Source organism: Crinia signifera, chromosome 2 (genome assembly GCF_055691185.1).
Source record: "Crinia signifera chromosome 2, ASM5569118v1, whole genome shotgun sequence".
NCBI classification, from domain to species: domain Eukaryota; kingdom Metazoa; phylum Chordata; class Amphibia; order Anura; family Myobatrachidae; genus Crinia; species Crinia signifera.
In genome coordinates, this window is record NC_139218.1 from 282,541,128 (window position 1) to 282,613,216 (window position 72,089).

Sequence of the window (72,089 nt, forward strand, 5' to 3'; positions counted from 1 at the left end):
GACTCCCTGCAAACCGCTAAGAAGGGGGCATCTAAATTTAGTTGGGTCTAGGGGTACATAGGGGTGCACTGTGCAAAACACTATTAAAGCTGTTCACCATGACACTAGTCGACGTAACAGCTGTCGACCTTGTTAATTCCAGTATCCACGCCACCCCGAAGCTTGGCGAGCGCAGCGAGCCCCACGAGGGGATGCAGTACGCGTCCGACCGACCTTTTCATATCCCCCATCCACGTCGCGTGAAGTTGATCTTATATAGTGTGGCGAGCCCGAAGCGTGGCGAGCGCAGCGAGCCCCGCGTGGGGACGCGGATTACTTTGCATGTATTCCACGTCCCCTCGTGGGGCTTGCTGCGCTCGCCACGCTTCGGGCTTGGTGGCTCGCTGCGCTCGCCACACTATATAAAATCAACTCCACGCCGACGTGGATAGTGGGGGTATTAAAAGGTCGGTCGGACGCGTACCGCGTCCCCTCGTGGGGATCGCTGCACTCGCCACGCTTCGGGGTGGCGTGGATAGTTAAATTATCAAGGTCGACAGCTGTTACGTTGACTAGTGTCATTGTGAACAGCTTTGAGAGTGTTTTGCACAGTGCACCCATATGTACCCTAGATGCCCCCTTCTTAGCGGTTTGCAGGGAGTCTAGATTTAGATGCTTTAGCGTCTAAATTTAGGTGCAGCCTTCTTAGTGGTTTGCGTCTACATTTGGGACACCCCCTTGGATCGCGGTGTGCCGGGGTGTCTACTTTAGAAGCCCCGTTTGTTAACGGTGTGCCTGGGTGTCCAGTTTACATGCCCCCGTTGTTAGCGGTGTGCAGGACTGTCTATTTCACTGTGGAACTACAAGTACCACAATGACCTGTCAGCGCTGGGCAGCGCGCGCTGCTGCTTCTGCTGCCAGCGCTATGCTGATAAAGTAGATTACATATGTAAAGCACATCTAGAGCGGCACGCGCACAGTTAACACAGAGTCTGGCAAGCTGCCAAGTTTCATGAGAAACAGTAAATACAGACTGTGCGCGCGGTGGCTCCGTGAAACTACACAAGTACCCACATTTCTAATGTGTTGAGATTGCAAATGTCTTTATCATTACTATTGTAGTCTTTACTCACAAGGTCCTATTGACAATCAGCAAAAACTTTAATTTTGGCACGAGGTTCAGTTACCTCAAATTACATCAACTCATGTGGATCAATTTAGAGGTAAATTAAACTCCTCTTAGGTGAAATGAGCCATTCAATTGCTCAAACCACTCAAAGCCCTAACCTCAGATGGTTATAGTGGGGGATTTCATAAACATTTCTGCCCTCATATTTTCGACTCACTCAGTAATCTATTCAATGCCTTACTTGAGGGCCACCTACTCCTTGTAACTCAGCCGTAGTTAAGGTTTTATTACAATCCAATATGGACACCCTTTTTCCCCTCATACAGGCCCATCTCATTATTAAACTTATCCTCCTTCACCACAGAATTTTAGATATGATCTTTAGTATCAAAAAGGTATCTTCTGAAATAGAAATGTATTTGACCCAGGTGGACATATTTTGACCTTCTCTTAAGTTAGAGAGAAATGTAATCTCCTACACCAGGCATGGGGGACCTTTGTCCTTCCAACTGTTGTTGAACTACGCATCCCAACATGCCCTGCAACAGTTTTACTATTTGGCCATGCTAAAACTATTGCAGGGCATGCTGGGATCTGTGGTTCAACAACAGCCGGAGGGCTGAAGGTTCCCCATTCCTGACCTACACTCTCACTTCTGTATGTATTTGCAATCTCATCATTCACAGCCCCCAATGTTTCCACCTCTGTACTCTCTTTGTAGATCTACTAAATTTAGAATTCCTTATCTGTACTGCCATTCAATTGATGGATATCCTGTTAACTGGGTTAATATTGCACAGACTTGGCGTCTTGTAATCCCAGACCTGCCTGAATTTCACACTATCCTGTTACTGTTTCTTAGGATTTCTCCGCGTCTCAAGTCTGCCCGCCTACATGAAATCCATCTCAGACTTCTGAACCACACCTATGTATAACCAGCTCACAGGAAGCATTTTGTCACATCAGATACAGGAGATTGTGATAAACATGGTCATTCTGATGCTTCACTATGTCATAATCTTTGGTATTTCAGCAGAATCAGTAGATTTCTTTTAAAGAGCTTGTATTGTTTAAACTCTAACTTCCACCTCAAACTCACTAAGAAAGCTGCCCCATTTTTTGTGTGGAATTCTCAGTTTGGGGACTGGGCAAAACTGTGACACCTTGAACACCCCTCCTTACTATTATGGTGACAGTAACCAAGCATTTAATACTCAAATATTACATTTCAAAATCTTTGCCTACTCCTGGTGAATGGAAACTGGTGGTTTTAGAGATACTGGGGGACATTTACCAAAATGGATTCGTAGAAAAAAGGTGTATTCGTAGGGAGAAATACACCTTTTTTTTACGAATTTGTATTTTCGGGATTTACAATCCCAAAAATACAACAATTCGTAGTCCTAAAGATGGAACATTCGTATTTGTAGTTACAAATACGAATGCCCTACACCATCGATAGGATACGACAGAAATCACCATTCAAAAGAATGGTGGTTTCTGATTTACTAAGCAGCCGTACTGACAATACGGCTGCTTAGTGGTGTGAAACACCCACGCAAATACGACAGGAAAATAGAACACCATTTTCCTGTTCTATTTGCGTTTTAGCCTGCACGGATCAGTCAGATCCGTGCAGGCTACAGTGTAAAAAAATAGAAAAATAAATAAATTTAAAAAAAAAACGGCGTGGGGTCCCCCCCACAGCCATAACCAGCACCAGGCTGAAGGAGCCGGGGCCGGTAATTAAAAATCAGGGAACCCGACAAATAGGGGTTCCCCGATTTTTAACAACCAGCCCCAGGCTCCAGGTCCGGGGCTGGTTCCCAAAATACGGGGGACAAAATGAGTAGGGGTCCCCCGTATTTTAAGAACCAGCCCCAGGCACAACCAGCCGGCAGGGTAATGTCACAGCCGGGGGACACTTATAATATAAGGTCCCGCGGCCAAAACATTCTCCCTACCGACCAGTCAGCCTGGCCAGGGGCCCTGGGGGAGTGGGGACCCCCCCAATGAAGGGGTCCCCCCCCTCCAGGACTTACCTGACCAGGCTGAAGCCTGCTGCTGTCCTCGATGCCCCTGGGCGGTGGGCATCGAGCTGATAAATGTAGTAAAAAAAAGATGAACCTATTGTTTTTTACTGTGGCACTACAAGTGCCAGCAAGCCTCCCCAGCAAGCTGGGACTTGGAGAACCACAAGTCCCAGCCTGCTGGGCATTAAAGGGCCCGCTGGCACTTGCAGTTCTACAGTTAAAAAAATAGTGCACAAAACACACTGACACACTTTTAAAATAAAACTTTATTACACACAAAGCCCACACATACTAATACTTACCTATCTTCTTCCCATAGGTCGCCCTGGTCCTGTGTCGGCGTCTTCCTCCATGTCGACGTCGCTGTCGGCAATGGTGTCCCCGTCCGGATCCGACGAAATCCATTTGGGAAGCTGTGGAAGGAAACCATACTCACCTGTCCCAGCGCGACGTAGTCCAGGTAAGGGTCTTTGCAAAAAAATAAACCGAACACCCCGAAACCAAACCGGACTGACGGAGACGCACGTGTGTTTGTTTACATCGTGCGGCTCCGCCTCCCGAATGCCGCTATTGGCCGCCTTGCGGCCTAGCGGCTCCTGATTGGCCGCTAGGCCGCAAGGCGGCCAAAAGCGGCATTCGGGAGGCGGAGCCGCACGATGTAAACACCGTGCGTCTCCGTCAGTCCGGTTTGGTTTCGGGGTGTTCGGTTTATTTTTTTGCAAAGACCCTTACCTGGACTACGTCGCGCTGGGACAGGTGAGTATGGTTTCCTTCCACAGCTTCCCAAATGGATTTCGTCGGATCCGGACGGGGACACCATCGCCGACAGCGACGTCGACATGGAGGAAGACGCCGACACAGGACCATGGCGACCTATGGGAAGAAGATAGGTAAGTATTAGTATGTGTGGGCTTTGTGTGTAATAAAGTTTTATTTTAGAAGTGTGTCAGTGTGTTTTGTGCACTATTTTTTTAACTGTAGAACTGCAAGTGCCAGCGGGCCCTTTAATGCCCAGCAGGCTGGGACTTGTGGTTCTCCAAGTCCCAGCTTGCTGGGGAGGCTTGCTGGCACTTGTAGTGCCACAGTAAAAAACAATAGGTTCATCTTTTTTTTACTACATTTATCAGCTCAATGCCCACCGCCCAGGGGCATCGAGGACAGCACCAGGCTTCAGCCTGGTCAGGTAAGTCCTGGAGGGGGGGGACCCCTTCATTGGGGGGGTCCCCACTCCCCCAGGGCCCCTGGCCAGGCTGACTGGTCGGTAGGGAGAATGTTTTGGCCGCGGGACCTTATATTATAAGTGTCCCCCGGCTGTGACATTACCCTGCCGGCTGGTTGTGCCTGGGGCTGGTTCTTAAAATACGGGGGACCCCTACTCATTTTGTCCCCCGTATTTTGGGAACCAGCCCCGGACCTGGAGCCTGGGGCTGGTTGTTAAAAATCGGGGAACCCCTATTTGTCGGGTTCCCTGATTTTTAATTACCGGCCCCGGCTCCTTCAGCCTGGTGCTGGTTTCGGCTGTGGGGGGGACCCCACGCCGGTTTTTTTTTTATTTATTTATTTTTTCTATTTTTTTTTACACCTTGCAGCCTGCACGGATCTGACTGATCCGTGCAGACTGCTAGAAATAATTCGTATTAGCGGCCGTATATACGGCCGCTAATACGAATCATTACACCATCGGAGGGTTACAAAGCAGTCGTATATGACTGCTTTGTAACTGATCCTCCGGAACACGACTTTGCATACGACTTAAACAGTCGTATGCAGTCGTAGGGAAACTACCAATACGAAAAACTAGGTTTTTCATATTGGTAAATTTCCCCCACTGTTCCTGTTTAGAGATGCATAGCATAGCAATATTGAAAATTAAAATGTTTATCTAGGAAAGAGGGCAATTACATTGATTGTCTGCCAGCTCAGACTCAGAGTTTCATTTGGAAGGTCTTTGAACACACAAAGTGGTTCCTACTAAGGCAAATCACCTAATTAATGCCCATCCTTCCCTCCATTTGCATAAGGACATGACGTGATGTGCTATTTTTCATTAGTTTCTTTAATTGTAATTCCTGATATACTGATTGTCCTGGTAAAATAATCACTTGAGGGAAAGGGTAACAAGAGTTTGTCCTTCAGCTCAGACTCAGAGTTCCCTTTGGAAGGTCCTGAAATCACTCAGTGGTTCTTACTTATGTGGACCACCTAATAAATGCCCATACTTTCCTTCCATTTGCATAAGGACATGAGGTGATGTCCCAATTTTCATTATTTTTGTTGCTCATTTTATTTAATTGTAATGCCTGATTTACTAATTGTGCTGGGGAAATAATTACTGGGAGGAAAGGGCAACAAGGTTTGAAACAGTTGCATTTGTAACTTTACATAAGTCCAAATTCCATATGTATATTCTTTGTTAGAAACAAAGACACTTGCCCCAGAGATCTGCATTACAAAATAATATCTCACCAGCCTACTCTTAGGGGGTTTATTTACTAAGATAGTAATTCTGTTGAGTATCGGATGTTGCTATGGGCAACCAATCAGATTTTATCTATTTTCTTCAAGAAGGTTCTAAATAAATAAGAAGTAGATTCTTATTTGTTGCTATGGGCAACATCACATCTTCAATAGAATGCCTATCTAAATAAACCCCCTAGATAAAAAAAACTGTTAAAAAGCAGTAATATGTTTGCATCAGTACTCATCTGATCCTAATCCAGTCAGTGGCAATGAAGTTAAATGCAGTCTAGGTCACTTAGAAACTTAAGATAACATTGGTCATTCTAGACTGTTGTACTTAATTTTAATAATTAAATAGTAAAAGTCATTATATCACTTAACACCATTCATAAATGTGAAATAGGGGTCTTCTGCTCACCTCATACACCATAAGTATTAAATATTCTAATAATAACACAAAGTTTTTTCATTTGTAAAAAAAAATTATGATGAAATTGCATATGGCAGTACATTGTTCTAGAAAGATGCATGACAGGTGTGTTTAGACTTTTTGATTGAAGCTTTTCTAAATAATGAACAACAATTAAGTGCTCTAAATATTATAGTACTTCAATATTAGAGCTTAACACAGATCCTACAAAGCCCTAAAGTATCTACATTTTTTAAAACAGGTTTATTCCCTGCTTTCTTAAACTATGATAATCATTAATGGACAATTACCGCTTGAACATGAACATGTTGAAGAATGCCAGTGAACATCATAATGGAATAAATGCACGTTATGCATGGTATGCCACAGACACAGTTAGAACTGTCATCTATATTTGGCATGGAATATTAAATATATATAAACATAAAACATTCCAGTTTTTAATTTAATTCATTAATATGCAGTCTAAGGGGGAATCCAATTACCTGCAAACAGTTCAAAGGGAGTGTTGTAACACAGCAACAATGACACCCAACTTCAACCACCTCAAAGCCCCTTCTGGTGCCGGATTCACATTTTTTTCATCACAGCCCAATTGCTATCTATTTAACAGAACAAATGGTTTGCATAGAAATGTATTCTTCTTAATATTTGTAAATAATTTCATTTTATTTAATGTGATAAAAAAAAGACCTTAAAAGGCCTTTAGATTATTTTTATTGTTGTGTCTAGGAAATCTTACTTATCATATAAATGTATGTACATAGCTAGTCATCCCATTACAATTTTTACGATCTCAGATTGCCCAGGCAAATAAAAGTATCAATTTAAAGACACCAAAACATTTCTCTTACCTAGTACAGCTTACATCTGCCTGTAAACGTATTGTTTACACTTATATATACACTTGCTGCATTCAGGAAATAAAATAATGTCTTTGCCTGACCCAAGAGCAGCACCATAGGGGATTGATAGGTTAATGAATGGCCTAGAAATTCTGCTTCTCAGGCTTGGAGTAACTAAATGCGACACAGATGTTTTGCATTTTTAGAAGGCTTTGTGACAGGGGAGTTACTGTTGTTTTATTCTGCAGCTATTTTTATGTAATGGAGGCACAGGGTTGGTTAGTGTCACTATTATCATCTTTGTGTCATTAGTAGTAAAAAAAAAAATGCAAAACACAAATAATTGTAGAATTTTGTCTTCCATATTGAAAGCTTCCTGGAAGTTTAGGAAATTGATGATGATTAAAGGGGTTTGGTATGTAATATGCAAAAAAAGTCATTTACATTAATAATGTATGGCAAAATATTTTTATTAAGATTCTGTTAAATTGAGTGTTAAATACACACGTACCAGATCCATAGCTATTACATGTTTTGTTTCCTGCAGGTAACACATTAAATGTGTTATTGAAACAGTTCTCCATTCTTTAAACTGTATGGAAATGGTGCAAATTAGTAATGCCACATCCTGCATTTTATGCTTGAAGACAAGAAACGCTGCCATGAAATATCTGAAATTGGTTCCTGAAATTTTTGTTGCAACTTCAAGTCATATGACTCATAAGACATCTGAAAAGTATGTTTAAGCACTGGCTAAGTCCACAATTGCTAATATTTATACATTTATTAATGTCCCACTTGTACGAGATGAACATTCATACCATGTGATTACCAAAATACACTCTCAAACTGAACGTAACATGTTTTAGTGAATTTGTGTTGTAGCATGCTGGTATGGAAGTTAGACTAAGAAAATGTAAAAGTATGCAATATGACAGATTTTAATAACAGTTGACTTTGGACAGGCTATTAGTCTTCCTATCTACGATCCCTGAAATGTCTGTTAACCCAGACATACAATGTGTATATATGCAGCCCCACTAATTGTACTAGATGACATGATGCTAATAAATATTTGGCATGAAAAGATCAAACAAGTCATACCAAAATGTATTATACATTATTCAAATTAATGTAATTAACTTTTCACAGGCAGCAATGTCTCTAGCTACAATAAAAAGGGCTACATTTATATGGGTATAGCCAATGACAAAAAGAAAGTCAAGATTTGCAGATTTGGCTATAAGCCTGCAACATTTTGCAAAAGCAACAGGTTTCCAAAATATAAAAATAAATGCAAAGCATTGTAAAATTTACACTCAACATAATTAAAATATTACACATTTATAAAATTTCAAACAGAATAATAAATAAAACATCCACTTACATATTTTACAAAGAAACGATTGATTTTTCTGTCGGTCTATACGTAACACAAATGCCAAACTAAAAGGGAAATACTTTTGTCAGGTTTTCGTTTCTTAACAGAAATGCTATTTCTTTGTTTGATCAAATTATAAAATGGTGTTCAGTCAAATGATTTTATATGAAAATTATTTTTATCTTTTTTAAAAAGCAAACACTTTGGTATTTGTATTAACATGAATTCCCTATTTTTGCAATGTGTTCTATAACCAGCATTTACCCAAAAATGGTCTGATTCTGGACTTGACCACTTATTTATTTAGTACTTAAAAATATTTTCAAACAGAGATTAAAACCATCTTGCCAGACTTTTAGCTGAGATCATTATAATATGGCACATTGACCTACTAAAACCCATGGCAGCTTTCTTCAAACAAGGAAGAAGACAATATTATTTTATCCATTCCCATGGAATACACTCATTTGGCAAATGAACTGCTGCACCCAAGCAAAGCACAAAAGGCTGGGCCTAGGTGAATGCAAATTTACTTATCTGCATCTCAAGATTTGATTCTTTAAATCTATAATATTTACAGTATTGCACTTTACTGCACATAATTGCATCTCACTAGAAGTAACTCTATCAATACTATTTCCTGACACTGCTTTGCCATAGTCTTCCTTTTCCAATAAATTAACATTTCTGGAATTTCCAAATCTACCTAATTCTGTATTATGGGCATGGTGACTGGTTACAAGTAAATGGCACAAAGCACATGATGTTAAGTAATATTAAATAATATGTTGTCTCTATGGTAAAATGTTAAATATTTTCTTTTCAAATACTGAAAGCACCAATAAATGGTGAAGTATAGCATTTATTTCTCTTTTCCAATATATGACTATTGGAAAAAAATACATTATTGCTGCCTGCTTTTGTGAGAAGGGTGCTACACATTTTGCAGGGTGAGTCTTGTTTTGTTTTATATTCAAAACTCCATTATAGGTTTGGGAAACTGTAACTACAACGAAAGAGATTCTCGGCAGTGAAATAATACCATTGGCAGCAAAGAGATGCCATTTTAATGGAGACCAGCCCCAATGATCTGTTATCTACAATATAGTGATCTATGTATATGATTTTTTCATTATTTTTTCCAGACACATGCAGAAGAAAAATTGAAAGCAGCCAATAGTGTTGTTTTCAAGTCCATTTTTGTTGTCAAGGTTATAAAAAAAAATCCATTTTTTTTTCTATTGTTCATTCCACTTCAAATGTTATCATGTTTTTCCAAATTGTGTAAGGCTAGGTTCTTCACTTCTTAACTGTATCCTTCGGTCATTGAGGTTCAGAATCATTGTGTTCGCAAAACATCATAGAAATATCACAATATGTAATTCAAGCTTATTTTGAGCTTATTGAACTAAACCAAATTATGTCTTTCAGAGGAATCCTCCATATTCTGTGTTGTTCTTCTAAAGAAGCAGGTATAGGCTCTTTTTTTTCTTTTGATATTTGCAAAGCATTTTTACCAACACATTTGGCATCTGAAGAGTCAAATAATGGCAGAAAGGGAAATAAGGAAGTCAGTTCATGGTTTTACCAATGGCTAAAATTGTCAGAGCCCCAAAGCCTCTGCATGTTTTCTGGCTTTGAGTCGCAAGTCAGCAATACTAGAGTTTTTGCTGTTGCTTTTAGCAGCAGCTGCGACCACAGCTGCGGCAGATGCTGTTTCTGCCAGTGATGCAATTGGAAGTCCAAAAGGAGGAGGAGGAAACATTAGATAAGGAGCATGGGCAGCAAGGTGTGGGTGAAGATGGGGGTGTGCATGGGCTACTCCTTCTAACTGTAATTGAGCTTGGACCTAAAAGCAAGAAGAAACACAGGTCACATTTAGTTGTTTTAAGCATAATATAACTATGTCCACTCATATACACAAAATCATAAAAGGTGATTACTGACTATTACATTGTCACTGGATGTTTGGTTTTGGATTTTAACCCTTTGAGTGCCAAGTGAATTTGTCAAAATTGGTGTGAAATTGACAAACATTTTTATTCATCATAATGACCTGTTATGTTTACCTTTTATAGGAAATATAATCTTTTTTTTTCCACAATATTTTTAGCTGGTATTTTGCACATCTCTCACAGAGATGTTGGCACTCAAAGGGTTAATACACTCTGTGTTATGTATCAAACATATAAATGAACTCACTACTTGCTTTTATAAATCACATAAATTAGTGCAAGTAATCCTAATTTTTATTACACATATAGAAAACATACATATTTGCAGAACATTATCTCCTTTTGTGGATCCCTGTATTATCTTTATTTGTGGCATAATGGCCCTCATTTAGATATGGTTTCAAAGCATCTGAAGTACACAAGTCAATCAATGTTTTCATACTGTGCATGCATCAGAGCCACACTGCACACACTGCGATTGCAGTATGATAGCGCTCAGAATAAGGGATTCATGAAAACTTAATATTGTTTGGCGGTGTAATGGAGAGTGGCCAGCCAAATGTTGACGTATCATTGTGCTGCAAGAGAGTCCTTTGCATCCTCGGAGAGCTGTTAAGCCTGTGTGTCTGCAGAGATACTAAGGGGTAAATTTACTAAGATGGGAGTTCTATCTCAGATGGAATGTTACTTTGGGCAACCAGTCAGAATCTACCTCTTATTTATTTAGAACCTTCTAGAAGATAATAGATAGTATCTGATTGGTTGCCCATAGCAACATTTCATGTGAAATAGAACTCCCATTTTAGTAAATGTCCCCCTAAGAATCTGCGTGATAATGCTATCTGCTACAATGGTATCAATGTTTCAGAACTTGTATGCTGTTGATTGAATAGAGAAGGCAGCAGTGTGCATCCCTATGCTCAGGTTAGCTTATACCCATTCTAGCATATGCTCACAATTGAGGAGCGCAAAACATAGTAGCCACATCTGAATAAGGCCCAATCTGCATATTTTGTTTAATGCAAACTGCTCATCCATCAATAATATATTTCTATGATCTACAGTACAGATGTAGCATCGCTCATCTTTGCAGGGGCTGGTGAATCTTTTGCCAGCCCCCACCAGCCACCAGCTCCCACCAGGGGGTGCATGCGCACTAGACACTTGCGTGCCCTGTGGTGAGGGAGCTCCCTGCGGCCATTCGCTGCCTCCCCCGCTGACAGAGCCAGTGCCCACTGCCGCCCTGACCCACCCCCTAACCCACTGCCCAGCCGCCGAGAGACTGGGACCCAAGTGCGCGTGAGATGCACGCGCGTCCCAGTTTAATGGAGTCCCTGGCGGGTGCAGGGCAACAACGAAAGGGGCTCCATCTGTATATAGAGGAATTCCTCAAGTTTTGAAAATCTGTATTTTATTGTAGTGGAAACTCATATGGAAATGTATAATAAAGTTCTTAATTAACACTCATCTAAATTCATACTATATATCACACTTTGTAAGCTTTTACACATTACAATTATAGAAAAAAAATGTAATGAATATAAAAATTATTTTGCAATATAAATCTACACACACACAAACACATACATGCATACAAACACTCCCACGCATATATACTCCCACATACATACAGTACTCACACATATAAACAGATAGGTACAATAGCCATTGGATATTCTACTACTTTATATGCACAGTCACAACTTTTAATCAGCCCCAAAAAAATTCCCTTTCCTATGTGACAGGAATAAAGCCGTACATTTCAACAAATTTATATACTGTTTGCAAATTTGTTTGCTCCTTTTATTGCTTTCTAACATTTCTAACTTCATAACTTTTCATTACACACAACTGGTTTATATTTTTGTAGGAACATTTAAAGCGTCTTGAAAAGGATATTAGAATACATCGGGATACCAGTGAAGCAAAGTGCCAAAGAATAAACAAAAAAGCTTACTTATTGGTAATGATCTGCTGACTCTACTAAAATATTTTCCACAAACTGAAATAATCTTTTAATAATATATTTTAAGGTGTGAAATAGCAACATTGATAAAAATATTGCAGCACCAATAATATAATTTAAAAACCCAATATTAATATACTGTAAAATATTTATATATATTTATTTATATTTAAATATATGTATGAAGGTGGTGTAGACACTGAATTGTGAAAATGCACTGAAAAACCTTTACAGAAATTAAGTTAGGCCAAAGAATTCCATTATATAGTGACAAGATGTTACTATAAGGTTTCATACATAATTAAAACAAAAAAATTCTATACACACACACACACACACACACACACACATATATATATATATATATATATATATATATATATATATATATCCCTGTTTATCATTATTTAGTATTTACTCCATTATAGCAAATAATCATTTGAAATGGCAAATATTTAACGGTATAATCTATTTTCTCAGATTATGTGGATAGCAATTTATTTGAAATGTATAAAACTATTTTTAAAAAATCAGATCTTGTATGGAAGTGTTTATTCATCCTCTTCTGAAAATACATTTTGCATGCATTCTGAAGAGTACTGGTAATGCATAATTAGCTCTTCTTAAATTAGATTATGAAAGTGTACCTCTTCCTAAATGATCTTATAATTTAAATACATTCATATTACTAATTTTACAATTAAATATATACATATAGAGTATGTGTTTTTCTATTAATACTAACATTAGCAAAGCTCATTTGTCGCTGTTATTATTATTATTATTCAGAAATGGCATATTTAAGTTTATTTTATTCTGTGTATGTAATTATTACTACATATTGTACATTTTATACTCTTAATGTTTTAAAAAGAAAAAGAAAACAACTTTTTTCACAATGTGTAGAAATATTTAAACTTTAATGGTCATTTCTCTCGCATGTACTTCATAATCAAATAATGTTGCAATTTTTAATAATTAAATACATTTGTAAGTCATCAATTGATAATGATTTGTTAGGCAAGTGTATGAGTCTTACATGATGAGATAAAAGTTATGCTTCACTCTATCTTACAGTATTTGGTCTCTTTTTTGAAGAATAGACGTGATGAATATCATGGCTATTATTAAATTAGTCAACAAATGGGAATCTGTGTTAAAATATATTGGTAGCTTTATTTGTAAGGAATATAGATGCTTAGGGGGAAGAGAAAGATGAGAATTGACAAATATTCTCTGTAAAATGCTGCGGATTATGTGTGCACTATTCAAAGAACTGGTAATAAATAAAATAGCGGGATTACAATCACAAACAAAATTAGTACAGATGAAACTATGTAAACTTAAATGTAATAACATTCCCAGTTTCTAGAAAACACACAAGTAGAATTCAAATGAATATGATTCTGCTGGGTGTTTTCAAAAATGGTCTTAAATATTCAAGATATATGCATGCATGCACACATACATATATTTTTTTTTTCAAAACTTGAGAAAAAAAGAAATCAAGCTGATCCTAATCTAATTGAAAGCAAGTTACTCAATGTTAAATTATATAGCAAATTACTGTATGTAAAATAAACTAATGACAATCCAATTTTTTACATGACTTGTTCCATCTGTAACCTAGGCCTGGTTTTAAAAGGCCTAGATTACAGTTCATTTTCTAAACTAGGAAAAGGGAAATGTCAGGCTTTAGTCTATGATTAAACTTTTTCCAATATTTTTGTTTTCCTGTCAAACAAACTAGTGAACAAAGTACAAAGAAAGGATATCAATCAATATATTAAAGTATTTCTAATAGAAATTAGTACTCATTTGTAGTACAAAGTAAAATTGTTGTTTTAGTAATTAGTTTATTCTATAAATTATAGATACTAATGAATATTTTTAGCTTAAAGAGAATTCACATAAATGCATATTCATAACTTATATTAATAGCGTATTTTTGTTTTATTTAAATGTGTTATTAGACATATTACCATTATTTTCTGTTTTAAATAACATATGCTTAATTATAAATTATATTATACTATTTTAAATGTATACATTTTTAAGCATACATAGTAAAATATTATAATTATTTGAGTAGTTTTTAACTTTGCTATGTCAATAATATGTTCTGTAGTGGTGCATAGACTTAATACAACCCTAATATAATTCAAATTAAGTAGCCCAGCCCTGCCCCAAAAACTCATACCTGCAGTAGTATATGTGAAATCGTAATTGCCAATAAAATGCATGTCCACCCAGAATCATGTGCTATGATTGGCCCAGCGGAAATCTAAATATGGTGGCCACTGCCAAGTGAAAATTAGCTGAAAATAAAAAAAATATTTTATACTCTGAATATATGCTTTTTTGGGAGATTGTTTAAAAACAAAATTGGATGCTTATATTAAAGTGAGTTAAATGTACATTTGTGGATATTATAATAATATTGCCGGTTTCATGGTTAATTGCAGGTTGTATAGAGTTTAAACACAACAAAAACTGAGACATTACATTATCTCTCTTTTTAATGTGGAACAGGACAGCAAATCATGTGTTGAAATAGAACATTTAAAATTTAACATGATATGTTAGTTAGGCTATTTTTTATAAACTAATACTAATAAATGGAGTGGGATAAAACTTTTTACAGATTAAACTGCAGCGCTTTTTTTTACTTATTTCCTTTTTCATTTATTTTAATAGTTAGTAAAATGTTTTTTCTGGAAAATGACTTGGTTGACCTAAGTCTTGATATACTTGATATACAAGAATAGATAAGGATTGATTCAGAGATATCCTCAGTATATTGCCCTTAGAAATATTGTTGTGTATTCTGTATGATACAATTAGCTGTGTTATGCTATTGATGCTGTAAGCATATAAAAGTGAGCATGTTCCGTTTTTGTGAATGTCTGTTAAATCACTTGCTGATAGCTATCTAAGGATCTAAAAGTTAAAAAACAAAACCTTAATATTTCCTTAATTGTAATCTCAGTCAATAACTTATGTATTGTTAATTAATTAAGTCTTAATTTAAAAAAGTAAAGAACAAATGTTTTGACTAACTATACTCTACTGAAGCAGGTATAAGTAGCATTAAAAAAATGATTAATGAAAAACATAACCATACCCATTTAGCACATTCAAATGCACGTAGGGTTGACAACTCAGTGACTTGTGGGAGATTATGAAATGCAATTTTATACTGATAAAACTATAATGTGAATCATTTATGAACTTTATCTATATCACACTTTCTCAAAATCAACTTAATGACAATTCTAAAGAGATAATGGACATAATTTCCATTATGTCCTCAAAAATGTTATGCTCACTTTCCCACCTAAACTGTGCAAATGAGTACAAATGAATAGAGTGGCTCAACCAGTGTGACATTAGACTGAAGTATTTTTTGTCAATGACATGCAGAATTTCACAATGCTCTGAATTTAATCCAGACCCAATCACAATTGAAATAAAAAACGGACATACTGAATTTTGTTGCACTTAAGGGGTCAATATTCAAAAAAAAACTCTTTAAGTCTTCAGGACTTGTGCAAATTTTCATTTTAGATGGATCTTAAGGTGCATACACCCTGGGTGTTTTTTCCCAGTCTGTAGGCAGAGCAATTATGTGAAAATTGCTTTCCGAAAATCACTTATAAGCAATTTTCGCAAGGCCGAGCGACTTTCATGAGGGTGAACCAATTTCCACAGTAGTAGACTGTGGAAAGTAAATCACTTGGCTGGTAAAACACCTGTTTATGGGCCTTTAGAGTTAAGCCTATCTCCCTTTTACCACCCCCTTTATTTGCTCATATCTATTTATGTATTTTATAAAAGACTAAAAATCAGACTTTATATTCTATGCAGTCCTTAAGATCTAACAGACCATGTTTTCCAGACCTCCTAACTGGAGCACAGGTGTAGACATTACTAACGTCACATTTTCAAACAAGTGCTACATTCATTTCTTTCTGACACATTCTACAGGTGTAGAAAGAAAAAATAAACCGGCCCTTTATGGGGGATGGAACTGGTGGCGCTTGGAAAAAGTGGTTTGTCAGCAGCTGCTAAAAACAGGTTAGTTAGGCCTGTATATAATGGAACAAAGAAAATACAAAAGTGCAGGGCTAATATTGTAAAATAAGCTGCCCAGTGCAGCAAAATGTGTCGGGCACTGCTGCTACCTGCTACCCCCCTATTCATTTTTGGATTGAAGTCCAGACCAGCCCATCAGGACCTCTTATTGATTCCCACCGCAATTATTTGGGACATTTGGATCCTAAGAGGTGACCACTCCTCAAGCACTATTTCCATCTGGAAACCAAGGATACAATATTGCACCATTTGTAGACATTCTAAAATACTCATCCAGTGGCATCAGTGATTTTTGCCATCTTTGGACCAACCACTTGGACTCAGTTTGGAACACATCCCTGCACAACCAGGGGTGGTAAATATTGTTTCCAATTACTCACTGCTGGGCACAAATAGGAATGGACTCTCCTTAATTGCTGCTATTATGTGGAAGTAGATTCTTACAAAACCATTGTTCTTAGTTTTTACTTATTCTTTAATTTTTCTTATCTTGGTCGCATACCCTATTATGTATTTCTAATTATTGCATATTAAAAATTTCATGTAAAGATCATCCAATTATCTAGGACATCTACAGGTGGCCTGGAGAACATGAACTTTTGTTAGATCTCGAGGACCAGTTTGGCCACTCCTGATATATAGGGGCAGATGTATTAAACCTGGCGAAGAGATAAACTGGAGAAAAAGTGGAAGGAGTTTACGCACCAGCCAATCAACTTCCAACTGTCATATTTCAAACACTGCTGATTGGCTGGTGGGTTATCTCCTTCCACTTTTTCTCCACTTTATCTCCAGTTTATCTCTTCGCCAGGCTTAATACATCTGCCCCAATGTAACTTAACTAAATATGTCCACAATGCACTTTCAAACTTCTGTACAATTCTAACAAAGAAAGTGATTGTGCACATGCAGACTTGTTATGCAGATTTCTACTATGTGGTTTGGTAGATTGATCAACACGTTCAATTATGTCACAGCAACTCAAATAACTGCAAAGTGTTTCAAGAAGCATCAAATACCAAAATATGTGGGGACATATTCAGCTGATGGAATAGGGGGGTACTTTACTTTTTAACAGGATCTTTCTGGATTACATTTACCATCATGGATCAAATGTTAAATATTTGTTATTTAGGATTAGTGGCATTTTAAGTAGTTGGACAAATTTGAAACTTTTACAGCTCTCAGGCACAGTTATATAAATCGTACAAACCATTCAGCAAATTTTAAAATGTAAAGTGTTACATGTTTTATATATGTAAAATGTATTAAGAATGTATTTTTTATTAAACCATTTATTTGCATATGATGCAATTTGGTGTCTTGAACATTATTGAAAGCTGTATTTACCATACTTAAAATGTATAAAATGTAAGTGAAAATATGAATAATTTGGATAAATTGGCATAAGATATAAACTCAGCTAATAGCAGCATTAACAGTGATTTTTTTATTTGTAAGACTTAATGTTATCTTTTCCTAGCCCACCTATAACAGTAATTTATGCAGGATATTATGAGGCTGTATTTCATTACTAGGAGAGAAAATGAAATGTGTTTGCAGCCTCTTCTAAGGTTGTGTGTGGCACAGTGTAAATTTGTTATAAGGTGCTTGTGTTTGTCTACATTTTCTACCATAAAATCTAGCTGAAATGGCCAAAAATAAATGAATTTGATTGAAAACATTTGTTTTGGACATCTGTCCAGTAACCACATGTATGCTCGCAGTTTGCCACTTTCTCCATACAAACATAATTTAGTCAATATGACTTTCGGTGGCCAAGAGACTCCTATAAAGTCCTGATTATATTGTGAAAATGAGTGGCAGTATTTATCTGTTTAACAGCAGACAAAGAAGAGCTTTGATACTTAAAGAAATGCACACAATATTTAGAATTTTTACAAAATGGGTTATACTAAAAGTGTATTCATAAAAATGAGCAAATTCTGTCATAGAAAATTTTGCTTATAAAATAAGAGCAGTGAGATTTGCTAAAATATATAGCATGCCATTTCACACTTAAATATTAAATTAAAGTAGCCTGCAATTTTGATACAGTTTAGTACCAATTTGCAAACAACTAGTAGTTTAAAAAAAAACTGCACAATTTAGGCAACACAATAATTAATTTAAGTAAATCTTGGGGGAATCACTAAAGGTTAAAAAATATATATTTTTAAGGGTGTTGGGAAGTGGAAGAACATCTGATTGGATGGGAGGAAGATATATAATATATATATATATATATATATATATATATATATATATATATATATATATATATATATACTAGTGGATGTGGCTGCACTCTGAGACTGGTAAGTATCATATATATATATATATATATATATATGTGTGTGTGTCCTTATAACCGGCACTCGCAGGTGTAATTGAAGTCCAACTGCTTAAGGTGCACCCAATCCCCTTGGTGGGGAAAATATATGGAGTAGAAACCTTGTGGCACTCAAAAGACTTGCACAGCGTATTTAGAGAAACAACACAGACTCAAATTGAATCGGACCGATTCAATTTGAGTCCGTGTTGTTTCTCTAAATACGCTGTGCAAGTCTTTTGAGTGCCACAAGGTTTCTACTCCATATATATATATATATATATATATATATATATATATATATATAGAGAGAGAGAGATTTGAAAGGAGGGCACTCACCAATTCGCAGATAAAATTTTTCAATTTATTCAATTCATTAAAATATTGAACCTCAAACAGTCGTCAACGTTTCGGTCCGCATTTCAGACCTTCTTCAAGACTGACAGCAAAGCAGCAAGAGATCATACTCCAACAGAGTCTCTGTTGGAGTATGATCTCTTGCTGCTTTGCTGTCAGTCTTGAAGAAGGTCTGAAATGTGGACCGAAACGTTGACGACTGTTTGAGGTTCAATATTTTAATGAATTGAATAAATTGAAAAATTTTATCTGCGAATTGGTGAGTGCCCTCCTTTCAAATCTCTATATTGTGGACTAGTGCCTTGGAGTGAGCACTACCGGGATAAACTTTCGAATTGTGTGCGGATTCCTATGCATATATATATATATATATATATAAATATATATATGGGAAAGTTATAATTTGAGCGAATGCATTGGATGGGCACCCTTATTGGCTCATTAAGCAGACTTTATATTTGATGGTGTACAGACTGTCCACTGATCTACCAACAGTTCATGTTTTTCAGGCAACCTGTGGATCTATAGTAGGAATGAATGCAGCATGTGACAGCTAGTAATGACTACAGCTGTGCACCAGCTTGGTAATTTGGAAAATGTGGACCGTTTGGCCACCCCTGAAAAAAACATAAACATTTTGGGTATCAAAACTACATAAAATAAATCTTCAAAAGTTAGTGAACTGCTGACTAAGAATTTGTTATATTAATATAATGTCCACACATATATGCCTATGTCAACAACACATATATACAAAAAGTTAGGACACTTGATACTGTTGTAAATATGGTATTATGATGTCATTGCCTTGGCATTCATTTTAAATGTTGTATTAAATTTGATAACATTCCTGTACTGTACATTATATAAATAAGAGACTTGACCTTGCATGCCTTTTATAAATGAATTTGGTTTTCTGCCCTGTGTCCTTCATATATGAAATAACACATAACTTGTTAAAAGTCAGCTCAGAGTTTGATTTGTGTGTGTGTGTGAGTATATACATATCAACGTTTCGGGGTACGGGGACCCCTTCATCAGGATAATATTAGGATGTTATTATCCTGATGAAGGGGTCCCCTGATGAAGGAGTCCCCATACCCCGAAACGTTGATATGGATCTCTAAGGATTAAAGAGTCCACACCTTTACCACTTGTCAGACTCTGAGTGCCACTTCTTCTTCATGTACATTTGGAAGGACGGCAATATCCTCTCTACAAGTGGGCACTGGAGCACAGTATCCCTTAGTCCGACATTGGATAGACGCTAAGACCTAAGTGCCGGGTCTATCTATCTGGTATATATATATTAATATATATATACATAATTTATATTTATATAATACTGTCCTATATCTGTATAATAATTTAAGGTCTATCCATCTCCACAATGCAGGTCCAGTGAGAGCTTGCATGCGCCCTAATGGCTTCAAATGCAAAAGAGGTGGGACAAACTTAGGAGATGAGAACAAACACCAGTAATGTGGTATATATGGGAGTATGGAAACAGGGGTAGGTGGGACAGAGTTCAGAGGACAAGGACATAATGGGGTAATTAGGCAGAACATCAGAGCATAGCCAGATTAAAGGGTGCCACAGGGGATACTTTACCCCAGCACCCTGTGTAATGGGGCTCCCAGCCAGGACACAGTAGTGTCACTATCTTTCCCTCTTGTGCAATTGTAAAACCAGACAGCCAGAATCCAATCAAGACAGTGTGCAGTGCAAGCAGAGACACAGGAGTGTCAGGTTTCATGAGCTACAGATGGAGTTTCCCAACCAGAGGAGAGATAGGTGGGGGAGAAAGCTGTAAAGGGGCCTACACAAGGGAGATGTTGCTGAGCAATGTAGATCGCTTAGAATTGCCCGGATAGATCACTTAGCACACAGTGATGTGTGCTGAGCGATGTGTCAAGGCCAGTGTTCTCTGGTGAGTATACTGGTTATAGCAACAAGCGGGGCCGCGCATCGATATCGCTATGGTTCCTACACATGGAGCAAAGTTGGGGCATTTTCGAAGTGATCTAATGAGATCGCTTAGAAAATGCCCTGAAATAGCCCTGTCTGTAGGCCCCTGCATTGATCCAGTTATCCCAACTTCTACTCCTCTTCCCCTGGTTGTGTACTGTCCCAGTATGTATACTAAATGCAGCATGTCTCCTGCCATCGCTGCTGGCATTTGCAATTGTGTATGCACTCGCCGATACCAGCTCTCGCACCAGATCCCATCACCTGCGATGTTGTACTGGGTTCACATTTTCTAATTTGTACATAGCTGTAGCAGTTTAGAGATTGATGCTATTTTTGCATGTTACAGGATAAATAATAGATTTTATGTTTCTATGTATATTTTAAGGTTAATTTTTTTGTTTCACTAAAAGATATTTTAATGAAATAGCTGTCTGTCAATTAGGGGAACCATAAACAGTACAATATTAGTTTAAATGTAATAAACACCAATGGTTTATATTTAACATACACAATCCATACCTCCAAACATAACCCATTCCAGGAGAGATAAAGGGGAATTTACTAAAGGAAATTTGTAAAAAATAGGTGTAAAATTAGGTGTATTTGTATCCAGAAATACACTTATTTTTGACATTTACTATCCCGAAAATACGGCAATTCGTATTGCTGTTCTGTCAATACGAATAGCCGTATTTTCGGGATAGTAAATGTAAAAAATAAGTGTATTTCTGGATACAAATACACCTATTTTTACACCTATTTTTTACAAATTTCCTTTAGTAAATTTCCCCCAAAATGTTCTCTACCTGGACTTCCTCTAAAATTTCTATTGCAATCACCTGTATTGAAATACTTTTCTGAATAATTGAATAGTTCAACACAGGTGACGTCAATTATATTAAGAGGAAAGTCCATGTAGAGAGCATTTTCTCCCTCCTAAACTCCCTCCTAAACTGGGTGATGTTGGAAGGTATGTTTAATCTAATAGATACCTCCCCTTCCACCAGGTGCCCAAGCCTGCCCAAAGTTTACAGCCCTGCAAAAGAGAAGGGGCATGGCTAAATAGAGTGAACAGTGGACAGAGCAGAGACATATACTGGTCCAAAAAGCTAGTTAGTTTAAAAAAATGCAGCTTAAATTTGTACTAAATTCTAAAGCCATTCTGGAAAATATATAGTGTTCATTGGGGCAGATGTATTAAGCCTGGAGAAGAGATAAACTGGAGATAAAGCACCAGCCAATCAACTGTGTTTGAAAATAACAGTTGAGAGTTGATTGGATGATGCTTTATTTCCTTTTACTTTATCTCCACTTTATCTCCTTTTCAAACAAAGTTGATTGGCTGGTGCTTTATTTCCTTTTACTTTATCTCCACTTTATCTCCAGTTTATCTCTTCGTCAGGCTTAATACATCTGCCCCATTATTAGCTAAAAGCTTTAAGATATATTACAACTTGATCTCAAATGTACATGAAAATTCTACTTGTCATTGTCAAAGGCATAACTGAGGATAGAGACAGAAAGAGCAGAAGCATGTCATAAACCTCTATCTATTGAATATTGAGAGGGCCATAATATAGTGTTTGGTTATAAACATATGGGCACTGTGCAAACATTTTATATATATATATATATATATATCAGGGGAAATTTACTAAGATGGGAATTAGACTTCACTTGTGATGTTGCTATGGGCAACCAATCAGATGCTGTCTACTATCTTCGAGAGGGTGCTAAATAAAAAAGAAGTAGATTCTGATTGGTTGCCTATAGCAACATCACATGTGAAGTCTAATTCCCATCTCAGTAAATTTCCCCCATCATGTCTAAACTAGTGAGGAAGAATTGTCAAACCATGTCCTAGCTATTATGTGGGTTGATGTTCTTTTCCCATTGACACCCCAATAATAAACACAGCATTGATATCATTATTGATATTTTGAGAGTAGTGAGATCTTTCTATACGTGTACCTGTTGGAAAGGCATCCTCAATGCTCCCATATTCACATAAGGTGCGACTCGACATGTTTCTAAATGACTTGCTGTTCCAAGAATGACACCTATAAGAGAAAGAGAATATATAAATAAATATTCCAATAGCAAGTGTATTGACTACTTTGCACTAACACTATTTCTGTTATCATTGTGGCAACAATGAGTTGGCTTCAGCTTACTCCATAGACATTGTGCTGTTGTGAATACCTCACTGCCTCTCTGAAGAAACATCAAGGGATGAATGTAATAGCCTGTGAGCTGACAGAGGTGTGTGACTTTGTGCGAGCCTGCCTACATTTTTAAAGCGACAATTTTTTACAATGCAAATCCTACCTGGTTTTGCCTTGTGAATAACTGCCACTTTTACAATACGGTCAGTACTGCATCTTCAGCAGTTCACAGGCTAATACATTTAGCCCCAGTGTATCTAAGAAAAAAAATATTGAAAACATTGGGGGACTCTCTTTTCTCCTGCCATCGATGTCATTACTTGGGCATGTAGCATATTGTCCCATGGTAACACCATGCTGCCAGAAGGAGTGAGCAAGAGTCAGTAAAGGGTTCCTGGTGTACGCAAATTGTTGCAAGACCCAATGAACCTTGTAAATGCTGGCACAGGGAAGTAAACTTTTGGTGTCAGGTATAACCAGATTCAGATAAACAGCTTCAATTTTGCATCCTGGCAAATCCATGTTGAATTGAAGGAGTGGGGAGGCAAGTTTAAAATGAGTCTGCTGTGTATACACTAGAACAACTTTCATCCAACATCCAACTAGTTGTCTGGTTGGAAAAGAAATCTTGTAAGATATGGCAGCAAGTGACAATGAGCAATTTGCTCCCAAACACTGGAAAACTGATAACACTCACTCTTACAAGTTGGTTAAATCCATTTCAACGAAACAATTTTCCAAGGTTTGGGAGCAAATTGCTTATTGTCACTTGCTGCCATACCTTACGAGATTTGCATTCCAACAAACCAATCAACCACACAGTTGGCTGGTTGGGTGAAAGTCATTCTAATGTATCCATCTGATTTTAAACAAAACAAAATAAAATATAAAGCTGTGTTTTTACCCCTGTTTTAACATTGATTATTTAGGTGCACCCTTAAGCGGGACTATTCCCAACTGTAAAAGAGACCTATGATATGCACAACAATCTATCAAAATTATCACCAATGCCTTCCATGAAATGTCTATCAACAATATTTAGTGTTAAACTATTATATCCCATAAGCTCCCTATACCACATTTATTGAAGAGAAAAGAAAGTGTAGCGGATTTGGAGGTACTCACCATACCCACCTTTATGCATTTGATTTTCTTGTTTTCTACATTTTGCTCTTCGATTTTGGAACCATACCTATAAAACATATTTTAGTGTTTTAGGGTCTTGATCCTACAGGAACTGTTCAGAAATGGTATAACTGTATGTATTAAATACATCTATAGTTAACAGACCAACCGACATCATAATTGCTGAATATAGGTGCAATTTATAGTTGCAAATAATTATACCAACACTGTGTTTATGGAACTGGGTGCCGGATGACTGCCCGACAATCGGAATCCCGACAGTCAGTATACTGACATCGGAATCCCGACTACTGGTGCTCCGACAGGGGGGATCTATACTGACAGGGGCTATTCTCTCTTGTGGGGGTCCACAACCCCCACAGAGGGAGAATAGAACCTGTGGCAAGGTCCGAATTTACTCCCCTGCCCGATGGTGCTTGTCTTGTATGCGCAAGGGCGAATATGCTCATGTGCAGAACCTCTGAACGAACGCCTTCAGTGAGTACCACACTCGTAAAGGGAGGGAAGGGGGCAAGCAGGGGGCTGGAGCAGGGAACGACCAGCCTTTCATCAGTGTCCCTATGAAAACACTGGTTGGTCGCCTGCAAACGCATGCATGTCGATGCTTACTCAGGACGGATAACTGACATCACATGTCATCAGCGCCCGCCGCAAATTCGGCCATCTCTGTCGGAAATTATAGACCGTTTAGACAGGTGACAGTGAGCGACCATCAAATGATTTTTCACCAATGCGGCACGCATGCGAGGGGATGTGTAAGCGTACACTTTCCCTTGCATGCAAATGTGAGGATTTACATGGCGATGTGGGGGCGGGCATTCAGTTGGCCGGCGGGCAATGTTTTTCCTGTTCACTATGCTGAGAAGATACGCAGCCTAGCAAACAGGTATGAATCAGGCCCATAGTACATATTGCACAAAACCTGTATGATAAAAAAAAATGTGATTATTAATGCATGTATAGCAATAGTTACATGGTAATTGTATATACTTAATTTAACTAGAATTTATTTATTTATTCATTGCTTGTGAAATATTTCTCATAGTACATAGATGTACAAATGCAGTACTAATGCAGTCTTTTCTCGTGTCCTCTTCCAAACCAGTTATACTAAATCCATAGTTACAATATGACAATAATGCTGTGTTCTAAAAAGGTGAATGTAGAAACAACGACAAGACAACAAATGGAAGTTCTCACAGTACTGAAAAACATGCAATTAGCAGTGTTAGTAGTCTGGCCAGTGTTTAAGTTACAGCAGGTACTGACAATTTGGTTCTCATAGTTATCAATTATCTCTAACGTACATTCATGCTGCATTCACCTTTTAGTAAATTAACAGCAGGGTAACCCACCAAGGGCAGCTCTGTCCATTTTACACTTAAGCAGAGGTCCCAACAATGCCTTCTCTTCGAGGGACTATGTGAAGTGTTGATTTTCACTTTTAAAAATATCTATAAGCTGTTTTCAAATAATATATAAATTATGAAAATGTACAGAGTATATATATATATATATATATATATATATATATATACATACAGAGAGAGAGAGAGAGAGAGAGAGAGAGAGAGGATGATATAATAAAGGGTGTGACCCGCCTCATAAAAATCCTTTATTTACTGTAAAACACTTTGTGCAACCCAGTTAAGTCTGAAAATACTCACACCTAAGAGGAAAGGAGTGCAAGCTCAAATATAGATTGTAAGCTTGCGAGCAGGGCCCTCCCACCTCTATGTCGGTTTGTTTCTAATTGTAAAGCTCATCGTTATATGCTGCGCTATATAAGAGACTGTAAATAATAAATATTTATGTTCCAATTGTGTGTAGCAGATGATTGATAGATAGATAGATAGATAGATAGATAGATAGATAGATAGATAGATAGATAGATACATACATACATTGTTGCTCCAGCCTTTATATTTATATTTCTTTATATTACATGAATATTGGAATATAAATCAATAAATAATTGAAAAGTACTGTGTGTTATATTTGTAAGCATGTAAATGGACAAAATAATAATAAAAAAATAAACTAAACCTGCCCTTTACTACATTTACATCATATAATGTAAATATGTTGAGTTTGTCTACACCCAAAAATATAACAATTTAGACTTACATTGTTTCCATGTGTTTTCAATCTATTGGTCAAATATAAAATACCTGTTATATTTGCTTAATTATTTTCTACACTCAAACTTTGTCATTTGACAGAAAAACTGAATTATGCATTTTCCAAATGCTTACATTATTTCACCTTGAAGGCTGCTCATAATTTGTAATGCTGATAGTGTACAACTGAGAGCCAATCATTTATACATGTGAGAAATGTATGGCTGTTGTTTCAATTATGTGCGATAGATAGATAGATAGATAGATAGATAGATAGATAGATAGATAGATAGATAGATAGATAGATAGATAGATAGATAGATAGATAGATAGATAGAGTTATCAAACAAAGGGCCAGATTATATCTGACAATTATATCTGCTATATGGCAATTTGTGGCAGATGTATTAAATTGGATGAAGTGATAAAGTGGAGATAAAGTGGAAGGTGATAAAATACCAGTGAATCAGCTGTGTTTAAAAGGGGTTGATTTTGATAGATAATGTTATGAAACAAAGGGCCAGATGTATTAAGCCTGGTAAAGTGATAAAGTGGAAGCTGTTAACGCACTAGCCAATCAGCTGTGCTTTAAAATGGCAGTTCGGTGCTGGTTGGCTAGTGCGTTAACACCTTCCAATTTATCACCACTTTATCACTTTACCAGGCTTAATACATCTGGCCCTTTGTTTCATAACATTATCTATCTAATCAGTCCTTATCTGTCATTTTTCAAACAAAGCTGATTGGCTGGTGCATTATCACCTTCCACTTCATCACCACTTTATCACTTCATCCGATTTAATACATCTGTCTCAAATTGCCAAATAGCAGAGTCCCTCTGTAATCTATAAATGTATTTAAAAATACCAAATCTGGTCAGTGTCTTATATTTGCTTTTAAATTAATGTTTTTTTTTTACTTTACAAAATGTCCATATTATAGCATAATTTTACTTTTCTAGACCACTATCCATTTAATAATAATAACATGCACCAGCTAATGTTCCCATTATTTTCAAAATCATTTACGTCATCTATATACAAAAATACAACATTTTGCATGTAAACTTGAAATGTGGTCTAATTAATTGTTCCAAATCACTTAATATTCGTGCTTAAGGCAGGTGAGACATCAGGGACATGCCTCTAGAAGAGTTAACATGGATTCAGACTGAGCAGTTAGGACGGTGTGCAGTGTGCAGTGTGATTTATTTAATATGTGCAACTTCACACAATAGCTACAATCGGGGTGGTTTTTTACAAGGTGTAGGGTGATTAAATGAAATATACTGCCCTAGACTGACTGTATTACAATGCCTGCTAAACAGCTCTCAAGTATAAGTAAGCAAATGGAGGCGTACTTCTGCTACTAATAACCCATGAGAAATGTTCCTTCATTTTCTCTCCATAAAAATCAACATCGATTGCAGACACAATATACAGGATCATTAGTTCCTAATATCAGTGTCAATAAATCAGCAGTAGGGAATCCCAGAAAGGTGGGAGATGATAGGCTCTGACAGCTGCAATACCACTATGCTATGATCTACCACAAGTGCATCTATAGCATTTACACTATGTCCTTACTGCACACATGCCCAAAATTGGAAATTCTTAATGTCTCTCAAGTGATCCTACAGTTTAATTAATACTATCTGCGCTGTCTGCATTGCATTCCCCTCCAAGCTTTGTTCAATTGCCTTAATGACGGCCATTTACAAGTCAGTAATTAGTGGAAAGAAACTCTCTTAAGGCATTTATCATCAGAGTGCTCAGTAGTCTGCAGTGCAATGCCACGCTATGCTAGATGTGATTACATTCCCGGCCTGGACATTCCTCTCTGACACTGAATGGAGATTTAATACATGCTCTGTGTTATAGGGGTTCAGTGTAGCTGACGTGCCCATCAATGACCTCTGACCAGCCCCATGGTACTGATCTAAATTGTCTATCTGAGTCATGCACCAGCACCCACCCAGCTTGAATGGCCACTGTAAAGTTACTGGGGCCGGGAGGAGGACTTGCACTCTGCTGTTGTATATGTAGATCTTGCAGACAAAGAGAGAGCTGTAATAAGCAGCGTGTAATATGATTATCTAATACTGATATGGTGGCATCTGCGTGTGCGCTGTAAATGGCTCCTGGCGCATTGGCACGGCACCTTTGGAAATAATAAAACGACTTGAGAGTGAGAAATGAACCGACTTCAGTCATGGGAAATGAAAAAAATCAAGTTATGAGAAATAATAGTGATAAATTAGCCACTAGGTTAAGCAATAATAAATCAGTCTTGGCGCGATTTGCGATCAATTCCAATTACGCACGAATATGCTAAGTAAAGCGCAGTACACTGTTTTAGACAGTTATTTCTTCATTAAGGATCACTCAGTGATTTCTTTCACAAATACTGTAATCTGATTTCCTTTTGATTTCCATTAGAGACAGTGAATAATGACATTTAATTTAGCTGTGCACCATAAACCAAGAGATATTTCTTGTAATTGAATTACTGCCTGCTCCTCACCGTGGTCTCATAACTTTCAATTATAACCCTGACAGCTGGGTGGTATGGGGTTCCAGGACACGCTAAAAATAAAAGGTTAATAAGGACCAGGCAGGCATAGGAACATCAATTTATTTACAGCAAATTTCCACTCTAAATTGAAATTGTATCCTCTAACTACAAGAACAGTGTGTGCTGATAGGAGGGTTATTACAACAAGCCAGAAAGTATTAAAAAAATGCCTTGCTGTCTTCTACTTTCATATCTTCCCCCCTCCCCTACCCCCTATCGAAATCGACCTCTTATTTTCATTTGCTAATACTTGTTATTAGGAATGTTCTTAGTTTCACTCACACAATTAGCTTCCTTTTTCTGAAAATGACCAACTATTTTTAATGCAAACAGATTTAAAAAAAAAAAAAACCTGCCATGTTTTTCTTCATGTCCCCACCTGAATCAATATAGACATTTTGGCTGAGATTTTCAAGATCTGAAAACAGTTTAAAGAGCAATTTTCTGCAACTTTGAACATCCTGTTTAGGTGCTACTCTGTCATAAAGTACTAAAAGAAGGAGTGCAAAATGAAATTACAAGTAATTTGTTTTTACAGGAACAGAACATCAAGGCAGTAGAAGATATTACACATCATGAACATCAGGAGTGGAAATTACATAAAAGTTGATATCTCCTTTAGCTAAATAAAAAAGACACAAATTTATATATTTTCTTAAATTCATTTAAGTAGTGTGGTTAGATCAATCTTGTATACGGTTAGAGTACAGCACACCTACATCCCTTGTAACTGTGTTGTGAGCTTGTAGTAAGACACATTTTGGGCGTAGATAAAATAATATATTTGATAAGAACATTTCTGTGCATGAAATTATCCAGAGCTAAATTAAAAAAAATTGCTCTGCAGATTTCACATATTCTTTATAAGCATTTTTCTGCAATTAATATGTTGTCCTTGTAAATATTTCTATAAATATTTTAACTATTTAACTCTCCCTGGCAGCAACACGTACATTATGTACTATTGATTATACTATATGATTTCCTAATTGCATTCAATGTTATAGAGTGGGATACCTGTGGCGGTTCCCCTCCTGTATGCAATTGCAATGCACCATTTGCACTTGTTTTAAATACAATTCTACTTTTCATTTTTCTTTCTATTTTTTTTCTTCAAGTCCTTGAATTGTTATCTTGATCGATTAATTCTTAGACAGGAAAAGTTATGTCTAATAGAGATTTAATTCAATGCGTCCTGTCATAAACGTTGACCGCTCAGCTAAAAGCTCGTAAATACGTTTTACTGACTAAATAATAATTTTCAGGATTGTGTTTCCAGCACTTTCAAAGCAGCGAGAGAGCAGATGGGATAGGCTTGGATGTCATAAATCCATATGCCTGTCAAGCAGGTCAGCTGGGGCACCTTTACCCCCCGGCTCATGATAATCCAGCCCAAAGCAGCCAAATAACCTTTTAAAAAGGCCTATTTTATTCGTCGGTGGCAACGACATAAGGTGGAAAACTGTGCTGAAAACTAATAAGACGGGTTCTGCTTCTTGTGCCAAAAGATTGTTGTTACAGAATACAGATATGTAAGTATGTATGGAGCTAAAATCTCCTGAATGCTGCTAGCACATCATTTATAAGCCGCAACTAGTAGGAGCCAAATTATTATCCCTCATTAAAATATATGTTCCAGAATGCATGAAATAATAATAGTAGTAGTAGTAGTAGTAGTAGTAGTAGTAGTAGTAGTAGTAGTAGTTGTTGTATTATTATTAATAATAATAATAATAATAAATATAATAATGTTATATATATATATATATATATATATATATTCATACATATATATAATATTTTCATATATATATATATATATATATATATATATATTTATATATATTAGTAGATTTTCTGTCATTTTGAGAAAGGTTCACCAATGATTTTTCAATAAGACACGTTTTGCACAGATCTTTATTTGCCAGATTGGAAGACACTTCATGTATTCAGTATCCTATTTCTCTCTGGTGACAGAGTATCTGTATAATACTAACCCATCTACGTAATGCATGTACAGCATTCTTTTACAGGGCATCTGCTGTAAGCGATATCTATTGAACAGTGTGTTCGTACGATCGCATTCTCCTTACCTGTACCCTGGCTTCAGACAGTCCCAACCTTTGGCTCAGCTCTTCTCTCATGAATGCATCAGGATAGTGAGTCTCATCAAACAGTCTTTCAAGTTCATTTAACTGCTCTAATGTAAAATTAGTTCTGCTTCTCCTCTGTTTCAGCTTGGTTTGTCCGTCTTCATCCTCTGATTTCACGTCTTCTCTCTTGTCTTTACACTCGTAGATCCCTGGCAAGAATGAAGACAGTGTCATTAAAGCGACAGCTCGGTGGGGACCAGCTATCAAAGCCATACTCCTCTCTCACTACTCCAGCAAGGTTTATGGAACAGTATCCCCCTATTGCTTCAAACGGCTCCTCTCTGTGATACATGCGCCTCTTCCCCCCTCTCTTTCTCTGCAATAAGTGGAGAAGCCCCTTTGACAAATGACCCAGTGCATGAACTTCAATTAACAACCTGTATTTTCTTAAAAAAAAAAAAAAAATTATATACAGTATATATTTATTTGATCCTAGAAAAAAAAACAAAGATCGATGCGATGTGATTGTCCTTCGGTAGGTAGAAGCCAGTGATCTCAATAATTACTCTCCATCCTCCATGTATTTCATGAACTACTCCGCTCTCACAGATATGTTCTAATGTATTCTCAATCGATTTTTATTAGTCCAATAGCGGTGTAGGGCGCCCGGGCGCAGAGATCAATTGTAGACATACTGCATGCAAATATAAAGGGATCGAGCATTTGTATCTATTTGCAATCATTTAATAATGATAATGAATCCAGTCGATGGCACTGCAGACTCTGCAATTTGGGTTCATTACACATGATAAATAGATTAACAGCAAATGTTACATTGCGGCTCCCTCTCTGGGGCTCGTATTCTTTTACATTGTGATCTATTTATATGTCAGGACTGATACTTATCTCACTTCTCATCCACGTGCAATATCCATAAACGGCTAAAATATATTGCAGAAATCGTGCACATAAATATCGATGAGGATTGAGGTCGGATAGAGATGATAGATAGATAGATAGATAGATAGATAGATAGATAGATAGATAGATAGATAGATAGATAGATAGATAGATAGATAGGGGGATGTCAGTAACAGCTATATAGTACATTGTATATTAGAGCATGTGTATAGACTAGTCATCCTCTTTGTGGGCTCGTCTGACACTAGCACAGCACAGTGTTGTACCGAATCCCTGCTTTTATCTACTTCTTCAATCAGCGAGAAAAGAAAGTGCTCTGGAGGGGGTTAATGGAGCTTCAATTAGGAATATGATAGTCAAGTGCCAAACCTTTTACTTTGCCTATAAACACATCCATGCGCTTGGACTGATATATTTAACTCGTAATATACTAATAATATATGAAATAATGGCATCCGAAATCAGCAACATAATAACAATAATAATAATTTTTATTATTATTATTATTAGTTTTTATAATTATTATTACTAATTATTATTATTAATATCGTTATTATAATAATATAAGTATTATTTATATTAATAATAATAATAATAATAATAATAATAATAATAATGTTTTCGTGTACAATCATTGCGTTAGATCTTATCATTTAGTTTTTGCCTAAAGATACAAATATCTTCCTATTATATAAATGGACAAGTACATGACGTTTTCTTTTATAAGCAGTTATTAAACCCTCATGCAAAACCGTCTCTCATGTTAGTGTAATCCATTACATAAAATTAACATTGCAAAGGTTGTAAAGAAAATGGATTGTGTAATTGTTTCCATGTGTTTATAGAGTACTTCTAGGTAGTTTTAATCATCTTATAATCCTTTTGTTCTTCCACTACACTTAAACTTTATTACATTTGCAGTTAGGCTGAAAGGAATGCATGCAAGTGGCATTACAGCCAGCGTGCTGGGCAGTGGCAGCCAGCAGCACAGCTGACCGAGGCGGTATACTGACATTTCATTACACAATGACGATCCCATCTTCTCGGCGCTGTGATTTATTACACTAGAATGGCCACGCGCTGACATTTGCCATTGCATTGAATATTACATTACCCAACTCTATGAAATTGTGAATGTAGTGAGGATTGGTCTGTAGTATATGTGCAGATACGTGGGAGATTATACTGGCCCATCACACTGCAGTGAAATACACTAGTTGTGTCTTATAAAGTTGTTTTGTTTTGCAAAATGAACAGATCTATAAATAGATGTGATTGTCTATGTATGAACATTGCAATGTGTGCCTCACACAGATGGTGTTTACTAGCACAAGGGAAACAGAGTAACACAAACCTCATTTATGCTCCCCTCATCCTGCTCTCACATGTCTTGTTTTTCATTTAGTTTCACCTTGAGTTACACCAGATGAAAACGTTTTGGCCTCCTCTCCCCCAGAGCCACATGTTTTACAGGCTGTTTGCAATATGTCTTTTTTTTTTCCTTAGCATGGAACAGCCATGATAGCAATTTGAAAGAGGGACACCTGTGTGCCCGGGTCAGACACTGCTCTGTGCGTCTTGCTCATGTGTCTGGCCTCCTGATGGCTCTGGGGAGATGAATTTTTAGAGTGGGTGCAGCAGAGGCTGATAGAGTGGGTGCAGCAGAGGGTACTGTATAGGCTGATAGAGTGGGTGCAGCAGAGGGTACTGTATAGGCTGATAGAGTGGGTGCAGCAGAGGGTACTGTATAGGCTGATAGAGTGGGTGCAGCAGAGGGTTCTGTATAGGCTGATAGAGTGGGTGCAGCAGAGGGTACTGTATAGGCTGATAGAGTGGGTGCAGCAGAGGGTACTGTATAGGTTGATAGAGTGGGTGCAGCAGAGGGTACTGTATAGGTTGATAGAGTGGGTGCAGCAGAGGGTACTGTATAGGCTGATAGAGTGGGTGCAGCAAAGGGTACTGTATAGGCTGATAGAGTGGGTGCAGCAGAGGGTACTGTATAGGCTGATAGAGTGGGTGCAGCAGAGGGTACTGTATAGGCTGATAGAGTGGGTGCAGCAGAGGGTACTGTATAGGCTGATAGACTGGGTGCAGCAGAGGGTACTGTATAGGCTGGACGTGAGTGCAGCACGGTAGAACTGGGCCGCACTGTCATACAGTATCACTTCCTATCACAGTCGGGAACTTCATCACCACAATCAGCAGCAGAGCCGAAAATAGTCATGTCAGCCACATATTTCTCCAGCACCATCCCCGCTGTAACTAATCTGCAGTGACTAAGGTACGGGCTTCCAGCTAATGAGTATATAATATGCATGCAGCCCAGCTGCGATCATACTTTCTGATTATCCCTAGATCGTAACAACTGGTTGCATACGATGTCCTGCATGGAGTAAATCGTGTGTAATCGTCCATATTGATTGAATGTATTTGTTTGACAAATAACTGGAAATGATCCTTCCGCGCTCATGCTGTGTGTGGGAAGTATTGTGCTGAATGTAGTGCAGTCATGGTGTTGGTAGAGTATGTTTCCTAGAAGCTGTCCAGTTGCCAGGAGTGATCACAGCATTATACTAATAATAATGGCTCTGCACGCACTGCATGTCTGTGTGTCTCTATATGGCTGTAACTTTTTCCTGACCTTTCTCCAGCACAGCAGAGAGAATCCAATACAACAGATCTGCCGTGTTACATCCATAAAGCTTTCACATACTTACCCTCAGAAATCCTGGTCGTGCTGTAGTCTTTCAGCTTGTCTTTGTCAATGTCTGTGTGCTCTTTGTAGAGATGCAGCGAGCAGTGGTTGTTGTTCTCTGTAATGTCCTGGAGGTTTGTATCAGAGTTCCCCAGCTCCCTGGCCCGAGCCAAGCCCGTCTCCAAAACTTCCCTGTATGTAATGCTTTCCTTCTTGCTGCTGCCACTGCCACTGGTATCCTTGTTTTTTTGGTCAAAGGATTTAGATACAAAAGCTGTAAGTTCTTCCATGGCTGCCCTGTGATCTTGTAGCACCTATCCACAGAGATCCACTTGGTTTGCACTAGGAGATCTCCACGTCCCCTGGAAGCTTTTTATTGTTTCTCCCCCTTTTTTTCACGTCGAGGATGAACTGCATAGGGTTAGATCACTCCTGCTGTTATTTATGCCTTTCAATTTGAGATCACACTATTTATACATGGATACCTCAGCCCAGCCCCCCAGCTCTCCCTGTCTCCAGCAATTACTGAGTTCTCCACAGTTGCAGGCGGATTCCTAGCAGCTATCCCCCCACCTCAGTCCAGCAATTGGCTTTCTTCTTATTTCATCACTGTTTGGCATCAACGCACCTTGATTTAGAGAAATAAGCTGCTCCAAAAAAAGAGAGGAAATAAAAAGACAAATAAAGCAAAAGGCAGGGGGACATCAGGTATCTGCATTCAATATAATAATAATAGCAATAATACACAACAAAGTCAGGAAATGTATAAACAGGAGATTCTCTGCAAGCAATACTGTGAGTTCTGGGGCTAAAAGCAACTGTCTGCTGCCATTTGTTTTATAATGGTTTTAGGGTAGGGTATAACAGGGGAAGACAATTGAATCAGATAATTGATTAAGCGGAGGATCCTTGTAGATTATAATAGTTTTGTATAATTGCTCCTGTGCTGCATGTTTCTTTGTATTTGCAGAACAATGTATTTGTAGTCGTCAGAGAGTACTCAGTCTCACACACTTATTCTTAATATAACATGTTTGAATATATTGAGACTTTTTTTGATCATAGATTTGTTATTTCTTTTTGATAACCAGTAAATGGCAATTACTTTCTGTTTCAGGCGTTTTATGGACTTGTAGGTGATTAAATAATGTCAAAATATAAACTCCTCCAATGGAAGTCACTAAACCAATCGTCATGCAGGGCTCTCCGCAGAATGGGGATATATGTATTTGACATACTTAAAGTGACTCTGTTTAATTGCATTTAGGTTCGATTCATTTGATGACTAAACTCGCCTTGTATTAAATAAAGATCTCAATTCCGCTGTGTGATAGCATTTTGGCCGCATGATTTCATCCTCCTGATCATCATTTAATCACATTACATAATTGAGCTCACCCTAAGCTGTGTGTGTGTGTGTGTGTGTGTGTGTGTGTGTGTCCATTCTCCATGGGATGCTCGCACAAGTTGCCCAGAAACTAGGTGCAATTTGTTTCCATCCCCTGAAGTGTCTAATTGCTAGGAAAAGGAAGGAGTCCTAACAGTATAACCAGGAAAACGTATTGAATTAGCTAAATTATGGGAAGTGTCTGAGATCAAGTTCAGAAGAAAACCAAGCTCATAGCCAAGATCCATTTAATGATTTAAATATCTACTTTGGTACAACGCGGTTCACTAAAAACCACTTGGTTGTTGCAATCCCCTTTGCCAGCACAGTACTGACAGCACATGGACGTTTCTTTAGTATTTGTAAAATCCCATTTAAACACCATTTGCTATTGTTACAGAAGATGCGTTTGTAGAAAACACTTTAAGGAAGGCGCATATGCTCAGCAAACGTCAGGAGACGGATCCGTTTTCAAACACATTCAATTATAAGGTTGCAAGTCACTTTCGTGTAAATATTAAACCGTATTAACATGTTTACAAGGGGAACAAAAATAATTACACTGAACATTAACTATAAATAGAATTAAGGTAACAGTGTGCTGATGGATTGCTGGGACAGTGGATAATGTGATCAGGGGCCTGGCTCGGGGAATATTTCCACATCCTGTGTTCTCCGCATCTCAAAGGATCTGATAGGTTAAATGAATGATATGTGACCACAAGATCAGCACTTACTAACATTGTTTCCCCTTGTAGTGTTGTCTTGCTCGGCTGTACAAGGTAAGGTACAAGCAGGTTTGGGAATAGGCGATTGAAGCGTCAATGTGGTCATTGATCTCTTTCCTTTTTTTCCCTTAGATTAGCTGCTGTTTGGGTCCAATGTCTGGCGGCTGAATGCACCCTGGTGCAGTCCGAGTGGCAAGGTCATGTAGCAAGGTGATGCTGGCGGGGTTTCTGGTCTGTAGCAGATGGACTATTGCTGACCTATAATCCTCATCTGATATTATGTTATCTTTGCAGATAATGTCTACTTCTAGCGTTCACCCATCACAACAGGCTGAATACATCCACGTGTAGAAGTCATTTTACAACAAATGGCTGTTAGTACGGATTTCTTGTGATTGTACATCTTCTCGGAATATCTGCTCTCTCATCTATAACCTATATGTATAGCTTTGTCTATTTAACTACTGTTATATAACTAGTTATTGCTCAATGCCTGTTTCGGCAAGAAGACGCATTGTTATTGATTACCTTATTTGAAATGTTCTCTAATTGATATTTTAGTGAATAAGTGGTTGATGGTCGAAAAATGATATTAATTTCCCATCTTTATGTTAGAGCACACGCAATATACCAGTATACCAGGGTATAGTCCCAGGGTATTGTCTCGAGAAAGGTTGATTTGTAACTTACATCTGGTGTGTATTAAATAAAGATCATGGATTCAACACCCCAGAAATAAATATATAAATATATATATATATATATATATATATATTACACACTCAAGCATATAGATAAGTAGATACACACACACACACACACACACACACACACACATACACATATATTAATTATACATTTTTGTATTAAAATATTTTCTAAGCAATACATTTGATTTGATGATACTGTAGTTATGTAAAATCTTGAATCCACGCTGTGTAGCCCGCTCCCCACAGCATGTTATCATACACATAGCGCAGTGTTGCTCTTATTTCTGGGGCGTCATGTATTAATATCCGCATATACAGTAATACAAAGGAATGCGAACGACTGCCGGGTGGTCATCATGCCCACCAACCCATATAGGTATTAAAAAACCAGACAGACAATCCGTGGAAATGACACCTCTTGAGCATACAAATCTATAGCTCCTCTCTGGCTACCACTATCCAACGCTATTGGTGTACAAGACAGAACTAGGACAAAATTTCTAAATATAGCCAAGCACCAAGTAAAAAATGAGAAGTAATACTCAAGTTCTCTGTGAGACAGAGCAATATGGTAGCTTGTAATTGACGTTCATAAGCATCATGCAAAGTGTGTGTCTTTACTAACGACTCCTGAGCTTCATCTATCATCAATCACCAAGCAGAAATAGCACATTAAACTCCACCCTGAGTAAGATGAAGGCTCCCAGAGCACTGACACTTAAATCCTACTAATGTTATGCAAAATAGCTTATTACATACACAAAACTGAGAATCGGAATGCTACAAAAAGACAGCACTGTTAATGTTTCTTCGCAACAGAATGTATCACAAAGAAACACTCGCCAGCAATAAATGAAGTGGAGTAAAATAAACACATGATTACGTTAATTAAAAGTTGGTTTTATGGCAGGATATTCGCAACATGAAAGGCTGACATTAATCACAGGTCTAACATCCTCCAGTCACGTGTGAGAGGTGACCTGCCTTGGGAATCGCATCCCTCCTGCAAGTGTGCCTATGACCCTATGGACAGACCACGCTGGCTCCAAGTAACAACTGTAAACCGCCTTATGTTAAATCTATATCATGTTTGGAATGGAGATTTATTTCACTTCAGCGTTTCCATGGTAACAGATCGCATCACATCTCTGGTACTCTGCCTAAAGCGGCAAGGTCTGGCTCTGTCCACTAACCTTCTTGATACCACTGTCTAGCTTGTCCTTACTGTCTTACTGGGGATGAGGGAGACCCACTATAAACTAGGTGAAATATTAGAGTAAATCCACGAAATAGTATATATGTCATCCTGATGAATATATATATATATATATATCGAGGGAGACTGTGGTGGCACTCCGTATTGTCACCACTGTGCGTGGTGGCTATTACAAGCTCCGGTGCCCTCCTGGATGAGCGTACAGGGACGCTCTGAACGATAGATGCACTGGGGGCGGCGGCACTCGGAAATAAAGACAGTAGGCGGCAGCTCTTGTGACCGACGTTTCAAAAGCACTGGGGCTTTTTTTATCAAGGTGCTGTAATAGTTCTCACTATTACAGCACCTTGATAAAAAAAGCCCCAGTGCTTTTGAAACGTCGGTCACAAGAGCTGCCGCCTACTGTCTTTATTTCCGAGTGCCGCCGCCCCCAGTGCATCTATATATATATATATATATATATATATATATATATATATATATATATATATATATTGCAATCAATGGGACCGTTTACTATTTATTATTTATTACCAGCTATTTATATAGCACACATATTCCGTAGCGCTGTAGAGACAATATTGCAATTCACATCCGTTGAAACCCCAGTATCACTTCTATATGTCTTGTCACAAGGATACATGAACTCATTGGCATAGATCAAACAAACTAAACAAACATCAAATATTTTAATAAACGACACATAACATACATATTGGTGCCCCACGTGTATTATATTATAGAGACTGCCATACGACCAAGCATTGGTAATATTAGTAGAGAAGACTGATTTTAATTAAAAGTCTTTATATCATGGTTATCCAATTCCCGTGTATGGTAAGTGTGGTGTGAGGACACAGCATCATCTGTATATAGTGTGATACAATATACAGGAGCGCCCTGCGAGACAGGCCTAAATATACAATGCATAGTGTATGGGACTTGTGATACAGCCACACACACGCACACCTTTCATTTCCCAGCCCTCTCTAGTTTTAAATATGTTTTATTATTTATACTTCCAGCACTGCAGACCCCCCACATAGACTCCAGAAAACGAACAGCCAACACTACATATACATATATAAAAATACATATTTGAGCATAATTCCTAATAAATAATCTTCTTTGTGGGTGGGTAAAGGAAAAAGGCCGAGAGGGGATTTGCAAAGTCTTACTACGCTGCCAGTCTCATTATTTTACAAGAAACTTACAGTCATTTAATGTAATTTATATTTTACTGATAAATAGTCTCGGGCTTCGGTATCACATTAAACTAAATATCAAAGTAATTCATCATCAGATACAGAAGCAACAACCCATTATTATTTTAAGGCACTGCTGTAAGTGCTACACCTCATAAACTGAATGTAGGATCCGTGTTATAATTGGGCAGATAAGGATTACAAAACAGTTGGGAGACATCATTATATCGCCACATCGGGTCAGTGATATGTATATTCAAATAATTCGATTAATTGCGGTAACGGATTTTGTTTAAATGCTATGAGATCATAGAAATATGGATCTAGACAGTGGGGTTTATAATACTTCTCGCATTCATGCAGACTGGATTTCTCTGCCATGTTTCGCTGTCATTCAGCTATCAATAGGCTAGTGTATTTAGGCAAAATACGAAAGTTTAAAATAATACAGCCACACACGCGCCCAGCTATTGCATCCAGACCAACCACATGAATGGCATATCAAATCATTTACTGTATAAACAATTTGAATTTGAAATTATTTTCAAAATCAGACGATCGCATTGAACTTGAGGTCTCTCCACGTTATTGAAGAGGTCATTTCTGTGTAATATACAATTTGCACATTAAAGTTTGTTTCCTAGATGTCTCTGACGTCACGGATGGAGTCTTATATAACTGAGACCCTGGTAGAGTTTTGAGGTCTGTTGATTAACATTGGGGTGTTATATAATCCGCAGTGCTTTGATAGATTCAGAAATATAACGAGAGCCATTTATACTGCCTAGAACTGCTAACAACTCTGGAAAAGGGCAGTACACATAGATTATACATGCAGCTAGTGAGTGCATATGCAGTTTTTCTGCTGCTCCTCAGCAAATAAGTCCGAGGGCGTTTTATATTAATAATAAGGTAGAATGCCGTGTTAATGGATTTCAATTTGTGTCTTTTAAACATTAAATATTCATTTGTATTGATCGACGGGTTAAGGATTGCACAGACGCCCTAACTCTTTACAAGTCTTTTGGATGTAAGTTTTTTTTTTTTAATTTAGCAACCTATGTTTTGCTACTGGTCTCGCTTTTATGCTGTTTATTGATTTACGCACAGAATCTGTGCCTGAAATGAGACGCTAATAGATTTCATTGAATGGACTGTTTAATCCTATTTGAGGTTGATTGATCCTGAACGTTTCCGTCACACAAATAAATGACATTTTCATAATTAGACCGGATTCTTTGAAACACATAAACTTCATTTCTTTCCTACCAATGTTTCCTCTCAGCCAGAGGCTGCTTTTATTAACATGTAAAAGACTAGAGAACATACACGACTACTGAATTGGACCTGTACTACTTTATTAATGCACCATGGTACAATCCATTAATGAATATTTTGTTCCAATTTGCACGATTATTTTGAAATATAGGCAAAAAAAATTGTGAATAATAATATTCACTTTTTTCACATTGTTATCACCCCCCCCCCCCCCCATCATTATTCGGATACAAAAATTAGCCATATTTAATATAACTTTGAAGTTCATTTCTAAAGACTGCAAAAAGTTTTTTTCAAATTCGTCAGTTCCTTTTTAGCATATTTTCCTGTTGATTATAAAGTAGTATTTAATAGTTAAGCTGGTGATATCAATTCTGCAGTGTCCCTATTGCTTTGCAATAGACACGAATATTTAATTAAGGCAATTAGTAACTAGGGACATGACAGATTGTGACATGATACAAGTTATTAGATTTAATTGGCCTAAAAGTATTTATCGTTCGGGAACCTAGTATTAACTTAGTAGCTACTTTGCATCTGTAAATGGAAAATATAGGGAAGCGTCTGATGTTTCATTTGTCCCAGTGCCATCTACTTTCCGAGGAATGTGCAACTCAGGGGAATATTATGTACAAGTTGTAAAATAAGTTTGCACATATGCACAGATTTAAAAAAAAAAAAGTGACTTAACATACTGTATATATACCCATGTCCCATATCAGCAAAGAGCTGGCATTTCTTACGGCACAAGCGAGTTTTTCACGGGTATCGCATTTTAAAACAGAAACGATTTATCCAGTACCTAATCTCACATCCTCCATTTATAGCTATTGCTTCATTTGTATTTATTCATCTTTTACACAATTTTTTTTTTTTCACATCTTTAAGATTATCCCGCCTCCCCCCTAAATTGGAACGGGTATAAAAAAAAAAATAAGGGGAATAAAATTGTGTGAGTTTGAAATGGATTCAGTGTCATATGGCTAATTATTGAAACTAATATCCTTAACAAATCAAATAAGCCATGATGTCGGCCATATCTGGACTCTAATAAATACATCATCTGATCCAATGTTGCGATAGGAAATATTTTGTCATTAAATGCCCTGTTCATTTCCTACGCTTATTAACAGCGTTCATCAGGCAATATATCATTCATACAAATCCCTGGCTGACCGGGGAAAGCTATATAGTGTTTAAAGTATGCCAGAAACTAAGGTGGTAAATGCCTTTACATAACGACCTTTATTATATGGATCCTTTCAATTATTATCCGCATAGTCTTAGCACATTCCTGATATTTTAGTTATACATTCCCTGTTACACTAATTGCATTGTAACTTTTTTTTTAAGTAAAATGTTTCATACTGATCGCTGCGCCACTTGCGCTGTATGACAAGTATTTGTTTATTATATCAGTGATAAATAGGCAGAAAATCGGACACAACAGGACAAATGCTTTGTTAAAGTGACACTAAAAAGAAAAAAACTTAAGAAGGTTTCACAAACCCCTTAAGTGCTTATTTTTTTTTTCCTCCCAGCCCCATTAAATAAATTAAACGCTTATCAATCTGTTTTGATTTCTGGAATATAATTGGACGGTGAAGTGCGTTAATGGAGCAATCAGTGTATTTACCTGCTCAGTAGACATTGGGTGATGGAGATTGGTACAAAGTAGGATGGGTGCTTATGCTGGTCATTTTAAACCGGGACGTAGCATTTTAGCCCCAGGCAAAGCTCAAAGCTAGGAAACGGTTGGACTTGGCTGGGAGGAAGCCAGCCTCCCACCTTGCAGCAGAAGACTGCATATCTTGCACAATTTCCGATCCAAATCAGGAGGGGGTATTGGTCCCAATTAGCAGGAGTTCTTTATGTAGGACGCAATGTACTGGCTACACATCAGCCCACAATATACTACTGTATATGCTCTAATAGACAACTAAACTGACAATTATACTATGGTGATGCAGTATAAACTGTGTCATATGGTGACAATGTGCAAATATTAAAAGAAGATGCAATAAGAATATCATATGCCATTCTGATATAGCAAAACACAGGAAGTTTAATTACCCATTCCAAATATTTCGGAGGGGTTTTAAAGGTATCAGAATACGTTTCAGATATTTAAGAATCGGCAGTGCCGACTGATAAAGTACAGTCCTAAAGCCAAGATATTCGGTTTCTCTACATGGTTATATTATACACGACTTTGTCACAGTTTAATGTTATTGCTAAAGCAGTATATTGTTACACAAGTGATTCAAGGCTTGTAGGTTAGGCTGAAACTGTAGACATATGGATGGTTTAGATAAATAATCATTAATGGGTTCCACTGAACAAATGCCCCAACTGCATCTATAATTGCTAATTCACTTGAATCGTAACCATCATCCATACAATTTAGTGAAACAATATGAATGACCAAATAAGCTCAAATACAGCACCGGGTTGTAATGTGTTCATTTGCTTATGGTAACTTTTATCAGGGTGACTATACAAGGATGATGCCCCAGCATCACCTCCCTTTGTGATGTGTTGTACATGTCATAAGATGTTCTGACCTTCTATGAATTCATGTTGATATCAAAGTGTCCTGATGACAGCTCCCCCTTTTCAGTTTTAGGTGCACGTTTTCTCATGTCAAAGTCAAATTGAAGAGGACACAGAACAACTTATCAAGTGCCACATTTTACACACAGACTATGATCAACATTAATGACACTCTCCATTCTCTTTCCTTCCATTGAACAGCTCCTTCTAAACAAGATCCACTGGTGTTAGTGGTGAAAAATAAACTGCACAATGGGACATAAATCTTTACCAGCATCATTGACATTACCAGTTCTTAATTGTATTATATTTAATACTGTAAATAAGTAACACACTAAAAATTGGGTGATGAATTGGGAGAGTTTTTTTTTTATTCGGGGACTTATGTGATCATAATGATCTTTTTTATGCTATGATGTGATCAAACCGTGGTAGAACAAAATATGCTAAATGCACACATATAAAACAAACAAGCTAAAAACATCTACTTTGCCATATACTGTAACACCCATCTTCTGCATCCCTAAATCTGTACTTAACAAAAAACACACTAAGTATGTTCATTAGTACTGGAATGGCCTGGTGATTAAAGTACAATTATTGAAAGCAATAAAAATGTTTTTACTGCTTGAAAACTAGTTAAAACAGAAGGGAGCAGTCGTTCTTTCACAGAGGGGGTGATACTTGTAGACATTTACTGCTAAGGACAAAATACTTATCAGTTCAATCAGAGTGAACTGTTCAGCTTACCCTCATTATCACCAGGGAGCAGTGAACAGGACATGTAGTGTGTGCTGAAGAGGTGCTTTTATATTGTAGTGATTATAGTGGGGATTAGACTCCACTGGATTTGAAGCTGTCTACCTTAATAGTGTACAATAAGTGCTAGTTTTATTGAGTCACCTAATGCCCCTCGCCTGTATTGCAAAATATATGTCCATGATCACATGGAAATGCTGAGGTCAGTTTGCAGCTATCGCACTCTAGTTTTCAAAAATAATATACAATAAAACTAAAATGTAAAAAATATTCTACCTAAAGAGTGTGATAGAACAGTTAAGAGTCCAATATTATAAAAACTATTTTTATATTAGTCTAATTGTTAGAAAAGTTACCAATATTTATTTTTAAGGGTTCAACTGCAACCTGTGCAAATGCAGTTGATATGGTGGATGCTATTTTCCAACTGACAACTACATGCACTGCAATATTACAGCAAATATAGTGGGACTCTTCCAATATCACTCTCTGTGTAGCATGAGAACAACATCAATGACTATCAATGATGAGAAATCAATCAGATTTATTATCAAACATGTTGGACTTAAGTGCAGAAACAGAACAAACACAATGGGGGAACTTAATAGCCTGCAAGTAGCAGGAAGTGCGAGTTCTCCAGTTTTTAAAGCAGCAATCATTTACATGGCAAAACTAGGTTGGTTTAGACTTGTAAATGATTGCCGCTGTAAAAAAATCAGGAGAACTCACACAAAGGGGAAATTTACTAAGATGAGAGTTCCATTTCACATGGGATGTTGCTATAGGCAAGCAATCAAAATCTGTTTATTTATTTAGCACCTTCTTGAAGATATTAGATAGTATCTGATTGGTTGCCTATAGCAACATCCTATCTGAATAGATCTCACATTTTAGTAAATTTCCCACAAAGTCTAGAACTTCATGCTTCTCGCAAACTATAAAATTTCCCCCAAATTCTGATAAAAATAATCCTATTGCAACCAATAATTGTAATAGCAAAAATATCCACCTGTTTTCAATAGTTTTTATTGAGTTTTTGCATAGAATAAGAAATATGTATATAAACATGTACGATAACAAATTGTCTTAACATGAATAGACCTAAAGTATATTGAATATTAGGTCCACCTTGAGTTATATTTAGGGAGTAATGAGTAGAAGAAAATTATCATAAAACATCTACGAAGAAATACAATATTCCCGTTCTTTCATTTAACAATATATATATATTACTAAAGTCAAACAAGGGGGAATTTTGACCCAGGGGGCACTATACATTCCTTCGACACTCTAAAACGAAAATACAACCTTCCGAATTCAAACTTTTACATGTACCTACAGGCCAGACATTTTATAACACCTATCATCCCTGATATAATCTCTTCTATAGATCCTGACCCTCTACTACCTCTATTCAATACCCTAAGTACCACCAAATTTAAAACAGCTCTTATAATAAACATTCTATTGGAACAAAAAAAATATCCACCTGTTATTCCATCATCACTTTACCACATTAACAGGCCCTCAAGTGGTTCAAAAATCATATAAGTTGAGATGTATTTAGCGTTCTAAAAAGTGGAGGCGTTGCCCATTTCGGCCACTCTGCTTCTTCTTCTAATGTGATATGTTAAAATGATTTTGATTAATTATAGATTGCTGATTGGTTGGTATAGCCAGCTACTCCACTCCCTAGGATTCTCCTTTGATACATCTCCTACATAGCCCCTCAGCCTTATCTTGCAAATACCAGATCAGAAGGAGATAGGGAGGACTAGCACAGACTCTCAGCAGGATATTTCACATTACAATATTCAAAACCAACATTTTGTATATCATAGGACCTGATGTCCCTAAGAATTTCCTCGTTGGTGGTGCTCACATGAGTCACAATTGCTATGTGCTTAAATTTATTAAGTCGTGCCCCGACAAAAAGAGTCACCCTTTTTCTTCTTTTTAGAAATACCAGATCACACAACTTATTTTTAACAGCCCATGTGTCTAGTTAGATTTATATAATTAATTAAGGTTGTTACTCGGGGACAGATGTACCTTAGTGAGTGATAAAGTCAACAGAGATAAACTACCAACCAATCGGCTCCTGCTGTTATTTTGGAAGCACAGTCTGTACTATGGCAATTAGGGGATGATTAGCTGGTACTTTATCTCTCTACTCTCTTAGGTTTACACCACAAAGTGTTTTAACAAAGTGGCAAGATTGTACTTGCCAGTTGGTAGGGGCACTGTGCATGATGGAGGCAGGACAGATTACTGATATCATTATATACAGTAGATGTAGTCAAAACTGATGCCCTGAATTTATGCAGACATCATCACGGCATTCATGATACTCTATGATGTCATATTTTTCTATCTTCCACTTATAAAGCTATGGTAAGATCAGTAAAAATGTGGTTATCATTAATAATATATTTTCTACATATCCAAGCTACCCAGGGCCGGCCTTAGGCATAGGCCAACTAGGCAATTGCCTAGGGCATTTGGAATGCCATGGGGCATCAGCAGCTTCTGCTGATTAAAATGATATGCATCATGCCTATATTCTGTGTGTGAGTGAGGCTGTATCTGCATATGAAATAGTGTATTCATGGAAATCACTGTAACATAGCATTCCGTATGCAGGTACAGCCACAGTCGCACACAGAATATAGGCATGCTGCATATCATTTTAATCAGCAGAAGCTCCTTGTGTGTGCTGGTCATAACAATGCAAATAAGACGAATTTTCAGCAAAAAAGGCACCGAATGGGTGTGCTGGTTCTATTTAAAATATTGCGGGTAGGGACACCAAAATGATGACTGCTATGATGAGGGTTGATGGTGCTGGGAAAGGGGAGACGGAACTAGTGGCAGTGCTAGGGGCAACAGTCAAAATCTTGCCTAGGGCGTAATTTAGGCTAGGGCCGGCTCTGAAGCTACCTGGAAAAAAAACAGGCCATAGATTTTTCCACCCAATCTTATTATATAACTGTTGCTTCAAAGTCTCAAACATTTTCCAACACATTTTTACACCCTCTTCCCCCACTTGTTTTATTCCACCAGTGTAGATTTTCAACTCTCCTCCGCCCCGTCCCCAACACATCATTTAATTTCTCTGTAGAGTCTCTGGTGACATTTCACTACCTGCTCTCATCCCTTGTCTATTTTGTTCCATCTCATACCACCCCTTGCTATTTCATTCGCTCTTCAGTATCACCTGCCATTTCATTCCAATTGTAATCCCCAAATTAGTTCTGCACTTTGGAAAATGACATCAAACATGTGTAACCTTACTCTGCTAGAATTGAAAGTTTGGAAGCACAGTCATAAAATGTTTTATATATAATCACAATATTAGCCCTGGTTGTGAATGATGCAGCAACAACGACCACACATGTTAACACTCAAAGGTTACAGATTACACAAGGGTCAGTAGAAGTATGCAGTATATTTCTCCTTTGCAATTATGGACAACTGAAGATAAATGCTACATGACTCATTTGCATAGTGATAAGTGTTACTTTACTCTATATCCCCTATTACTTTGCAATGTTAACACCATGTGCTGAATTAAGCAACTGAATCTAATACTATCTTTGCTAACACCAGTTTACTTACTAAGCCATGTTATTGCAATTGCAAGAAAAACACATTATTTTGACTTGGGAGAAGGATTATCATCTTACATAGTGAGTAATATTAGCAGTGCAGACACTGGATAAGAGTTTTTGTATATTAACTGCTGCATTTTAGTGTATATATTTATTGTTTTGGTACACTACCACCATTGTCTATGATGGATCTAGTCCAGAGTTCCTCAAAATATTTTACTCTGGGACCCCATCAGACAATATAATGAATTACAGGACCCCAGCAAGTTACTGCAGAAGGTTATCACATCACATGTGTAGTCAGCAGACAGCACATACATGGCAGCACTGTGGAGGCACAGACTGATGGGAGGAGTCTAAAATAACAGACAATTCAACAGATTTTTCAGTCTCCTTGAATCACTGACTGAGATTACCAAAGTCATCAACCTGAAGGTCATCAACATGGAGCCCAATGCTGAGGTTGGGACCCACTTTGGGGTCAGGACCCACAGTTTGAGAACCGCTGATCTAGGCATAAGTATATATTCTTATTCTATATATATAAAATATATGTATAAGTATCTATCTATGTACAGTATTTATTTATTTACAGTTTCTTATATAGCGCAGCATATTTGAAACATAGAAACATAGAAATTGACGGCAGATAAGAACCACTTGGCCCATCTAGTCTGCCCCTTTTTTAAACATGTTACCTCAAACCATATTTGATCTTTATTTTTTGTAAGGATATCAATATGCTTATCCCAAGCATGTTTAAATTGTACTACTGTATTTGCGTCTACCACCTCTGATGGGAGGCTATTCCACTTATCTACTACTCTTTCTGTGAAGTAATTCTTCCTCACATTTCCCCTGAATCTTCGTCCCTCTAGTTTCAGTGCATGTCTCCCACCTGTACCTTGTTAAAACCCTTGATATATTTGAAAGTTTCTATCATGTCTCCCCTTTCCCTTCTCTGCTCTAAAGTATACATATTAAGATCTTTTAGTCTTTCCTGGTACGTTATGTGATGTAGGCCATGCACCATTTTAGTTGCCCTTCTTTGTACAGTCTCTAATGTATTTATATCCTTCTGGAGATATGGCCTCCATAACTGAACACAATACTCTAGGTGAGGTCGTACCAATGACCTATACAGTGGCATTATTACTTCTTTCTTTCTACTGCTGATACCTCTCCCTATGCAACCAAGCATCTGACTTGCCTTCTTTATTGCTTTGTTACATTGCCTACCTGCTTTTAAGTCCCCTGAAATAGTGACACCTAGATCCCTCTCTTCCTCAGTAGTTTCCATTATAGTGCCATTTATACTATATTAATTCTTTGGATTTCTGAGACCCAAGTGCATGATTTTGCATCTTTTGGCATTAAACTGTAGTTGCCATGCTCTTGACCATTCCTCTAATCTACCTAGATCCTGAATCATTTGTTTTACCCCTCCTGGTGTGTCTACCCTGTTGAATACCTTTGTGTCATCTGCAAAAAGGCACATTTTACCCTCAATTCAATTTGCAATATCACCAATAAAGATATTAAAAAGCACTGGTCCAAGTACAGATCCCTGGGGTACTCCACTTGTAACCTTTCCCTCCTTTGACTGTACTCCGTTTACTACAACTCTTTGTTTTCTGTCCTGCAACCACGCTCTTATCCATTCAACTATCTTAGAATCCAATCCCAAGCTTTCAAGTTTATTTAACAGTCTGCGATGGGGGACAGTGTAAAAAGCTTTACTAAAGTTTAGAGAAGCTACATCTACAGCCCCACCTTGATCTATTACTTTAGTCACCCAGTCAAAAAAGTCAATAAGATTTGTTTGACATGATCTTCCCCCAGTAAACCCATGCTGTTTTGTATCCTGTAAATTGCTGGTTTTGAGATATTCTACAACTCTTTGTTTTAAGAGTGATTCCATCAATTTCCCTACTACTGATGTAAGGCTCACTGGTCGATAGTTGCTTACCTCCTCCTTGCTTCCACTTTTGTGCAGTGGGACTACATTCGCTGTTTTCCAGTCCTCTGGGATTACTCCAGTAGCTAGTGACTGGTTGAATAATTCTGTTATTGGTTTTACCAGCTCCCCTTTAAGCTCTTTTAGTATCCTTGGATGTATCCCATCTGGCCCCATTGATTTATCCACTTTCAGTTTTGAAAGTTCTGTGAGGACTTTCTCCTCTGTAAATGTATTTGTCTCTCCTCAGTTTTCTGACTATACTTGCAACTTAACTGTGACCCCTTACCCCTCTCTTTCAGCAGTGAATACTGAGCAGAAATAATTATTAATATTATCTGCTATTACATTGTCCCCCTCAAGAAAACTTCCACTCTCTGTCTTCAGTCTAATTATTCCACTTTTTGTTTTTCTACTTTCACTTATATACCTAAAAAAGTCCCCCCCCCCTTTACCCACTGACTGGGACATTTTCTCTTAAGCCTGTGCTTTTGCACATCTGATTACCTTCTTATACCCCTTTTACACCGCCGAAAAATCCGGGTCAGCGGCGGGTCAGACCCGGATCCGCGGCGGTGTAAATGGGGGGTATCCGTTTCCATTTACACGGGTCCTCTACCCAGGTCCTGACCTGGGTAGAACACGGATAGGACCCGTGTAAATGTCGGTGTAAATGGTCCCGCTGCGGGTGCAGGCACCCGCAGCGGGTCCACAGCGTGCAGCGCTGGGGAAGATGTTCCCAGCTGCTGCGGGAGGAGGGGGGTCCCTGCGGCTGCTGAGGAGAGGGGGGTACCTGTCAGCCTGCTGTGCTGGGGGTACGGGGGTGCTAGGGGTGCTGGGGGTACCTGTCCTGCCTGCGGTCGGATCTCAGCGGAGAAGATGATGTGCGCCGCTGCTGTATCACACCCCCCCCCCCCCCCGCATCCGGCAGCCGGTCCCTGCGGCGTATGGAGTGTCAGTATCGGCGGTCCCTCCAGCGCATAGGAACTAGTACTAGTTCCCATGCGCCAGAGGGACCCCCGCCACTGACACTCCATACGCCGCACGCCGCAGGGACCGTCTGCCGGGGAGGGGGGGGGGGGGGTGGTACAGCAACGGCGCACATCATCTTCTCCGCTGAGATCCGACCGCAGACAGGACAGGTACCTTCAGCACCCCTTGCACCCCCCAGCACCCCGGTACCCCCAGGTACACCAAGCACAGCAGGCAGGACAGGTACCCTCCGGCACCCCCAGCACCTTAAAAAAAAAAAAAAAAAAACACTTAACCTGGGTCAGCCCTGATATATATATATATATATTATATTTCTATATATTATATATTTCTATATATATATATATATATATATATATATTTTTCTATAAATATATATATAAAATATTATTTAAGGCAGGGCTGACCCAGGTTCAGTGTAAATGGTGCAGACCCAGGTCCGACCCAGGTCAAAGTGCTGTGTAAATGGGGTATAAAGCAGGGTCAGACCCTGGATACTCCAGCATTCAAAGACCAGGGTCCGACCAGGGTTTTTGGTGTAAAAGGGGTATTAGCCTCCTTCTGTCTAACAAGATACACCTCTTTGTCCTAATTCTTCTGCGTCTGCTTAAATTTCTTAAAGGCCAACTTTTTTTATTTTCACAATACTTGCTACTTCTTTTGCAAACCACAATGGCTTTCTTTTTCTTGTGTTTTTCCTAACTATTTTGACACAAAGTTCTGTTGCTTTTAGAATTGCACTTTTTAATTTGTCCCACTTATCCTGCACTCCTTCCAAGTTCCTCCACTCTGTCAAAGAATCCCTTACAGAGTTTCCCATCTCTACAAAATCAGCCTTCCTAAAATATAACACCTTTGTTTTTGTGTGCGATGAGTCAGTCTCTGTCTTTATTTTGAACCATACTGCTTGATGGTCACTGGATCCTAGATTTTCACCCACATTTATGTCAGATATTCGGTCACCATTTGTAAGTATTAAGTCTAATATTATGTCCTTATGAGTGGGCTCCCTCACTAATTGCTGGAGGGATGCTCCTTGCAAAGAATTCAGCATGTCCCTACTTCTGGTGGATTTTGCAACAGGCAGCTCCCAGTTTACATCAGGTAGATTAAAGTCTCCCATGATTATCACCTCTCCTTTTAATGCCATTTTATTGATGTCCTGCAATAGGCTCTTGTCTAGTTCCTCTTCCTGACCTGGTGGTCTGTAGATCACCCCTATACGAAGTATCGCCTTCTCCCCTGTTTCTATGGTCACCCAAAGGGCCCCAGTTTTTTCTTCAATACTTTGTATTAAGGTAGTATTTATATATTTTTTCACATATATTGCAACCCCTCCTCCATTTTTTCCCATTCTGTCCTTCCTAAATAAAGTATATCCTGGTATAGCTATGTCCCAGTCATGATTTTCATTGCACCATGTCTCTGTAATAGCCACAATATCCAGTTCATCCCTTGTCATTATTGCAATTAGTTCTGGGATCTTATTTCCTAAGCTCCTAGCATTTTCACACATAGCTCTTAAAGTTGTGTTTGTGCTTCTCCTGCTGCTAGCTATGTTCATCTTTCTGCCTATATCTATTCTGCCTATATCTATTTTTTTTTCACATATATTGCAACCCCTCTTCCAATTTTTCCCATTCTGTCCTTCCTAAATAAAGTATATCCTGGTATAGCTATGTCCCAGTCATGATTTTCATTGCACCATGTCTCTGTAATAGCCACAATATCCAGTTCATCCCTTGTCATTATTGCAATTAGTTCTGGGATTTTATTTCCTAAGCTCCTAGCATTTTCACACATAGCTCTTAAAGTTGTGTTTGTGCTTCTTCCTGCTTCTAGCTATGTTCATCTTTCTGCCTATATCTATTCGGTTTTGATCGGCATTATCTTCTGTTGCAGTGGATAGGCTTCCTGTTCCATTTGCCTGCAGAGACAATACCTCTAGGTTGGGGGTTCAGATTTCTTCATTCTTATTTGGTTCACTGCCCCCTCTGCTAGTTTAAATAGTTGCTTATGAAGCTTCCAAACTTCTCACTTAATATTCTCGTTCCCCTTAAAGATGGGTGCAGGCCATCACTTTTATATAAGGCTCTGTCTTGCCAGGTAGCTTGACTTTGACCTAAATATCCAAATCTCTCCTCATTGCACCAATTCCTTAGCCAAACATTGAAGTTTCTGATTCTCAGAGTTCTATCTTCCCCTTGGTGTACTGCCAATACTTCTGAAAAAGATACAGTGGTTGCCACCTGTTTTAGAGCAGTTCCTAACTTTCTAAATTCATCTTTTATGGCCATGACTTCAGCATTAACCAGATCATTTGTGCCTAGGTGGACGATGACATCCACCTCCCCATCTTTTCTTGCTGCCTTTACAATTCTTAGCATGCATTCTTTATCTCTTTTAGCTGTGGCTCCAGGTAAGCACCTTACTTGTTTCTCTACTTTAGTAGCATTTTCCAGATTAACTCCTCTAATGATGGAATCTCCAAAAAGAAGTGCAGTCCTTTTTGGAGGTGAAATTTTCCTGGTCCTACAGTTAGTAGAGGTAGAAGTCCTCATATCCTTCTGTTCTTTATTGCCTACGTTGGTCATACATTCCAACCCCGCAAGAGCAGCATATGAGTTTTGCAGTGTGACCACTTGGGGAATGTGTCTGATGCCCTCTGTCAGTCTCTGCCTTTCAGAGCCCACAGCAGTCCAGGCAGAATGTCTTCTGGGGGCTCTCTGAGGCAGTGGTGGTTGCAAGGACACAGACATTTTACGTAGCTCAGCATGCAGTTTATCTATCTCCTCCTGCAGCAAAGAAAATTGTTTGCAGATTGGACAGCAGCTGAGTCTCCAGAATGTCTCCCTCAAAACAAATGCATTACATCCACTGCACTGCACCAGGCCAAACATTGTATCAGATGTATTGTAATAACAATAATATGTGTTTAGGCTTTTGTGTTCAAACTCACCTTTTTCTGTATTTTAACTCACCTATCTATCTATCTATCTATCTATCTATCTATCTATCTATCTATCTATCTATCTATCTATCTATCTATCTATCTGTGTTTGATTGGTTTCCTATTATGGTGAACTGTGATGTGGAGGTAACTGTGGTGATAGTAAGGGTTTGGGCTGTCTTGGCTCTATAAGCATAAGGTATATGCAGTGCTCGAAGTGGGCCGGTAAAAAACTGGCATTTTCTCAGAGCAGTGCTTTTTTCCCCCCTGCTCACTCACAAGGGGGAGCTGTCTCCTCTCACCCTTTCAGCGGCTCCTGGCTCCATTATGCTATGCCCCACCTCACCCGGAGCTGTCTCCTCTAATCCCAAACACCACCAATCCCATTTTCCCTGGGGCCAAAGGTGTTATTGGGGCTCACTGCTGCCCACCGCGGGGGGGCTCTGTGCATGTGGGGGCGCCGGGGGCTGCAGTGCTATAGTTACACCCCCCCCAATCCCCCGCAGCCTTACCTATCTCGCTGGTCCCGGCTGCTCCGTTCTTCTGCTGAGGACCACCACAAAATGGCCGCCCCCATATAGCACACAGTCCTCTGAAACTGTCTGCTGAATGGGGGAGGCCATTTTGTGTTGGTCCTCAGCAGAAGAACGGAGCCGCCGGGACCAGCGAGTTAGGTAAGGCTGCGGGGGATTGGGGGGGGGGTTTGCATGGGCGGCGGGTGCTTGGCAGGGCGGCGGCGAGGGGGGGTGCTTAGCAGGGCGGTGGCGAGGGGGGGGTGCCCAAAACGTGGCTACGCCACTGCTCCTATCCTACAATCCATTATATGCTTCAGTTTAGCTGATAACCTATTGATACAAATTAAACTATTACAATAATATATTGACACTCGGCATACAGACTATCTGCCTAGTTTGTGCCTAACTATAACTTGTAGTGACTATATATTTTTCCGCAGTTTAAGCTGTTCACCTCTTTGGATGGAAAGGGTGCCGCGAGAGCTTTCAAATATATTATCCTTTATTTTTTTATACCCCCACTTTAAAATGTCCACTTCGGGGGACTAGCCCATGGGAACGCTCAGCATTTAATGGACATTCACATGAAAATGCTGGGCATTCCCATGAAATTTGCATGATGACGTTGGTGCCGGGGTCTGACGTTGGTGCCCACTTCCTTCAGAATGCCCATGCACTTCTAAGGTTACCTCAGAGCAACCTTAGATGTGCGTATTCCCCCACAGCCTGGGAATGGATGTTTATGTTAAACATCCATTTGCAGCCAATGCGTACAAACACACGCTGCACAGCCTTGCGAATCAACCAGAATAAACCCCACTATTCCAGTGTTCTTGTAACACATCCATTCACCCCTGTTTCTATTTATGGGGACACTTGGGAGCTTCTAAAAATGCAAAATGAGGATGTCGCAAAATGGTGCTGTCCCCCCCCCTGTGAATTATTTTGCCCAGGAGCCCCCCTCCCCAGAGCACGTCATTATAATATAATGCAGCAGTGCTGAAGAGCCACAGGTGGGCCCAGCATACTCAGTCACTGTTGGCAACAAACACTGAGACTGGGAACACCTGTGCCTGAGAGGGCGGGAGTTAACGGTGGCACCAGGCGCACTACGAGACCTACACCGCGTGCAGTGTGGGCAGCAGCCCTGATATGGAGACTTCACTCCACATCCCGCACCCAGCATCTCTCACTCTCACGTGACCCGCCTGTAGCATGGAGCCTGGTCAGACTCTGCCCGCAGCCCAAAGAGGGATACCTCTGTGTGGAGGTGTCCGGGGACTGGGACTCTTTAAGCAGCTGCAGGATTTGCTGGAGGCCCTGCTGGTCCGGCTTCAGTCGTACTCAATGTTGTGGGCGCGGGACATGGGAGCGGTGAGAGAAGGGGGAGGTGACCTGGCCAGGAAATGGGAGGTCCTACCACCCACCGTATTGTGTCAGCATGCTTCGCGGTCCTATAGCCTGCCAGGTTCTGGCACTGAGGCAGCGCCAAGATCCTACAGACGTCTGCTAACAGCGGGCAGCATCTGGTCCCTGCCGCCCGGATCCCCGCCGTCTTTCCCATTGGGGTGGGCCCCGAGTTCCTAGGGCCCGTGGGCAAGTGCTCATTGTGCCCAATGGGAAAGACGGCACTGATGATTGGATGCTACTTTAAAGGCCAACGCTTCATTTTCCACAATATTGAAACTCTTTTCATATTAAATTTTCTACTTTAAGAAAGTAATAGGACCTACACATGAGAAAATTACAGGGAATTTTCTAAGATATCTCACTAGATTAAGATCCAGCATGCTGGCCCTGACAGATAGCTCAGCACACAGCGCTGACACATCGCTGTTTGCTGAGCAATCTTGCTGAGCGATCTACATTGCTCAGAGCACTCAGCAACATCTCCCTGAGTATAGGCCCCCTTAAAAGGATGCTCTTAACTATCTCTGTTTTGGGACAATCTGGCACCTAAACCCACCTCTGAGGCATACATCTTTATCACAAATTCTTTAGAAATATCTGATGTTACCCACACAGGTTGTCTACATAATACCACTTTTAATGATTGAAATGCTCTTTCTGAGGGATTCTTTTCACCATAAATCACTGATTTTTTTGCACTGTCGATTAATGGTATTTGCAAGCAACCTTTTCTCAGATCCATTGTATTGAGATATCTGTTAGTCCTGAGCCTTTCTGGTGGCTCAATCACATGGGTCATGGGGTGCGCATCAAACTTGGACACTGCTTACATCTTATAGAAATCATCACAGAGGTTTCAGCATTAGATGTATAGGGCTTGACAATTAATTGTTACTCTATTTTATAACACCGAGTCATAAATGATTTTTAACTTCTTTAGAGACAATCTTTTGTTGGTCTTCACAAATTCTAAATGGCTTTAATTTAATTACTGTGACAATTTCTTGCATTTTTACAGCCAGTCATCTCTGAAAAACGTATTCCTTGTAAGGAACTTTTGTTCTTCTGAGGATCTGTCAGTGCCTCTGACTCCTTTACTTACAGAAGTGATGAGTATGGGGATACTGGTGAGCAAGGTCCAACAAAATAATATTCATCTATCATTACTTGGTTTTATTAGGTTACGTCAGGGGTCCTCAAACTACGGCCCGCGGGCCAGATGCGGCCCGCTGAGGACTTTTATGCGGCCCGCCGGGTTATGTCAAAATCAGACTCATGCCGCTGCCCAAGCGCTGGCTCAACAAGGGAGGCGGCGTGGCAATCACAGTCAGTCACTCACTTGCCTCGAAGCCGGCTATTGGCATCAGGATGGACGGGCAGGCTGGCTGGTGAATGGGCGGGGGCGTGGCCTGGGACGTCAGGGGAAGCAGCAGTGTCTGCTAGTCCGACCCGTCTCCCTGCCTCTCTCCTGCTTAAGCTTATCCTATGCGTGTGACATCATCACGTCACACGCTGGAGAGAGGAGATTAGCTTCCAGAGAGAGGAGCCGGACAGGAAGCCAGCAGGGAGGGAGCAGTGGCACTGAGCAGACACTGTATGGACAGACAGTGTCCCAGTCCTCACACATTTCTTATTGTTAGAGGTGCGGTTTTTTATATACTAATATAAATAAATGTATAAATTTCGTTTAGGTTCCCTATTTCAAACGGGACAAGACAGGGGTGCCCACTCTCGCCAATTATTTTTGTGCTCTCGATAGAACCTTTTGCAGAAACCATAAGATCAACACAAACAATAAAAGGCCCTGTAATAGGTAAGGACCAATACAAAACTCTCTTATTTGCAGACGACGTATTGTTAATGCTTACGGAACCAGAGAAATCAATTGAGATATTAATGGAAATTATAGAGGGTTATGCAAGAGCATCTTACTATAAATTAAACAAAAAAAAGACAGAAGCCTTGCCAATGAACATAGAGGAAAGAAATTTAGTGAAACTTAAAGAAAAATATAAATTTAATTGGAAAACAAAAACAATAAAATATTTAGGAATAAATCTGGTAGAGAAGGATGAAAATTTAATAGAATACAACTACACGCCAATATTGGAACAGCTAAAAAAGAAAACTAAGGATTGGATAAATTATGAAGTCAACTGGTTAGGAAGGGTGGCATCCTTTAAAATGTTCCTCTTACCAAAACTTATGTATTTGTTCAGAGCAATACCACGAATTCTGCCAAAGTACTGGCTAAATAGGTTTAACACAGTTCTGAACAAATACATATGGAAAAATAAAAAAACAAAAATAGCAAAAAAATATCTGATTAGACCAAAAGGAAAAGGAGGAGTAGCATTACCTGACTTAGAATCATATCAACAAGCATGTATAATAAACCAAGTGTCAGGATGGGTAGGTAAGGAAAAAAAATCATGGGTAAAACTAGAGGATGACTTATCAGCCCCCCTGGACACAGGGGAATTATTGTGGATACCACCAAAAAACAGAAACTTAACCGCATCAACTCCCAAAGCTATAAAAGAGACCCTGAAAGTGTGGGACACCATACTAAATATAAAAAATAAATTTACAGCCCCGTTAAGGCAAACTGAAATAAGAACAATAGCAAAATGTATTCCAAACATGAATTTAAAAGAATGGGAATCTAAGGGCATAAAAACCCTACAAGATATATACTCAGTAGAAGGCTTAATGTCCTTCTCACAAATACAGATAAAATATGATATACTGACAGTAGATTTTTATAAATTTTTACAAATAAGAAGTTGGTTGGCTGAGTCCCCAACATCTGAGGACACATTGGTAAACCTACCAAACATCTTGTTAAACAAAATGAAAAGCAGAAACTATAAAGGAGGAATTACATTTTGGTATGCTTACATATTGAATGACAAGATGGAGGAGAAAATCATACCACAATTTAAATGGGAGCAAGAACTAAGTGTGTCCCTGGATGAAGGGGAATGGACTAACCTATTTAATTCAATTCATGGGATGACCAAATCTAGCTCTCATATAGAAAAATTTTTGAGACTGTTCTATGCGACGTACTTAACACCAGAAAAAATTAATAAATTTTGGCCTCAACAACCAAATATATGTTGGAGATGTATGGAGGAAAGAGGGGATCTCCTACATGTCTTTTGGGCATGTAAGGGCTTAAAAAGTCTGTGGTACGAAATAGAATGTCTAATTTGGCAAGTAACAGGAGTAAAAATAAAACTAACCCCCCAAATGGTGTTGCTACACATATATAACAAAGAAGAGAAAATAAAAAACAAATATGTAGTAAACCAGATATATATTGCAGCTAAAACAGCAATAGGCCAGAACTGGAAACAAACTCAAGCACCTAACTTAAATTTAGTAATGAACAAAATAAATTACGCATATAAAATGGAAACTTTAGATGTACAAGGAAGTAATGCAACAAAAAAATGGCAAATATGGAGAAAATATGTGGAAAAAACACCACTTGGGGGGATTTAGGATTTAGGATCTAGGATTTAAAAGATTTAGAAAAACAGACTGGAGAGTAAGAGGGACCGAAAAACCTATAAAATAAAACAACATATAACCAACTGTAATAATTGAGATTAATGAACACAAACCTGTAAATGTTAAATGTTCAATGTTTGTACTTGAATGTGAGTGTATACATGTGAGATATAAATACATGAATGCTCATGTTAAATATATCCAAACGTATGTAATGTAATTGTCTTTTTAAAATGAAATAAAAACCTAAACACTAAAAAATAAAAAAATAAAAATATAAATAAATGTATTTAAAATTATATGTATGTACACTGCGCAGCATGCACTGTACATCCCCTGCGCCTGTCTGTTGTGGTGGCTGCCATTTCTGTTTTTACTATAGTCCGGCCCTCCAACAGTCTGAGGGACAGTGAACTGGCCCCCTATTTAAAAAGTTTGAGGACCCCTGGGTTACGTGGTCGTTTTACTTGGACTTTCTCTTTCCTGGTTGATATACTGTACAGTTAACCTCATTAACTTACTGCCTGATCTGAAATGGAACCTGTTATTTAGTCACAACCTTACTTTCCACTGTGGATACCCAAATAAGAACTATGGCCACAGGCACAGGGGCAAAAGTACATACCTGAGATTTCCAGCTATACACCATCTGTTGAGTTTGTTGGGCTTGTTCTATGTGCTCCTTGATAATGGGAACCATGGCCACAATGCTGCACCTATGAAATGAAATGAACCATTTGGCCCATCTAGTCTGCCCCTTTTTTAAACATGTTACCTCAAACCATATTTGATCCTTAATGATTTGTAAGGATATCAATATGCCTATCCCAAGCATGTTTAAATTGCTCTGCTGTATTTGCCTCTACCACCTCTGATGGGAGGCTATTCCAATTATCTACTACTCTTTCTGTGAAGTAATCCATCCTCAAATTTCACCTGACTCTTCCTCCCTCTAGTTTCAGTGCATGTCCTCGTGTTCTGTTACTCCTCTTCCTGTGAAGAGGAGCAACATCACTCCCACCTGTACCTTGTTAAAACTCTTGATATATTCGAAAGTTTCTATCATGTCCCCTCTTTCCCTTCTCTGCTCTAAACTATACATTTTAAGATATTTTAGATTTTCCAGGTAAGTTTTGTGATGTAGGCCATGCACTATTTTATTTGCCCTTCTTTGTACAGTCTCTAATGTTTTTATAGCCTTCTGGACATATGGCCTTCAGAACTAAATACAGTAATCTAGATGAGGTCATACCAATGATCTATACAGTGGCATTATAACTTCTTTCTTACTTTCTTCTGCTGATTTCTCTCCCTGTGCAACCAAGCATCTGACTTGCCTTCTTCATTGCTTTATTACATTGCCTACCTGCCTTTAAGTCTGTTGTGTCTACCCTGTTTTTCTTATACATATCTACTTTTCTTCCAACTCATACCTCAACCTTTCTCTTACTCCTCAGTCTGGGGATGGTAAACTGATGTCCTGAGATGATGGATGTTAAACAATTTCTACAATTTATTCATTATCCTATACAAGGTGGTACATTGGTAAGTAATGAATGCTTGAGATATTCCCACCTGTCAGACCGAAACATTTTTCACAATCTAAATAATTTTATAATATTTATATTTATAATTCTAAATAATAGTTATTTAGATTTCACAATCTTAATAACGCTTTCTATTAAGCAGTTTTTGGCCGATAAACAGATTGCAGTGCTAGTACACTCTCCAAACTCGCCACACCTACTGTAGTACTGTCTGATTACTTTCATTTTCCTAAAGATAAATCTAATTAAGAGTACCCATTTTGCCTCAGTTACTGAGGTAAAGAAGAAAACAGCAGAGCTTTTGAGACAACTTGAGATGAGCTACAGCCTGACATTAACAAATGTAAAATAAGAATGCAGCATGGCTTGGATGTACATAAAAGAGAAACAGAGTTAAAATGTACTAAATATAATGAAAGGTACTTGTTTCCTAGCACGGCGCCCCCGATTTTAATTGTATTACATCTTATACAATCGCATCACATGCAATATAGCGGCATGCGATGCGATGCGATCCGATTTTTAATTGTACAAGTACCCTGATGGGTGCTTTTAATGTTAAATGCACCCCCATTGGCAACGCCACCCCCACAATCAACGCCAACCCGAAGAGTGGCGAGCGCAGCGAGCCCGTGAGGGGTGGCGGTACGCGTCATCCGACCTTTTCATACCCCCACTATCCACGTCAGCGTGGAGTTGATTTTAGCGCAGCTAAAGTGCAGCAAGCCACCGAGCCCGAAGCGTGGCGAGCGGACACGGATTACTTTACATGTATTGCACGTCCGCTCGCCACGCTTCGGGCTCGTATTTCACGTCCGCTCGCCACGCTTTGTGCTGGCATGCAATGCTATGCGATATTTCATTGTACAAGCACTCCTGTTAATTTAGCATGAATATCGCATCGCATCGCACGCATCGCATACCAGTAAGTATGCTACGCAATGGGCGCCGTGCTAGGAAACAAGTACCTAATGAAATGTAAATGATAGCATCAATCTAGTTATCTAATAGACACACACACATACACACACCCAAACACATATATATGGCATACAAGGCAGACAAAATAAAGGCAGACAATGCAAGGAAGAGCACTCATCAGTTATTATTATTATTTATTATTATAATTTTATTTATAAGGCGCCACAAGTGTTTAGCAGCGCCGTACAAAGGAACAATACAGGGAGACAAAGCTTGGCATAACATTGAATAAATAACAAAAATACAGTACAAATAAAGAGCGCCACAGTTCAATACACATTACAGCTTGGATATAAGTAGTGAGGAATCAATCACCATACAACTAGAGGCTAGATGCCAATGATGGGGATGAGTATGCGGACAAAGATGGTCACTGAGTGTTGGAGTATAGGAGAGCTGTGAGTTAGTTAATCAACCAATCAGTTGATTAAATAATTGGAAAAGTTGTATTACACTAATAAATAGGGTGATAATATTGAAGTTTACCAAGAAAGCAGTCTTATAGAACTGGAGGCAGGGCCAGCGCCACCACTAGGCAGCATTAGGCATTTGCCTGGGGCGCCAGCCAGTTGAGGGTGGCACCTGGGAGCAGCCACTCTCCCCCCCCTCAGTGGAGCCTGGTGAGAGGCACCGGAAACTCCCCTCCCTCCCGTGGAACCTGGAGCAGGTCAACGGCGGGTGAGCGGTGGGGCTGCCGCACCCTTCCCATGTGCAGGTGAGCGGCGCGCAAACCACCCTCCCTCCCCTGGAATATGCAGGATACGGCTGCAGACACCACCGCCTCCACCCATGTAGCAATACAACCGCAACCCCCCCCGTGGAACTGGTCCACGGTGGCAGAACGACACCCCCCCGTGTAGCGTCCCTCGACGTGAGCGGCGCCTGGCGTCCCCCGACATGAGCGGAGCCCACACCCTGAATCCTCCCCCCCAGTGGGTGGAGCAGTGGGTGGAGCAGCGGGGAGCCACCCCCCCTCCCCCCAGCCTGGGGTTCCTTACACCGGCCCTGACTGGGGGTAGATGTATGCAGCAGGGATAAGGGAGAGGTGAGCCAGAGGAGAAATGGCCCATATCAACCAATCAGCACTGAAGTAACATCTGTCATTTGCATAATATAAAATTATGCAGCCTATTGGTTGCCATGAGCCACTTCTCCTCTGGCTTAGTTCTCCTCCTTTATTACCGCTTCACACATATACCTCTGATTTGACTAAAACTAAAATGTCTCTAAGGGCAGTTTAGGAACATTTTAATTGCTTTTGATCATATCTTGTTTGACTGCTTTAGTGGTGTAGCAATAGTAATGTATTCTGCACTTCACTACTTCCTGACAATTTACCTGCCATTAGATTGAACGTTTACATTTTTTTTGTTACATTATTGTAATGGCTAACATTTATTCAGTTTGCACTGTGCAAGACCCCTGTCCCACCCCAGCAGTAAATTGTTGGCTAGTTGCTATGTAGCAGCTGCACTTATACACTATCTAGGTTACCTTAGGTTGAAAATAAGCTTATAATTTTAGATTTCTACAACATGTGTACAGCTTGAAAGTTAATGTGTATAGCAGGTTCCATATAGTCATAGTTACCATCCTCCAATGGTTTTATATTAAAGTCTCATATGAACATCCCTACAGCAGACAAACTAACCACAGAGAGCTGATAATCTTCTAATTAATATAATGGAGTTAGTCAATAACTCATGCTTTGCAAATAAGTCAGCACATGGAAGTCCCTGGACCCAAATGATTCTAAAACAAGCCCAAGAGACACTAATTGACATCTGTGGGGGCTGAAAAATCTGTTGGCTCGCCTTATAGCTTTCCACAGCTGCTCATGCATACCCAGAGGAACGCAAGGGAGCTTGAAGAAAGCCAATTTTTAAACAAAAGCAGAAATCTTGTAGGTATTGGAATTGGGTGTATATTTGCATTCTAGCTGAAACATATATCGCATCTACTGCTTTGAAAATACAATACAGACAGGCTTAACCAGTTTAATATAACATCTTGATGGAGAATTGATGAGATGATTATTTTCAAATGTGTGTGTGATTTAAAAAGGTTTCACTTTGATTTAAAACAAAAGTCGCAGAGATAAAAGACTGAAATACAGTAAATAAACTGTTTTCTATTTTTGTGCAATTTGCATGGACTGCTCAAAGGAAATTATTTTTGTGTTTTATATCAGGGTTGCCGACTTATAAATGCTCCTCTCCGGGAGAAGCCCGGAGAGGAGACTTTCCTTACCCGATCGGGGGGCGGGGCTTGACTGTGACGTCATTAAGCCCCGCCCCCATTACGGGTAACAGGCAAAATGACTGATCTCTATGAAGGGGGCGGGGCTAAAATGACGCGATTGTGCCATTTTAGCCCCGCCCCCTCCTCTGAGACCCGCGGATTGCGGCATTTAAATGCCGCGATTCGGGGGGCTCAGGGGGGTCCCCCAGATTCCGGGAGGATTGCCCACCCTTCCGGGGGGCCGGGAGGAGGACCCGATTTTCGGGAGACTCCCGGGAATTCCGGGAGGGTCGGCAACCCTGTTTTATATCAATATCAAATAAATCAATAAAGTTTGAAGTAATAATGAAAAGCAAATGAAGCACTTGTGTTTGTGTTTATAGATGCATACGTAGTACTTACAACTTGATTGTTTTCACCCCTAACTGACCAGAAAGATTATAACATTTTTCCACTAAGGCTCAACTATGGACAGCTGATGGTTTAGGTACTGTCTGATGGTTGTAGATTGGTGCAGTTTCTGTGTCTGCAATCAGGGTCACATTGACCCCCTAAGCCACAAAATCATTTACACACTGCAGGTGGGGAATGGGCCAGAAGTCAGTTGCTGCATCCTTGGACTGGCTTCAGCAGCATAAATTCCCTGGTCATCCTGAGTAAGGTGAGGGTTAGTTAGATGACTGTGGATGCAGCGGCACATCAGAGAAACTGGGTGGAGGCATTTATGTACACAAGAAGACTCCTGCTGAAAAAACATATTTTAACATGGCTGCTGTGTCTTCTACACAGGTGGTACCTCTGAATCAGGCCATATGTCACTTTCATCAGACAACATTTTTATTAACTAGATAACTAATACAATTTCTGTATTAATCTTTGGGAACCAAACTGGTAGCATTTTTTTAGATATATAATTTTATCTTAATGGCATTATGTAAAGTAAAAACAAGGTAAATAAAAATAAATAAATAATTAGAACTGAATCTGATTGCAATTACCATGCCAGGAAAAGAGTAGTAGCTTCACAATTAAAGTTAATTTTCCTTGTGTGGTAAATGATGTACTACTGCAGGGCTATTTTTCAGTAGGCTCCAGCAGGAACTGAGGCCCTTATTCTAGTTCACTCTTTCTGACAAAATATTTCTTAGATGGACAAAACCATGTGCACTGCAGGTGAGGCAGGTGTTACTTGTGCAGAGATAATTAGATTTGGGTGGGGTTTTACACCTGCCTCACCTGCAGTGCACATGGTTTTGTCCATCTAAGAAATATTTTGTCAGAAAGAGTGAACTAGAATAAGGGCCTCAGTTCCTGCTGGAGCCTGCTGAAAAATAGCCCTGTGTACTAGTATGTGTTAAACCAGGGATGGGGAACCTTCGGCCCTCCAGCTGTTGTGGAACTACACATCCCAGCATGCCTTGTTACAGTTTTGCTATGTGGCCATGCCACAACTGTTGCAAGGTATGCTGCAGTTAGGGTTACCACCTAGTCCCTTTAATTCCGGACACATATTAATTACACAGGTTCTGTGGCTGGCTGACTTCAAGACTCCACTTCACCTGATTTTAAACTGCCACAGAACCTGTGTAATTAACATGTGTCCGGAATTAAAGGGACTAGGTGGTAACCCTAGCTGCAGTGGCGTAACTACCTAATTGTCCCCCCCCCCCCGCGCCGCATATTTTTCGGCGCCTTCCTCCCCTCGACGTACCTGCCCGGCCGCATCTGCCTTTCACGGTCCCGTCTCTCCCGGCGCCTGCTCCTGCTGCTATAATGATAACGGACTCTTAGAAAATGGCTGCCCCCATACTGCAGACAGAAAACTGTATGCAGTACGGGGGCAGCCATTTTCTAAGAGTCCGTTTTCATTATAGCAGCAGGAGCCGGCGCCGGGAGATACGAGACCGTGACGGCAGGGCACCAGACAGCAGCGGGTAAGTGGTAACTATAGCCCCGCAGACTCCCGGTGCCCACAGGTTCTCTGTGCCTCCCCGCCACCGCGGGGGCTGCGGAGCTATAGCTACGCCACTGGTATGCTGGGATGTATAGTTCAACAACAGCTAGAGGGTGGAAGGTTCCCCATCCCTGTGTTAAACCATACATCTGGAATAAGCCTTGTGAAGGGTAGAACTTTATTTTTTGAAAGAGGGGGATAATGTTTGCAATCTAAACCTAGGCTTTCTCCTATCTCTCTCTGCAGATGCACAGAAAAGTAGACTCTGGGACTTTGCCAGAGTTTTTCCTAGACTGTTCAGGTCTCCAGGAACATGGTGGGCATACTACGTTCCCCCTGATTTTTCTAATGTGCATGTGCAAATCTCTGTGCAAATGCATATTTTTGAAGCACTGCAGCAGCTGCGGATGTGACACAGGGAGATAAGTATGTGCGCTGCACACCATGCATTCATTACAGATAAGCTACTGGCTCAAGACCTTGTTGAAACTACACACCCTCCAGTTGCAGTCATTCCACCATTGTTGGATACTGTTTTGAATTTTGAATTTGAATTTTGGAATGACTAAAACATATAACAAAAAACAATAATGGCGTTCTTCCAAAGCGAGTTATTTTTAGCTGAGAGATACTAGCGGTTTTAATGGCTGTTTTAATAGCAAATCTGGTACTTATGTAGTATCTGGACGCCCGATTAAAAAATCGGGTCCATCGCATCACATCGCATGCGACGCGATGCGATGGACCCGATTTTTCCATAGGATTCAATGTTAAAATGGACTGAGTCCATTTTAACATAGGATTCTATGGGAAAAAGGGTCCTTTTCATTTCCCCACTATCCAACTACGCATGGAGTTGGATATAAACCTGTGGCGAGCCCGAAGCGTGGCGAGCACAGCGAGCCCCCCGAGGGGATGCGGAATACTTTTTGTCCCCTCGCCACAGGTTTATATCCAACTCCATGCGTAGTTGGATAGTGGGGAAATGAAAAGGACCCTTTTTCCCATAGAATCCTATGGAAAATCGGGTCCATCACATCGCATTGCATCGCATGCGATTTGGTCGGATGCAATGCGATAATCGGGCGTCCAGATACTACATAAGTACCGCAAATCTTTTCTGCAGGGGGTAATATCAAAGTGGGAGATAATTCTTACCAATGACTACTGGTTGCTTGTGATCTTCTCAGTCTTTTTAAACAGACTACTTTTTTTTTTTTTTATAGTTTATCTTTATTTGACATTTTCTGTACATATAATCCATACAACATTTACATCACTTACTTGTTAACATACATAACACTAACACTAACAGTTACATTATACTAACACTGACAAACACCACATAAAAATTCTGCATCATTATATCTTTAGTCTCATGCACTCTTGCCCCAATCCAACCCGTCTTTTGTAACCTCAGCCCCTGTCGGGTCCCTCCGTTTTTTAATTTTTTAATTTTATGGTTTCCCCATTTAACTTTGGAATAAATTTTTTTTTTTGCTATATTTTTCCTTTTTTTATCATTATTCAGTTGTATTTGTCCGTCTCTTGTTCCTACCTGGTTAACTTTTTGTTTGGGCCGTGACTATTTTATACTTTATCCCTACCCCACCCTATCGTGACAATACCTGCTATTGCTTCTAATCTTATACTTTACTATATATTTAAACTTTTTATTTGTTTATTTGTTATTGTTATATATATTTTTGTTGACCATTTAATTTTAACTTAGTTTGGCTTATGTGTGTACTCACAACTGTGATTATTTAATTAGTGGAGTTCAAAAATAAATAAATAAATAAATAAATAAATAAATTTAAAACATTTTTTTTTCCTTCTCTTTCCCTTTCTTCCCTTATATTTGTGTGGTTATATTTTAAGCTTTTGTGTTTATTTTATATTTATTTTAGTTTCTCAGTGATACTATCTTCTAATTTGGCCGCTTGTCCTTCTTCAGTCTAGGTGCTAGGTGCTGTGTTTGTTATATTTGGAGTGATACCAATCACCCCAAATTTTGTAAAATATATTTATATTATTTCTTATTATATATGTTTCTCTCTCGTGCTCAAATATATTATTAACCAGGTTGGACCATTCGATTAGTGACGGTGCTTTCTTTGCCATCCAATTCCGTGCAATGCAAAGTTTGGCTATCGAGCTTAAGTTAATAGCCAGCTGCCTTGTTTCTGCAGACAAACCTATGTTAGGCCATACTCCAAGTATCAGTGCAATGGGTTTAATTTCTGGCCGGGGTATTCCCAGGCTGATCATTATGACCCTGATTTCATTCCAAAATTTTTGCACCGTATTGCATTGCCAGATGAGATGCCAAAAATCGCATCCTCCCTCTTTACATTTTGGGCATTTATCTGCCTCTTTACCTGAGAATTTACTTATTTTTTTCAGGGGTTAAATACGTTCGGTGGATAATATTATACTGCGTTTGTTGCACTCTTAAGGAATTTGTTGACTTCTTTATTAATGAGAGAGCCTTCTCCCAGTCTTCCTTTGTTAGTTCCGGGATGTTGCCGACCCATTTCATCGCAAGACCATTCAATTGGTCTGTCTGTATGATAGATAGAATTTGTTTATACAGTTTAGAAGTGCTTTTACCTATGCCCATTTTTTTGATAAAGATTTTTATTGGGTTGTCCATCACGTCTATAGGTTTATTTTTAGTATAGTCCTCCAGCGCAATCCTTATCTGGAGATACTGGAAGAACATTGTCTTTGGTAGATCATATCCTCCTGGAGTTGAAAGAATGTTTTTATTCTATTTTGTTCGATAACTTGGCCGATTGTTTTCACTCCAACGTCATCCCATCCTGCCCTACCTTGGTGTTTTTCTAGTTTTTTAAACGGAATCAGTGAGAACATGGCTGTTTCGGGATCTGTCCCATTATAGCCCAGCTCCTCACTGAGCCATCTCCATATTTTTATAGCCTGGTTAAGTATCGGGGGGTATTTTTTACGGCACTTCCCTGCAAGGATGGCTTGTAGAGGCGTGTGGCCAGGAACGGCCATATTAACCATTGTCGTTAACTCCGTCGTTTGATCCACCTCTTTAAGCCATTCCTGCAGGTGGGCCAACTGAGCGGCCATGTAGTATGCTTTAAAGTTTGGGAAGGCAAGTCCACCCTGTTCTTTTGACCTCATTAGTGTTTCAAGCTTAATCCTAGGGGTTTTATTTCTCCAGATAAATGGTGTTAATACCCCATTTAGCCTCCTAAATACCGTATTGCTGACGTATATGGGAGAGTGTTGTAGTACATAAAGTACTTTCGGTAAGATTATCATTTTTATTAAATTAACCCTTCCCATAATTGTCAGGGGTAGTTTCATCCAGTTTTTACATTTTATTTTTATTTCATCTATCAGTGGTAGAATATTGTCATTTATATATTCCTTAGGATCTTTAGATATCACTACTCCTAGCTAGTTAAATTTTTCCACCCTGGGGATATTCCCTTCGCTAATTGGTATAATCTCCGATTCACCCCCTCCTTCATCTACCATCAAAAAGGACTTGCTCCTGTTTATTATTAAGCCTGAATAGGATCCAAAATCTTGGAGAGTGGCCATTACCTGAGGAAGGTCTTCCTTATAATTAGACATAAACAGACTACTTACTGCAGTTTTAGATGAAAGCATAATGACACCTCAGATAGTGATATGCTGTACCTACTAATTCTTGATCAGCAAACTTGGCCATCAGTGGTACCAGTGGCATACCAGTGGTATCAGAGCACCCCCTTGCCATAAATCTATATCTATATATATATCTCTATATCTATAGCTACCAGGAATCTGCAACTTCCAGGTAGCAATGTACTCTTGTACACAAAGGTAGTAGCGCTAGACAATATTAGGTTTAAAAGGGATCCTTCCCTTTGATAAAGCTGTACCTGGTTACAGCAAAACGCGTCAGGCGTAAGCACTTTTGGCCTCCCTCCTGCTACCTACTTCGCCACTTGGTGCTGACCAACCGTCACCGGAATTCACCATCTAAACTCTGCAAAATGACTCAAAACCTGCTTCCACTTGAAGGACTTTTGCTGTCACGCTTTCCTTAAACAAGGATTAAAATCTTCACTTGGATATCCATTGCGGTAACTATACAACTCTTTTTCAGAATCAAAAAGACATTGTTGCTATATCCGGAATCCCCTATATGAGTAATGGCGGTATAATAGGAATGGATCTTCTCACTTGGTAGCTAAGAATTAGAGGTGCCTGTGCTTTCCGCATTCCAATTGGTTGTGCTTTTCATATGTTATATTTTTTCATTTATTAAATGTGTACTTTTAAACCTAATATTGTCTAGTGCTACTACCTTTGTGTACTTGTTTTTCTTGTTTAAGGGACTCTCAATCCCTTTTTTAGTAGCAGCTCCTCAAACACATCCCATCACAGCGCCCAATTGGGTTGTTCTTACAACCATCTTTTCCAGCAATGTACTCTTCCCAGTAGGGCCTCTTCTCCAAGGCTGTGGTCATTTTTGGAGGGATATTTTCAGAACATTCCATATGGATGACCAGACCCAAGCAAGCATCGCCTCCCCCCCCCCCCCGGTGCCATTGTTACGCCATGGACCACGCATGTGCAATTTCCACTTGCGCAGTAGCAATACAAAAATTAAGCTTTGTTTTGCATCAGACTCTCCTTTATTTGTATCAGTTCTAATGAGACACAGGGGTACTAAAAATCGAAAGGCTTTGAATCATCCATTCTCGGACAGAAATCCCACATCAGAAATTATGAATCAATAAACCATCAGCCAAACTTAACAGGACTTTCCATAGCCACCAGGACAACTCCTGGAAATTTACTATCATTCATATCAGCAATATTGGATGATAAGTCAGCTTAAAATACGAATGGCAAATAGAACACCTTTTGGCAGCTGAGTTTACAAAAGCATGCATGGATCAGCCTGATCTGTATATGCTTCTGTGTATGAAAGTAAAGAAATGGGTAAAATAAAATAAAAAAAACAAAGACATTGTGAGTCCCCCATTCTAAGCATAACCAGTCCAAGGCTCTTTGAGCCGGTGCTAGTTCTTAAGTACTGTACATGAAAAAAATGAATAAGGTTCAATTTCAAGAATCAGCAGTGGGCTCTTGGACTGCTCATGGGACCTTATTCTGGTTGACTCTCAAGGCTGCGAAATTCCCTGTCTTGCAATTCCCCCCCGACGCCACCCGCATGGCCACCCACCCCCCATTCACATGCAGGGATCCCCACAGGGCTTTGAATGAATGATTTGCATAATCATTCATTCACAGTTTTGGGTGCGGGGGGGGGGAATAATTTGATGGTCAGTGACCATCTGACCATCAAATTATTATTTCTCCAGCGCTCACAGAACTGAGACACTTCTGTGGTGTCTCAGATCTCTGAGCGCCCTGTGCGGGAAGTGGGTGGGCAGCTGACATTTGCTGACATATAAACTGAAATATAAAAGGAGTGGCTGCAAGACAATATCCTTGAGTGTCCCAGCCAAAGCCCACACTTGAATCTGAGAGATATGAAAATCATGACCATCTGACCATCAAATTATTATTTCTCCAGCGCTCACAGAACTGAGACACTTCTGTGGTGTCTCAGATCTCTGAGCGCCCTGTGCGGGAAGTGGGTGGGCAGCTGACATTTGCTGACATATAAACTGAAATATAAAAGGAGTGGCTGCAAGACAATATCCTTGAGTGTCCCAGCCAAAGCCCACACTTGAATCTGAGAGATATGAAAATGGCTGTGCACCGCGGCTTCCCATCCAACCTGAAAGAGCTGAAGAAGTGCTGCAAAGAGGACTGGGAAAAACTGCCCAAATATAGGTGTGCCAAGCTTGTGGCATCATATTCAAAAATATTTGAGGCTGTAATTTCTGCTAAAGGTGCATTAACAAAGTATTGAGCAAAGGCTGTGAA

The 72,089-nt window shown here is 39.1% G+C and overlaps 1 protein-coding gene and 1 long non-coding RNA gene across 4 annotated transcripts; one reads left to right on the forward strand and one right to left on the reverse strand.

Moving 5' to 3' along the window:
* Nucleotides 1–7,328: 7,328 nt before the first annotated feature.
* On the reverse strand, nt 7,329–35,249 carry SHOX (SHOX homeobox). 3 transcript variants are annotated; one of them, XR_014469727.1, is made up of 6 exons: nt 34,670–35,249; nt 31,032–31,240; nt 24,233–24,290; nt 22,905–22,993; nt 14,379–14,496; nt 9,970–10,106 (listed from the first exon to the last, which is right to left on the reverse strand). XR_014469727.1 is itself a non-coding variant. In XM_083168732.1 (5 exons), the coding sequence occupies exons 1-5, from the start codon at nt 34,935–34,937 to the stop codon at nt 9,861–9,863; spliced, it is 870 nt and encodes a 289-aa protein (XP_083024858.1). In that variant the 5' UTR covers nt 34,938–35,240; the 3' UTR covers nt 7,329–9,860. The 3 variants fall into 3 exon arrangements, 2 of the variants coding, with proteins under 2 accessions (XP_083024858.1, XP_083024857.1); XM_083168732.1 differs by lacking the exon at nt 14,379–14,496 and having other exon boundaries at nt 7,329–10,106; nt 34,670–35,240; XM_083168731.1 differs by lacking the exon at nt 14,379–14,496 and having other exon boundaries at nt 7,329–10,106; nt 24,224–24,290; nt 34,670–35,235.
* On the forward strand, nt 32,662–38,903 carry LOC146057468 (uncharacterized). Its single transcript, XR_014469728.1, has 3 exons — nt 32,662–34,233; nt 36,895–36,972; nt 37,057–38,903. It is a non-coding gene; the product is annotated as an uncharacterized LOC146057468 (long non-coding RNA).
* The last annotated feature ends 33,186 nt before the right edge of the window (nt 38,904–72,089 follow it).

Bases quoted from the DNA above. Each gene is read 5' to 3' on its own strand.
- SHOX (XM_083168731.1), bottom strand. From the start codon at position 34,937: ATGGAAGAACTTACAGCTTTTGTATCTAAATCCTTTGACCAAAAAAAC. The intron at 22,994-24,223 runs GTGAGTACCTCC...TTTCTCTTATAG, and splicing joins AATGCATAAAGGTGGGTATG to GTGTCATTCTTGGAACAGCA. The intron at 10,107-22,904 runs GTACACGTATAG...TCTTGCTTTTAG, and splicing joins TGAGGATGCCTTTCCAACAG to GTCCAAGCTCAATTACAGTT.